General features: G+C 40.5%; 3 protein-coding genes across 10 annotated transcripts in view; all 3 read right to left on the bottom strand.

Annotated features, from left to right (window-relative positions):
• Positions 1-1,159: 1,159 nt before the first annotated feature.
• cog3 (component of oligomeric golgi complex 3) lies at positions 1,160-15,438 on the bottom strand. Its single transcript, XM_030080747.1, has 23 exons — positions 15,238-15,438; positions 14,817-14,963; positions 14,665-14,726; positions 13,677-13,842; positions 12,875-12,949; positions 11,579-11,671; positions 11,105-11,230; positions 10,894-10,974; positions 10,724-10,767; positions 10,475-10,601; positions 9,761-9,852; positions 9,288-9,427; positions 8,206-8,366; positions 5,642-5,750; positions 5,426-5,544; positions 5,183-5,272; positions 4,426-4,546; positions 4,050-4,138; positions 3,793-3,927; positions 3,170-3,245; positions 2,927-3,054; positions 2,490-2,588; positions 1,160-2,322 (listed from the first exon to the last, which is right to left on the bottom strand). The coding sequence occupies exons 1-23, from the start codon at positions 15,406-15,408 to the stop codon at positions 2,293-2,295; spliced, it is 2,481 nt and encodes an 826-aa protein (XP_029936607.1). The 5' UTR covers positions 15,409-15,438; the 3' UTR covers positions 1,160-2,292.
• Positions 15,439-18,459: 3,021 nt separating this feature from the next.
• On the bottom strand, positions 18,460-46,876 carry mid1 (midline 1). Of its 6 annotated transcripts, none has more exons than XM_030081074.1 (11): positions 46,786-46,876; positions 29,536-30,257; positions 27,756-27,815; positions 24,547-24,642; positions 23,822-23,929; positions 22,339-22,487; positions 22,121-22,248; positions 21,349-21,492; positions 20,525-20,686; positions 19,923-20,130; positions 18,460-19,804 (listed from the first exon to the last, which is right to left on the bottom strand). In XM_030081074.1, the coding sequence occupies exons 2-11, from the start codon at positions 30,199-30,201 to the stop codon at positions 19,456-19,458; spliced, it is 2,070 nt and encodes a 689-aa protein (XP_029936934.1). In that variant the 5' UTR covers positions 30,202-30,257; positions 46,786-46,876; the 3' UTR covers positions 18,460-19,455. The 6 variants fall into 6 exon arrangements, with proteins under 6 accessions (XP_029936934.1, XP_029936935.1, XP_029936937.1 ...); XM_030081075.1 differs by lacking the exon at positions 46,786-46,876 and adding an exon at positions 36,565-36,703; XM_030081077.1 differs by lacking the exon at positions 46,786-46,876 and adding an exon at positions 34,638-34,659.
• Positions 46,877-54,175: 7,299 nt separating this feature from the next.
• Positions 54,176-72,089, bottom strand: part of LOC115380385 (rho GTPase-activating protein 6) — a 25,280-nt gene continuing 7,366 nt past the window's right edge. The window contains exons 1-13 of one of the 3 annotated variants that reach the window (XM_030081537.1): positions 68,967-69,197; positions 62,401-62,560; positions 61,611-61,682; positions 60,327-60,589; positions 59,892-60,087; positions 58,831-58,886; positions 58,568-58,718; positions 58,233-58,381; positions 57,242-57,421; positions 56,179-56,276; positions 55,847-55,995; positions 55,121-55,195; positions 54,176-55,035 (exon numbers count right to left, since the gene is read on the bottom strand). In XM_030081537.1, coding sequence (XP_029937397.1) covers positions 54,455-55,035; positions 55,121-55,195; positions 55,847-55,995; positions 56,179-56,276; positions 57,242-57,421; positions 58,233-58,381; positions 58,568-58,718; positions 58,831-58,886; positions 59,892-60,087; positions 60,327-60,589; positions 61,611-61,682; positions 62,401-62,560; positions 68,967-69,005 — 2,169 coding nt within the window. In that variant the 5' untranslated portion in view covers positions 69,006-69,197 and the 3' untranslated portion in view covers positions 54,176-54,454. Of the gene's footprint in view, positions 55,036-55,120; positions 55,196-55,846; positions 55,996-56,178; positions 56,277-57,241; positions 57,422-58,232; positions 58,382-58,567; positions 58,719-58,830; positions 58,887-59,891; positions 60,088-60,326; positions 60,590-61,610; positions 61,683-62,400; positions 62,561-68,966; positions 69,198-72,089 lie in introns of those variants that run through there. The other 2 variants (XM_030081536.1, XM_030081535.1) reach the window with 2 other exon arrangements.

A 72,089-nucleotide genomic window follows, 5' to 3' on the forward strand; every position in this document is an offset into this window, starting at 1 on the left:
GACATCATATTGAACTCTATGGGTTAGGAATGGGATGGCACTTCAGTTCATAGTATGAGTAAAGGCAGGTGAGCGAATACTTTTGGTAATATAGTGTATATCCATATAAAAAAAAAAAAAAATCCTTGAGTATCATGATACTGATTTCAACCATACCAGCCAGCCCTAACTGCAATATAAAATCTATTTCAAAACACAAATATGGACATGGGAAAATTAACAGAGTATTTGTTACCTGGCATTTGCATTAAATACCTGCTGCTCTCCAGGAGAGCATTTCAGGTCTAGTTCATTTGCACAAGCGATAAAAATGGCAACAGAGAGGAGACAAAAAAATGCAACCTGACTGGGTGAGACAAAGAAACCCTGAGGGGCTTATAGCTATCATTGTTTTCCTATTCTTCACAAGCTGCTTCTCTCTATCAGGATGAACCTGACACCACTGGGAGGCTCCTGCCTCAGTGACAGAGGGGCTCTGAAAAAGCAGTGGCACTGGCTGGACCATGGGCATCATGTTCATGTGCGACCCTGCCAGCCTCTCTGCCTTACCCTGAGCCCCAACCTTAAAATCCACATCCAAACCCAAGAGTGCGTCTACCTCACTTTGAGCTCTAACAAGCACAGTATTCGGTTTAATGTAGGGGCGAAGTTCAATGTGAGTAACTGTGTCTTATGGCCTTAATGTTACTACCGAGTAGCAATGTGAGAGATAGGGCTACAAAAAGAAGATTCAATTCGTAGGCTAAAGTATTGATTTTTGCTTTATTTTAATGTTGCTTCTCTCACAGCTGAATCAAGACAAAGATTTGAAGCTGCCAGGGCCTGACGTGGTCCAGAGGTATCTGCAGCAGAAGAGTGCAGAGATCAATGCCCTGCTCCAGAACATCCAGTCCCTCACCACCTATCAAAAGACTGTCAGCCCATGGAAGGTCAAGCCCCAGCATAGCCTCAGCTCACAGATGGAGAGAAGGAGGCTGCCAATGAAAAAGCAACGGTCTGCCAAGAAGACCCCCTGAAGGGTCTGTGTGGCCGTTTAATTCAACAGATTATGCCCTTGAATGACAGTTTCTCATTTGTAACCATGTAAAGATCACTCATGGTGTCCATTCAGTGAATCTGAATTATATGACATAGCACTGTTGAAGTAACACAATGATAACAGATTTGGGACTTTTTTTTCCCGTTTTAATCAGACTGGCCATAAATAGTTGTACACATCATTTTACATAAGAGCAAATGCTGCGCTTGACAGAGTCATATTACCTTTGTTATTCTTTAGGGACCACTGACAGTCATAAATTGATAACCATAGATCAAATCTCAGTTCACATACAGTGCAAAACTGCTGAAGTCAAAGGTCCGATACTTTGCCAGACTAAAAGTATATTAGTTTTAAGCATCCTAGGTATAAAAGAAAAAGTATAAAACATAAGCTTTCATAGACTTTTTTACATATTTGCAACAAGTTGACAAAAACATTCACAAGGAGCATGTGGAAGAATCTTTAGGAAAACATTTTGACAGGTAAAGATCAGCAGTTTGGAGTTTACTGCAACCAAAGGGGGAGGGAAACCTGTTGAACCTGAGAGCCCTGTAGCATAGGCCGTCATATAAATCTGTTTAATGTTACCAAGAAAATACTTAAAATAGAGGAATTCCATATTGTGCAGCATTTTTTTTCTCCTTTTCATCCTTCTAAATCCATTAAGGGAATCCAGGCATCTGAATGTCAGCCCCTTATTGCCCATTAGCTACCTGGCTGATGAACAACCCTCAGCGCCTGTATCGGCACTGCTCAAGTGTCCTTGTCTGAGCACTCCAACATGATTCACCCTGCTAACCTTCCACCCTCCCTCAGTGTGCAAACTCTTTTTATTCAAAATATTATGATGATATTAAGAGAAATGCAATTGTAATCTAAAAACAACCCTTTTCCAAGTGGATCTCCCCAACATGAAAGCGAGCCCAGCCAGTACATCACCTTCAATTTAAGTCAACCAAATTGATCAAATTCAGTCAGTACCAAAAGAAATAACCTCCACTTTCCTGTTTGTCATGGACTACAAGATGCATAACTGAACCTCAACATGCTTACAGCTATTTGAGCCTCTGTTGGGGAATCTTTGGCCTTGTGTAGGATTTTGCTGCCGTCAATACTCCCAGTCTGGCTTGCGGGCCAGGCGCAGTCCTCTGATCATCCCTCCAACTCTGGTCAGATGTCAAGGCTGGAGTCACAGCATCACTCTGCTTTCCAGAGGGTGTTCATAACCATTGCCACAAAATGCCTGGAGATTACTTATTCACAGACAGCAGCAGGTTAATCTGAAAAAGAGCAAGAAAACATTATGGAGTGCTTGCCATGTGTAGCAAGCATGTCTAATGTTTCTCAACTGAAACTGTTCCCGGCACTTTGAAAGCACTGTGAGTTTCAGTGTATTTTCAAAACTATGACAGATGCCTTTTGGGTGTGATCTGCCACTGCGGCTCACCTGCTCCATAGACGGACACGCAATGATTTGAAGGTCTTCTCCGCTGTATTCCTCCAGAAGCAAAGCGTGAAGTCTCTGGAATACCTGCTGGATGTTATTCTGTGGGAAAAAGGCATCCTGTTACTGAGTGCTGGAGGGAAACTAATACTACATTTCCATCTGGCTGAAGTCCCCTCGCTATCTTGTTTCCATGTCAACCGCAGTATTTTGTTTCTTTCTCATTCAGCTTCACTTAGCGTGGCACTTTGATCAACAGCACACAGAGAGCACAAAGACTCTTCTATTAGAGATGAATCAACTGAAAATTTATAGTTAATTGCAAACATGTGGCATTCCTGCCTTGAAGGTATGGAAAGAATTTTCTGAGCTTGAACAACGACATGATAAGAGATTGACTCATACAGTCCATACTCCACCCTTGTGTTTGTGCCACCCACCCGGACAGGCTTGAAAAGGATGAACTCTGTATCTCTGTTAGCCAAGTACAAGGACATGCTCTGTAAAGTGCTTGGCAGCTTGCTCTTCATCACCCGGTAGGTAGCCATCACTATATCGTTGATCTTTGCTAAAAGGAGAATAGAGGCACAGGGGGAAAAAAAACAGTGACATGTCCTCTAGCATGCGCTACACAAGTTTTGATGAATTATGATGCCATTGGTTTTTCCTGAGACAAATCTTACCTGGCTGTGCCCAAGGTTGCTGAGACAGATTGTATGTGGGACCACCTTGGATAGCCATAGTTTTAAGAGCTGCCACCTGAGTGCAGACACAGAGCCGCGGCAAAACATGACAAATTGAACCGACTTAATTATGCTAGTGTTCAAACACGTAAACAAGTACATGAATTGTCTCATGATGAGGGTTTCCAGTCTTGAACCAAAGGGTCCTTGTGTCTGCCAACATGATAGACAGCTGTGCTAAAGAGCCGATTAGAAAATATGCTCTTCAATTAGATAAAGAACAATATTTATACCACAAAACTCAGCGTGGTGCGCTCAACATATTGGCAAACTGGCAACAATTCACAACAGCAGAATTACTGAAATGAAAGACACAATAACAGCCGGGTGAAGGACACAATAGGATATCAAATGCATGCATGTATACAAGCAAATCCCTTGCAAAATTTTCCACCTGAAAAAGCATTTTATTGTTTGTTTTATAGTAAAATATTGTGGCCTCCTGTGAATAGAGAATGAACAAACTAAGGTTTTAAAAAGGTAAAAAAAAAAAAAAAAAAAAATGAAGGTCATGATGTGCAGTCGGTGCCTCAGGCTAAACCTGCCTTCGCTCTAACAGTTACCTTGGTGAGAAACTCCTCAAGGTTCCCCACAAAGATCTGAGTCTGCTGCTGGATGAACTGCTCACAGCTGAACTTCAGGTGTCGGTCCACATCCTTCTTAGAGTCAATGTAGTGCTCCTTTATCTCTGGTGTTCCCTGGGGCCCACCGGTAAAAAGGCTTTAGTACTATCAAGTGGCATTTCCCCAGTCAGGGGGCTATCAAAGTATATAAAGTGTATGATATGCGTAAAAAAAAAAAAAAAAAAAAAACACTCTACCTCTAACAGGAATTCAAGTATGGCGTTGTGACTGTTAAGTCGGAAGAATTTGGGAACAGCCTTGGGGTTCAGGATTTTGAAGGCAGCATCTTAACAAAAAGCAGAGATTAGATCTTGGCTGGTGTAGAATTAGAGTGCCCTCTAGTGCTTCATATTAAATATGACCTTGACTGAGATGAGGGTGATAGGAGGGGCATATCTGTCCTCTGAGCCATTGGTTAATGTACATTATGGTGTTGTATTACACTGTAATTTCCACATTAATTGTTGCCATTGGTGCATGTGATGAGCACAAGTTACTTAACGAGCATGAGGGTGTAATGACTGGCTTTATAGAGCTCAACGCCACTGTTCCCTCCACCTTTAATTATCTCACCTCGAGTTTTCTTCAGGTCCAGTGAGATTTCTTTGATGGCAAAATCGGTATGGAAGGGGGCAATCTGTTCACGCATTATCAGCAGGTGCTTGATCAGGAAGAGCTGCCCGTCTATTTGTGTCTACAGAAGATGAAACCATACTGTTAAATACACTGCAGGCAGCCGCCACTAAAGGGCATCTGCTGACTAACCAAGCTACAGAGAACATAAAAAGCACAGGCTTTGCGATGATAAGGGAGTGCGTCTAATTAATAACTGTTGATTAACCATAGCTGGAAAGGGACATATTACTATGAGAAAAAAAAAAGATGGCTGAAAACATTTATTGCTCAGCTAGTGACTAAAATGTTGGAAAAAGACATCATTAACATGGGGCGGAAACACATCCTCCGAGATTGATGCTGCTGCATTAATTTGAAGTGTTAGGTTGAAACGGGCCAGTTACCACAGATATTGACAGCAAATTTGAAGGTGAGAGAAGCCAATAAATAAAGGATGGTCTGCTGAACACTCTGTAGAGCGTGATACAGCACCCATTAAAATAAACTTCAAATGACATCCCAGCTGCTTTAGTTAAAGAACCTCTAGCCTGAAGGAATTTGAATAAAATAGAACACATTTCATGAAACAGGGAACTGATCTTATTTACAACGTTGAAAGAAAAGGCACTTTTCCAGTTATTTTTTTCCCAATGGGCATGATCTGAAAAGTCATAAAAATACAAAGCAGTGCTCTCTTCTAAACATTTGTGCCAACCTTGTTTTTAAGGATGATATCAGAAGCTTTAAGCAGGGACTGGATACAGGCAGATAAGGCTTCTTGAGATAAACCCTGGAAGACTGCTCTCTGGAAAAACACCAAGTCACAGTAAGCAACACAGAGGAATAAGAGATGCAGCAGTGGGTACTGGGATAAAGATGCACAACATATCCTGCCATATCTTGGGACACAACCTCATAAATTACACACAGATGTATGAATAACAAAGCGAAGACTCACATCTATACATCTGTAGAGCTTGGACAGACAAACCAGCGTTCGTCTGACAGTGGGGTACCACATGCCATGCAGATCAGCAGGAGAGATGGATGTCTGTAGGCGTGAAGCCTCTACAATCCCTGTATTCACAGTGCAAATGGGGAAGAGCCGTCAAACAAATGACAATCACACCACAAGTTAAGAGAAAAACAGTTCCGCAATCTGGAAAACACAGACCGGCATTACTGTTCCTCCTCGCATCAGGATCCTCAAGCTGTACATCAGAGAACATGGACTCTTGTGACATGAGCTTCATCTGTTCCTCCTTCAAACTCTGAGCAATTCTCTATTGCCCAAAAAGCAGAGAAAAGGGAATGTAAGAGTTGGAATGACACGAAATCTTTGAGACATTGGAAAGTTCCCTGTTTTTCCATTTGGTTCAATAAGACCACTGCAGGTCTCTCCAAGTTAAATTTCAGATTTTCAAGACCTTGTCAGATTAAATAAAATAAGCTCAGGGAGACTAACACAAACAAATCAGCAGTATCAGAGCACACATCCACTCAACTGGGGAAAAAGCAACATATTTAAAGCCTCTGAAGCTGCATTTAAAGCTCAAAAGGCAAATTTAACTGCATGTGGAGGTAAGACCACCCACAACCTTGAATTTGGATCACTGAACTTAAAACATTTCACAACTTTTCAAGAACATGCCGTCACTCTGCAAATTTCACTCAAACTCTGGAACAAAAAAAAGCTATTCAGGTTTGTTTTTTCATTGACACAAAAGTTAAAAAAAAGCATGTTTAGAAGTGATGGGTGCCGTTTCCTATTTGTAGTGGATTAACTTGTTATTGTGTAAAATCTTGGTTGATGCCTTATTGGATGGATCTGAAAGGAGTATTAACATAGTGCAATTTGTTAACAATAATGCAATTTCTAAGGTCATAAATGACAAGATAGTACTTTCCCATTTTTTTAAATACATATGTAGTCTGTTTCTCCTGTGCTGATCCTAAATCCCATATTTTGTGCTTGTGGTGGGAATCTGAAAGGGGGATTTGGATATGATAGACAGAGAAGAGTTTGGGGTTGTGGTGGGGTGGCCCTGTGATGTTCTGATGTACTTTCTGTATTGATTTGAATAGCCAAGAAAAAAATATATATATATAAAGAAAGATATGAGAATTCTCCAGCTACATTTTAAAAAGAAACCAAACCAAACCAAACCATTAAAATACTAAGCTACAGCCTGCCAACATATTCAGATTTAAATGATAAAACCTTGCTGTGTAATGCTGGCTGAGCAGAACCCAGCCTGTTCATTTGTTTCGAGGAAAAGATTCAACTGAAATAAAATTCTAACAACAAAACAAAGAACTAAAGAAAGAATAATTTAAAGAGATTTAAAGTAATACAATTCATTACTATACACTTTTCACAGGAGCCATTTTGACATGCACAGCAGGGTAAGCACAGGTGTTACTAATGACATTAATTAAAGTTACCTGCCACTGTGCATGTCGGCTCACTGGGAGGGCTCTGGTACATTTCAATGGAATGGAGACTTAATTAATGTCATTAGTAAAAACTCTGTTTACTCTTTGATTCTTTATCAGATCCACATTAGCTTCCACAAAGTGGTCGCTGGAGTCCAGATAGAAAATACACACAATTTAAATGTCACTGGTGGACAGCATATTGACCTTTTTCACGGCAGCCATTTTGACATGAAATAGCAGAGAAAACACAGAAATTACTGATGACATTCATTAAGATTCAGTTCCATTTAGGTGTAACAGAGCCATTTCAGTGAGCCAGCATGCACAGCAGCAGGGCCCTGGTTCTGTTACACCTAAAAGGAACAAAACTTTAATTAATGTCATCAATTACACCTGTGTTTACCCTGCTATTTCACATGAAAGGTGAAAAGGGTCTGTTACAGGCAGCAGAAACTCGATATGGAAGTCTTTTCTTCATACAGTTTGTCTGCAGACATGGTAAAACCAGATGACCCTGGGCGAGTATCATGCCCATGACCAAAAGTGATGTGCACAAATTCTTCAGAAAAGAAACAAGGTGTGTTATTGTTTCCAAATGACCTTATGCATAAATACCAAGATTCTCCAACTGAATTTAGCCCCTACAGCGCATGTGTCAAACTCATGCCATAGAGGGCCAGGAGGCTGCGGGTTGTCATTCTAACCAAAAACTCCACCAGGCGATTTCACTGATGACCTCTCCTTTAAGCAGAGAGGAGGGACTAATCAGTGAAATAACCTGGTGGAGTTTGTGGATGGAATGAAAACCTGCAGCCTCTTGGCCTTCCATGGCACCAGCTTGACACCCCTGCCCTACAGTTACCCATGATAATCTTCTGTGCATCTCTGGAACTGGTTTAAGAAGGACAACGAAGAGCTAATCTATACTATCTATACTATTTGAGGTTTCTTCAGATATTTCTCAGCTGCACTTGACAATATGACTGAGCCGTACTCGAGATAAGATAACACTAGTGCCTGCACACCGGATGATGGAACAACGGCAGAGCACTTTTTGGCAGCAGCAATAGCTTTTCCCATCACACATACAATACGATCAATATGATCAAACCAAGACAACAAATTAAGCCTGACACCCAGACTTGATAATCACCCTGCTATTTCATGTTAAAATTGCTGGTGAGAAAAAAAAAAAAAAAAAAAAAAAAAAAAAAAAAAAAAAAAAAGTTTGTTGTTGGATATTCTGTTTCCAGTAACATTAAGAAATAAGCTCATATCTCTTTCAGCTACAAGACTTGCCTCCATCATCTCCAGTTTCTCTGGGTAGGCCAGGTCTCCTGGAGCTGGGTTGTAGCCGGTGATATCAGTCTGGATGTAGATGTGAGTCCTGTACACTAGCCTTTCCTGGACATCCTCCAACATCTGCTTCACCACCGCATCAAAGGCTCCCAACTGACCAGCTACACACACACACACACACACACACACACACACACACACACACAGGAATTAGTTTACAATCTCAAAATTACAACAGCCTTCCTTTTCCAACAATTTGATACAATCATTTGTGTGCCTGTTAAAATCTACTATATGGCTGTGATGTATGTTGATGTGTGATATGGTGTACTGGATAGTGGCCTATTGGTAAAAGAAGTAACTTCATAACTAGAAAAAAAAAAAAAAAGAATCCCCAACTGGCTAGGAAAACTGGAACAAGCAACAGTGAATGAGGGCCAATGGGCAAGGCACTGAGCCCTAACAAATCCAGTGGAACTTGTTAGAGCTCAAGACTATAATGTTACGAGCAGCTCTCAGGTATGACTGCTTCTGTGTGTGTGTGTGTGTGTGTGTGTGTGTGTGTGTGTGTGTGTGTGTGTGTGTGTGTGTGTGTGTGTATGTGTGTGTATGTGTGTATGTGTGTGTATGTGTGTGTATGTGTATGTGTGTGTATGTGTGTGTGTGTGTGTGTGTGTGTGTGTATGTGTGTGTGTGTGTGAGAGAGAGAGACTCTGGGCTCCTGCCTTTTCCAAGGTGCCCAGAGATTTCTGCAAGTTAAAATCAAATCTTAGGCCATTTTTCTATTAATTCTTAATATCATTTCAATCCAAAATTTTTCCAAGAAATAAAATAGCCTAAAGAGTAAACAAACCACCATGTAAAGGCAAAAAGAGATTTCTCACTAGAAAGGCAGTGCACTGGAAAAAAGCAACATTTTTAAAACTTGTGGAAGCAGAGCTCAAATGTAACTACATTTAAAGCCCTTTAGGCTTTGAACTTAGATAACTCCAAACTCAGATGATAAAAAACAGAACTCAGTGTATTCCCCTATGTTATAAGTTAGATTGTGCTCTTGGTCAACAAAGCAAAAGCTGACCTACCATTGTTGTGAACGTGGTCTTCCAGCATCTCATTCTTGAGGATGCCACAGAGCTCAGACAGGGTTTCCAGGTGGATAACGTGGATGATTAGAGGCCGCAGGACATCATATAGGGATAAACACAATTTTTCGAGCAACTCACTGTTAGGGATAAAACAGCGTTAATTTTCTTTAGTGCTGAGGGAAGTCAAAAACTATGATTTGTGTTCACTTTTAAAAGTTAAAATGTGTGCCATACTCTGAGAAATAGTGGTATGAGATGGGTAAACAAATATTAAGATTTTTCCTTTTACATGGACAGACAAAATTCTACACACACTGTACATCTGTGAGATGACATTTAAAACACCACAGAAAATACGTCTGGGAAAACTGAGTAGTAAAGCAAACAGCCGCTGTGCATTTGAGCTGAATGCCAAAGCACAGACAACAGTGTGTTGTTATGATGTTAGTACTGAGGCAGGTTCTACTCACTCGAGTTTGGGTGTAGGTTTGGAGAAGAACTCATTGTAGAGCTGGTGTTCATCCTGGCAGACGTGAACCATGAAAGCACAGCCACTACGGACCTGGAGGATCACACATAATCAACACCTGTGGCAGTGCCTAACATACCGCAACAAGTAAACTCACTGCTCCTCACAAATGACACGGGCATCTCTAGGGCCAATCAGTGACAGGGTGCATCAATCCTCCAAGTTTCATCAGGATTGGACTGGAGGGTGTATCTGTTCTGGCCTTTCAAAGTTGAAAATTTCCCCATCAGGCCACTAAGTGTTAGTGTTTTACATGCCAGAACACAAGGCCAAGATGCATCACCCTTGCAAATGTTGTCAAAATTGAAGCAGTCACATCTGAGATATTACATTTGAGTATGAAATTTTCCCCATTGATTATAGCGCCCCTTTTAGGACAATCAGAGGAATTATGATGCATAACCTTCTACAAGAGGTAGCCCTGAGGGTACAAAAACAACAAAGATCAGCCACACATGTTGTCAAACAGGAATAAGCTCTGGATGCCAAACACACACACACACACACACACACACACAATGTCAGGTTTCACTCATCCATAGTATGCAGAACTTGCTGCCTGTATTAAAAGCTCAGAGGGTGCATACTGTACATATTGTTCTTTACTGGCTTAAATGTCAGATGACTTGGTCAAAAGGAGCTAGTCATGTCTTACCAGTGCACAGTGATCTTTGCTGTTTTGGTTGGTCAGATCAGTAATGGTGGATGTGATGCTGGGACTGAGGAGCTGCTCTCTCTGGTCCAGGTAACACTGGTGGATCTCATCGAGGAGTTGGTGGTATCTGGTCACATCAGCACGTGCATGGAGGAATGAGTTAATTTAGCGCAGGTAACGTGCAAAAGTAACATAATAAGTGAGCGCACACCGCTATTTTATCCTAAAGTTTTATCCTGAAGTACTTACTCTGGAATCTTCTCAGCCCGCTGCTCTATCTGTTCAATCAGGGACTGAAAGAAAAAAAACAATGTGAGTGTATCATGTGCTAATCTGGCATTTTTTTAACATTCAAACCATCTACTATGCAAAATGATGTGCTGTTTACATTTAGAGGATAAAATACATATTTTACTCACTCTGACTTTGGGTGCAGCTGCTCTAAACTTGACATAGTAAAGTGTAAAGGCATTGTCCGCATTGGCCAAGCCCAGTGGATCCTGAGAAAAGTCAAGAGGTGTTTCAACATACTTGACCAAAAATATAGTATATAACAATATTTAACTATGTATTGCTATTGACCATATTAGATAAACATTGATCCTCAAGGCAAAATAAATGTTTCCTTACCCGTTTTGTTAATTGGCTTGTGAGGTTCTGCATAGTATTCACAATGTGGCTCTTCATGAAATGCATAGCTTTGGAAAGACACTGTTTAAACTTGGCTAGATAAACTGGGTAGTCCTTGAAATTGGGCTGCAATCAATAGAGATAAACAAGTGTGAGACAGCCTAAATCATGGTTACAAGTGTTCCAATGCAGAGAGGCTACATTACAAGCGCAGCACGATTCAGAAATTACTACAATTGAACAGTACGCCGCGAGGTCTTGTTTTGATTTAGCCATGGTGAAAACACAAAAAAATTACTCCAAGGGCGCTGTCAAAATGCATTAAAAGGTGAAACAAATGTAGATGGGAGAGGTCCTCAGCTTTGTTAGAATTTGTTTTAAACAATATGCAACCTTGGTATTCATCAATTTAAAAAGTTAGATGAGATCTGCGCACAATAAAACTTTTGGCAAGAGAGAATTCAAGCTACTTACATGGGAAGAAACATACTCAATGCAGTCATCCAGCTTTGACAGCATTGGTATAAAGCCTTCACTGTTTACAGACAATGTGGGTGAGTTCAATTTCTGAAAAGACAGAGAGAGAAAGAAAGGCTTGAAATTATTTTACAGTTTCTGTTAGGCTCTGAACAGAAAGTTTCAGGGTCTTTTGTTGCACTCTTGAAACTATTTTTTTTGTAACAACTGTGTGTACAATAACACACAGTTTTAGTGCATCTTTCTCTATACCATGCTAAACTCCACTGCTTTCAACAACACAAATGCAATTTAAAAAAACAAACTTGTTAATGAGTCAAAGATGCCACTGGGCCTATTCTCATAAAAATATGAAGTTTTTTTCTTCCAGAGAGGAAGAGCAAATGCATGGTTCCAAAATAAACTTTTCTGTAAGAAAAATCCTGCTGTTTGGCTGCAAATCATTTACTGTATGAAGTAACTGTGAATTAACGTACGATGATCTACTAAGCATGAGCTAATCACATAAAGTCGTAGGGACTAGATCATTTGTTAATGGTGAGTAATAGGAATTCATGATACATCCTGCATTCATTCATGCATCACAACATTGTGATTCAGCCATTCATTATTGAAACATTATTAAGGATATGATTTGTACCTTTACTGGAAAGTGTTAACCATGTTTTTGAATTACTAACTATTAATTATTAACTTCCTATGTTACAGAAGCTTTGGGCTGAGTGAGACAAAAAATATAAAATATTTATGTCACATTCAGAAAAAAAAAAAGATGGACAGAGGGGAAATTTTTGGTCTGAAAGTGTAATTTTGGTCTGAAAACAGGGCTGGGTGATGTGGACAAAATAAAATATCACAATATTTTTGAATGAATATATATAAGACAACAATCTTGCCATATCACAATATCTATATGTATTTGTTTTGGTTTTCCACTGAAAGGAAATGAAATATTATTTACTGTTTAAAAATATGTGCATAAGTAATTGTCTATTCATGTGTATTTGATTTTTGCAACTTGAAAATGACCGAAATAAAATATTCACTATCACTATATCGAAATATCAAAAATCCCCCATGATATCTAGACTTAAATAAAGATATTGATATAATATCAATATACTGCCCAGCTCTATCTGAAAGTGTCATTTTGACAAAGTTCTTCAGACCGTTTAATTTTGCGACATTCATTCGTTAGTCATTTCCCCTCCATGAAGAAACAACAGACCAAAAAATAAAAACATAAATCAAATATAATGGATTAAAAAAAACAGCAATAATAACAATCCATACCGTATTTATGTTCTCTAACTCATTAAAATATGACAGTTTCTGCTGTATGCTCTCCGCCAGGTCAACCAACTCTGACTGCAAAAACAGAAAACAAGAGGTAATGGTTGGTATAATAACACATGACAAAAACATTTCAGATCAAAAGGAATACTACTTTATTTACAATTTCTTCAAGTTTACTATAATGTAGACCAGTCCAGTCTACATGTGATTTTTTGGTCATTTTTTAAATTTATTTATGAATACCTACATGTTTAATTATTTGATGCCGATTGTGTGACTTTTTTTAAATTTCAGAGGAAAAAGAATAGTGTAGTCTGTAGCTGTTTAGGTCGACCTCGGGTGCGGCTAGTTGTGTTCACACTAGCCGCACCGCACCAATTAGGCCGGCCTAGACAGTTAGGTCGACCTAAACACTGTATGTGTGAAAACACCCTTACATATTTTCACTTTATAGTGGATATGTAGTTTACAAACTCTAATTCAATTCAGTTATTCTATCATTCAATCATTCTGTCTGTAGAACAATTCCAGAGTTTATGTCTTATTAACATTATAGGTTGATGCCTTCATTCTGTGACTTCTAGCTTTGAGAGAGGTCTTCCTGTTCACAAATATTGGTTGGACTGTCTCAAACTACAAGAAAAATACTAATAGTTAAATAAAATGCATTTACCCAGTTTCCAGGGGGTCAATAAGGTATTTCTGATTCTGATTACAATTTGAATACTTATGTACTTGAGGGGGTTACCAGCTCAATGCAGTTTGGGTGTACTGACAGCGTCGGTGGCATGCCACGTACCTGTTCTTTTAGGAGTTGTTCACAGGCCTCATGCAGGGTCCCCGTCTTATTGGACACAAACAGGTACTGCTTCTGAAGGGAGTCCAAGTGCTCAAGAGCGGCACTAACATCCATCAAAATAGCATCGCATTGCTCCTGGTAGCAATTTAGATGGTCTCTCGTTTTCCTGAGGGAGAGGCACACTTATTATTGGGCGTATGCAAAGACAGGCAGTGTGCTGCAGCTAATAAACCTCTGTTAGACGACACAGTAAACCACGGATTTACTTTTGAAGAAACATGCCTGTGCATTTGTCTATTTTAAACACAAATATCTAAATAGGGATGCAGCAATATCAATACTGGTGTCAGTATGTGTGCAAATACTGGCCTAAAATATAGTATTGAATATGAGATTTCACCAGACTAATATCCCATACCTATGGCTGGACAGTATCGCAATATTATATCACCATCGTAATATGAGACCAGATATTATAATATGCTGATAGGGCATAAATCATATCTTTTCCATGTTTGAAAGGCTAAATTACAGTTAAGGGATGTATTTTTTTAAACATATTGTACTGCTCTATTATTTACCATTACCTGCTTAGTCAAAATATACACATTGTTAATGACTGTCTGTCATAATTCTCTTGTGTGTAAATATCCTTTGACTGTACTAATAGTCATCCCTGCTATATCATTACAATATAATATTGCAGTATGCAAAGATATTGTGATATCTGATTTTGTCCATTTCGCCCCGCCCTATCAATGCCAAATTTCCTGAGTAACAAGTCAGAAATAAAAGCAAAGTGTCTTAATTTTCTCCATTTCTGGTGCACAGAAGCCTCAGCTTAAGGAAATAAGGATTTTGCATTAATCGCTTTGTCCAGTGACCTCACTTGAATGGCCCACACCTACACTGTGCAGTGACAATAATGGATCAAATCAGTCCTTGGTTTCACAAGCCTGAGGTGACATACTAGTCAAGATTACAGCACCTGTATTTTGCACTCTCCTCTTGGTCCATTTTGGTCTGTAACTTGGCAAACCAGGAAAAAAACTGCAAAGCAAATGGACAGTTCAGTTGTAATCGTGCATGTGTGCTATTTCCTGCATTGCACTACAGCTGGCCACAGGTAAGGCCAATCACCTGTTGTGCCGTCTCTATCCTGTCACTCTCCATGTCGAGCATCTGAAAGCCCTTGAGGAGGACGTCCTCCGTGGAGGCGGGCACTGTCGCTGTGAAGGGGGACTGCAGGGACCGCGACGACAGGCTGCACAGGTCCTCGATGGGCAGCTGGGGAGGGCAGACAAAGCAGGGCGCACTGTTTGGCAGCATATTAACTTACAAGCCCTCACCTGAAAGTGGCTCGACGTGGCGGAGCTCAGTGCACGGCTCATACTTTACTACCACCCCGCCATCTTTCTTCACTATTCACTTTAACAGCCTATTCAAAGAGGTGGTACATAAATAATACATGTCGAGATAAGTTATCAAGTGGCTAATCTGACTTGCAGTGGAAAGTAGCAGCCCTGTTAGCTAGCTAGCTGGCTTCGGTGTCACATCTCACCTCTGAGGGGATGGAGAGGCTTTCAGCGGCGGCTCGGATCTCCAGAACAGAGTCCGTTTGTTTCTCCGTGAGCGGGGCCATGGCGTCGGTGCGCCGGTCCCATAGCGACAGTTTCTCACGCGTTTCTTTATCTGTCAGGTCCAGGAGAGACTGGTCTGTAGACGCCATCATCACTTTAGACGGCACCAACAACAACGTCAGCAGCGAGCAGATACTTCCTGTTCCGGGAAAGTGGGCGGGGCTTGATCAAGTGTTTGCACAGTGTGTTTGTCCCCCGTGTCCCGTTGGGAGAGTGAGCACATGTATCTCCGGGTTTGAAGTCAAGTGACTTTCATTTCATAGAATAAGGGCTCATTCTATGCAAACACATATACATGATATTTTATACTTATTACAATATACATATTCTATACAAACAGATAGGACTTAAACCTGCATATTCTAGTAGTATTGTCTACCACCAGATTTGGCATTGAAATAATGTAATGCGCAGTTACACTATTTGTTTGTTTGTTCTGTTTGTGAGACAAATGCTGACACTACAATGAGCACGTTTACATGCACACCTTATTCCTGAAACCCCAAGCTTATTCTTGTCTGTAAGAGCTTCCTCTCCCAGACTAAGTCCTTTTTCCACCACTGACACTTTCAAATCAAATTTAAAGACCCACCTTTTTTTTCTCTTGTTTTTTATATCAGTCTGCCCAGCCCTGTCAGAGTTAGAAGGGATAGTAAGTAGTGTAGAATATTTGATTCAGTGGTATTCCCACATTATCCCTGACAGCTTTTGATTCAATGTTATTTTTAAAAAGTGAATACATTTTTAATACATAGTGTGAACATCATATGTCCAAATATGTCTTTATCAATGTTTTCTGGGATTTACAGACATTGCTCTTCTTGATTCATCTGTTTAATATGTCTTACAAGCCAGTTCTCCTGTGGGCCATGTTGCTCTTCATGTAGCCTTTCAATTTAATTTCACAAAGCTGGTCTTCTGGGGGTAGTGCTTCATCTTCCGCAGCTCAATCTGAAATACCTCAAGATTCAAATGCACACCTGAATTCGCCTGTTAAACCCAGTGATCCATCTATAGCCGTGGTATCCATGATGATCGTCTGACAGACATGGATGTCTCTCTGAGGTTGAATGGATGGTGATTGTTGTTTGATATATTGTTGAATATAAAGTGAGGCTAAGTGTGAGAGCACTGTCAGTACAGTTTGCGTACATTTATCAACTGCGTAGATAAATGTAGGCCTGGTGGCTGCTGAGTGTTGACATAAGGATGTATAGTTAGTAGACTATAGCCTCCAGCAATAACATAAATCAAAATACTGCACCACCAGGTGGAGCCCTGAAACATATTTTAATATGTTAAAAAGAGAGTACACTTATTCATATTTCAGAGTGTGTGGCTTTTATTTGTAGGTGTAAATTACTCTCTTAAAGGATGCTCGTACTGTAAAGTGTTGCAGAGAAGGGGTGAAGTGGTGAAGAGTCTGGATTATGTGCTTCATGGTAACCTCACAAAGAACTCATGGAGCATCCACGTTGTATGAACACGTTCATCAGACAAGTTGGCAGCTTTTTCCTCCCTCCCCACATTCTTAACTGTAGTCTTGCACTCCCCCAGCAACAAATTAGGACCACATTTACACCAGAGGGAGTCTGATTTACCAGGTAAGGCGTGCACAACCTTCTTCTATGAAATAATGCACACTATGTTATGGAAAGCATATTTGCCGGTGTGAGATGCCAGCTAGGAGGAGGTAAATAGGGCTCTTTGAATTGTGAGGCCTCAACCCCATAAAAAGAAAATGCATAGTATAGTAATTATATTTCTTTGTTTACAAATATGCATTTAGGTGTCGCTTTTCTTCTTTCTGTGGCATCATAGCTGTAGCTGATGAGTAAGAAAACTAACCCTGGAAATCAACTCAGCCTTTGTTAGAGTGAGTGAGGCCAGAAAAGCAAATCATGGTTAGTCACCAATAAATTTAGAACAGCAGCATCCTGAGGTAGCTCATTAGTTTTTATAGACATACACGACCTTAAAGTATAACTTTGCTGTGAGTGAGACTGCACTGCCCTGTCTACAGTAACACAGAACGGTAAAGAGCAGCTCAATTTCTCCACTGGCCAGATGTTACAAATTGCAAGAGCTATGTAAACTCTGCAAGGAGTCTGTCTGTATTTGACCACATGTGTAAGGATTTACAGTAATTAAATATCATTCTTCTGATGCGATGTTGTCATGGAACAGCACCTAAACTGTGCAAGTATGATTCCAGTTTCTATGTTTAGACATTGTAGACACTGCCTATGATGAAATCAATGCAAACAAGTCACACCACAGAATCAGTGTCGCCATGTGTTTAAACAAATCATTTGAAGACAGGCTTTACATGTTATCTGTGATTTAAAAAAAGTAATTTTCTTGTTGTGCACTAATTTAGCCTCAAAGCATATTGTATTTTATCAGTTCTTTATTAGCCTGTGCAAATCCACATTCTCCCTTCATTTTGATGGATATGAAGGTAAGGAATTTGAATATGAATTGAATTTAATAAAACAGGATTTTAGTTTCAATACTTTCACACAGAATCTTTCATATTTTGGCATGGGATGAAAATTCTTTTCCTTATTATTATTATTATTATTATTATTATTATTTGACTAAACCACTTTGAAAAATAGATCAAATTAATGTCTCATTTGCAGTGCTATATTAAAACCAGGGTTATGTATGCTATTAAAGGATATAGCCAGCAGCCTTTGTTTTCTACACAAACATGGGCACATCTCCTAAACCGAGGATGGGGTCTTGGTGGCGTCATATGGAGGAGGCAATGTTCATGCACTAAATCTATGTCATGATCCATGTCTGCAGGGTGTCTGATGGAGGGGTCACAGTGAGTTCAGATTTTTTTTTTTTTTCCCCTGGTCTACTTTAGATGAAAGGAGGTCTTGCGATATTCAAGCCATGTTACTCAAGGACAAAAAGAGATGTCAGAGCACATCTTGTCAGAATTTGTACATTGGTCAGTATAGCGCTGAGGCAGCCTTTCAGTGCAACACCGACAGTTCTCTCAAACGGGTGTTGTTCAGTATGTTCAGGCACTGATGAGTCATCTTTGAGTCTGTGATCTATTAAATTTAGATGACATGTTTTAAGCATGCAGTATTTCTTGAAACAAAGGGGGAAAAGTCACATTGATAAATGAAGCCACTTTTATTCATTGCTGACAGAGAAACGTACATGTGAAAATGGTAATGCAGTGCAGACTTGATCTTGAAGTTGTTCTTTCTATTTTTGAAATTTGTGTGAGGCCACCATGAGGGAAACAGTGGTCTTATTAATGCTGATCTGTTGTCTATTTACAAAGGAAACCTGCTCTATTGCATTTTCACATAATAAATATTAGAAACTTTATTGAACATTGATTTCAAATTTACATTTCTAAGAGGAATTGATTGTTATCTAAACTATTTCTTTACACAATTGTGTTGTTGTTGTTTTTTTGCTTAGAAAACGATGACATGGAGACATTGGCAATATGGTATGTGCACTGAGAGTTTTATAGTGACAGGCTTTGTGTGTTCAAAGTGCTCTTACTTAAAAAAATACCTTTCAAGAACATTTGAAAATAGTTTATAAATATATTTTTAAATATATATATATATATATATATATATATATATATATATATAGTATCACAGAGCCTTCAAGAAAGAACAGGGTAGATGGTTAGTCCACTTATGCTGGAGTCCACTCCTGTCATGGATGGCAGTATTAACATTTGCACTTAAATGTCTATCACCACTCTTAACAACACAAGCATGAAAATATGTGAAACATGATTTTCAGAGTACAAGTCTTAAGCCTGCATAAAAATAACTCCAAGAATTTCAGAATTTTACCCATGATTTCTTGTAAGCAAACCCTCAAAACCAACCAGCAGAATAACGTACAGTACAATGATGTGCAAAGCAAGAAAAAGATCTATAAGTGTTTGTAAATCATTATTTAAATTATTCTAAGATCAGTTACCTTGAACAAAAGTTTGAATAGGAATATAGGCCTGGGAAACATTATTTTTGTCATTTGGATATCGTTTGCATCTTGCCACAGTATGTCAGGGACACAATCAGGTAGGTGTGGTCATCCTGGTCTGGTTATGGGAATATAATGAATATCCAGTGGAACAAGTTCTGCTAATTGTGGCAGTCTGTTCCCTCTAAGTGATCTGGGATGGGCAGTCCAGTGAGGATTGTTAAACACTTGTTCCACACATTGAAGACAGGGCAGACCGGTTGAGCAAAGGCGATATCAAAGGTGTACAGGTGCTGAGAGCCAACAGCATCATAGAAAGACAGAGACCCAGAGTCATAGTCCAGTAAGATTCCCACACGCCGCAGGTGGGGCGAGGGCTCGATGGGCATCTCCTTGCTGTTGTGACGCGCCACCCAAGAGTTGTTGCAGCGAGACAGGACCCAGGAGGCTGAGTTCTTGCCTACCCACTCATGTTTGGGTGCTGACTTGTAAGCAATGCCCACTGCAAACCTGAAGAACACCAGAGAAAGACAGCAAAGCTTAACAAACAGTTTCTAACATGGTGAATCTGAGATCAGTGACTGAAACATGATTTTTCACAATGAAAAACACAGATTCATACCCTTACCATGTGCTTCCCCCTATTAGGGCCTCCCAGTAATGGCGGCCACTGTCAATGTACACATTGCCTGTGACCCCATAGCTGCTCTGGCTGGAGAAGCGGTCCTGAGCATGGCTCTTCTTGGACGAGGTCTCATCCCTCTCCACTGTCAGGTTGTCATGGGACACTTTCAGTTTCCGGTGAGCAGACTTTGGGTCCAATTTGAATGGCTGACCTGCAAAAAGGAATTTTAAACTTATTTTTGTTGCCTGCATTACAATGCATTACAATTTTCAGCAGTAACTAAAGGTACCCAATTGAGTTTGTGACCACTACGGGCGCTATAGTGCGCACTAAGAAAACCAGGTCCCTGTTTAATTGATACAACATGTAGTGCCAGAACGCCATGAGCATTCATATTACACAAGCCAACATAAACAATGCTACTCTATATTTTAAAATGACGATTTACAAATGTCTTTTGAAGTAGAAAATGCATTCAGCATGTTTATTGGGCCTGTTTTGGTGAGAAATTATGAAGACAAACAAAATCAAATATGTTTACATGGAAAACTACTTTGGGTGCCTTTAATATCAGTAATGCTGTATCAATGCTGGATTTTACATACTATTCGTCTTCAGCTTCCCAGGTTCGCTGCTGCGGTTCCCCGCCTGGTTTATGGCCTTGACTATGAAAACGTACTTGGTGCCACACTGGAGCCCATGCACAGTGTAGTGATTCTGCTTGATGTTTGGCACTATCATCCAGCTGTCAGCAGAATTGCACAAACCTGCAGCCCAGACAGACACAGATATTCAATGAGAAAGGATGAACCAATGAATAATTACAATTTGTGCTGAGTTTAGCCCCCCTCCCACTGTGTTGGCAATCAATAATTGAGAAAATACAGTGCAATTGTACATATTGTTTCAACCTCCTACAGCTGCTATTTTTTTTTTTTTTTTTTTTTTTTTTTTTTGAGGAATGCATGACCCATCAAATACAATAGCATTACCACTTCACCAAAATGTGCTTGGGCAATGAAGCAGATGAGAGCAAATTGCTTGATTGAGCATGCAGTGACCTTGTTAGGGACAATCATTTCAAATAGTCTGCACTCACTTGAACCAAAGGATAATATCAGGCCTGCAATGTACATCTGGATGTGAATCCAGTCTAAATGAAACTATATTTTATTCCCATACACTTTCCTAGGTGAATCTGTGCAAAAGGAAAAAAAAAAAAAATCTAAAATCTCATTACCCAGAAAGAGCCTAGGACAGTGGAGTTCTGCTCCCCTGCTGCCAGGATATTATATCTGGATAATGTAACGAAGCCCTCAAACAATTTAGAGTCCTCCAGTGAAATCCCTTTCCAATCCCTCCTTCATGGTCATTGATGTTTTTCCATAAATATTATACTCCCATGAGGAGAGCTGTGTATGCAACTTACTGACAACATTAGCTTGGCTGGTGAAGATGGCATACTGAAGTTCATATGATACAACGCAGAACTCATCATCCGACGTCCAGTGAACAGTGATGGTGTCATATGAAGCTGTACATAATTCCTCACGGATTACAGGCGGATTTGGTGCTGCAGTGGGAAAACAAAGTCAAAAGTTGATTTAGGTCTGTAATCAAAGTTGAGTGGCTTGAGTTCTGCATAGAAGGAAAACAAACAAAAAAGACCCACAATCAGTTGCAGAGACACAGAGACCTGTTTTGGTAAATGGGCCCATTCATTTTTCTCATTATGACAACTTTATGTCTTCTATTTGAATTTGGTTGCAGTCCCTCAAGCTATCACACAGCCACAGCCCTCACGGTTAAATACACTATGTACTTTATGCACTCAGCCTGAACAATGAAAACCTACTTCATTCATCTGGAAATGAAACCTAAACCCAAAACTGCAATCAAATTTTTGACTATTTTAGTTTTAAAAGTAGCAGGAACATGGTTGAAATATAATCACTGTGGTGGCCACCCATGCCGAAAACATAAAATGATTAGAAATTGTGTGTGTTCATTACTGTGAGACTACAGGATTGTTTGCCTGTACTGTTTGGATGAAAGTGTCCACAAAAGTATCTAAAATTACAGTTCTGAACGAGCATAATGGTGTGTCTAATTTTCTAAAAATTATAGGTAAAACAATCTGATACCACAGTCATTACTGGGAGGAATGAAACTGGGTAAAACCCTACCCTCCCCCATTTCACCTGTGAGGTAATCCAGGCTTTCTAGCATTTTCTTCTCCCTTGTGAAGTCCAAGGCAAAAGTATCAAAGGTGTCATTCAGGTTAATTTCTGGTATCAGGATTTGAGATGATGCTGTTGCCATGGACACCCTGTAATACACAAAGCCCACCATTAGACGCTGCCATAATGTGTCAATCCATTACTGATAGTGTTGCAATTCACGGCATGTGTTCCCTCACCTCTCACAGATGCTTTTGGCTGTTTGCAGGAAGCGAGCATGGTCTGTCTCCTTGAGGGTTTGGTCGGCCTGAGTGATGAGGGAGGAGGACCTCTCGATACACTGCTTGCAGCTGGCTATCTGCTGGGCTAGTTTCCTCAACCTCACAGCCTGGAAAGAAACAAGGACACGCCAAATAGCCCAGTAGATGACACAGGTCAATGGTTTTCACACTGGGGTCCAGGGACCACCGGGGGTTCTTGAGAGGGTCACAGGGGGTCATCAGCAAAAGCAGGCACAGAATAACGTTCATGACATTTTCTGGAGGTTAGAAAAACAAGGAAATGTGGCTAGGGATTTCTGTTCTGATCATAATTTATAGTGATTCTAGTTTGATTTGACCTTTGCTATTTCTCTACCCAATTTTAAAAATTCTATAAAAAGGGGACTGCTTAGGTCAAAATTCCCTCAAATGGGTACTCGAGGTCTGTTGTACATCTATTTTGTGGTTTCTTACCATGAAAAATGATTGGGAACTCCCGACCTATGTAACCAATGGACTAGTTACTGAGCATGCATTTCCCACAGCAAGAGCCACCCAAGATACATTAGAGGGGTGATGAAATACTGACTTTTTTTTAACCCATTTGCCAGTGTTATTTAACAGTTTTGTCCTGTCCACAAATTATTATAAATGGTATCAACTTGGTATGGTAATGTTTCTGGGATTAAAATGGAATCCCCCTGAGTTTTCCATTGACCTCAGATGTGGATTTCTCAAAGCGCCCCCATGACATTACTATGGTAACCAGACCCTCCTGTCCATCCCCTTGGGGAGGAGCCTGCCCCCCATTGGCCCAGAGGCAGAATGCAGCCTCAGAGCCTGACAAGAGGCACGGGGCAAGGAAGGAAACAGTGCTCCTCCTGAGAGGGGGATCACAGGAAGCAGGGCTGATCTTTCTCTGACACTGAGCATGGCACAGCATGCCACAACCTCTCTAATGGCATCTAATGGGGGAAAAGGGAAGGGAAACGATTCAAGAGGCAAAGCACATTCACTTGAAACGCATGGACACTGTGCCAAAAGTGCTCCATAACTGTTAGCAAGAGGACTGATACTGAGCACAGGACAAACAATACTATTAGCTCTGCAGTCTGGAAAGTCTTTCAAAGCAATGAGCTGACAAAACTAATATCTTGAAATAAGTATACCAACGCAAATAAAATCATGTATCCAAACAAATCTATTTGCCTACTGAAGTATATTATTGCCACTGTATCTTTTTTTCAGACAGCTCTAACACTATATCTACTACAGTACAACACACACCCTTCTCTGAGCCTAAGGGTGAGAAAGTGAGGATGAGTGAATCTGTGTGGGCCCAATCTGAAAGCCAGACAGACATTAAAAAACATCAATGCAATTGACATTTTCCCTACAACTTTGCTCCGGTCAACAAAAGAAGAGGACAGGTCATGAAGAGGACAGAGGTGATAAACAGTACCTTTCCCTCCTTTATTTTGGCAGCTATGATTTGTCTTCTCTGCTGTATGATATCAATCAGCAGGTCGCATTCTTCAAGTAGCTTGTTTTCTTGTCTCGATGCATTTAACTAAGGAGGGCAAGAGAATAAATAATAAGAAAGTTAATAATAGCAGTGTTTGGTCATTGAGTCGCTTTGACAATATGGAATTGTACACCATTGCATGGTCATTAAAGCAGACTGCATATGTCATTAATAGCATAATTGAATTTGTGCAAGCCCCAAGTGAAAGGAAACACTGCATTTCACACAAAATATCTATCCTTTTGTCCCTTCATAACCTTGTTTGTTAAGGTGAAATCACAAACAAGATTTAATACACAATGGTGGTCCTTCAGTTTATTAATATGACAGGCCTTTTGGGGAGGGACACCAGGCCCACTGGATGTACAAACATTAAACCAACAATGTCTTTTATCTTCCTCGGACTACATTTGCTCTGAAACTGCTCAGCCTGATACAAACTGAGTGCAACGATTATTAACATACAGTATTTTGCAGTTAATCTTGCCAGGATGATGAAAATATATTTTAAAGCACCATGATTGCACAGATATAGTGATTCATCATTGTCTCAACGACAGCAGTGGCCTTCTTGAAAGAAATGTTTTTATTGGGTTGTTGCCCATGAAATGCCACAGAGACTGGGAGCCATTACCTGCGCGGGAGCAGATAAACAGCCTTACCTCTACATGTTGGCAGGTCTGGATAAGTTTGCCCATCAGACTTTCCAACTCACTGGTCCTCTTGATTAGGCTGCTGAGGTTGGAATCCAAGGCTTGCTGCAAAACAAAATTGACAAGCAATATTTCATTACGCATTGTCCCTTATCAAATTGTAAACAGCTGAATAAATCTTGTAGGAGAGGGAAGGGAACGGGATCACAAGGACCACACTGGGTCCAGTGGAACAAGCAGGGAAGAGCTAACAGAGAACATTGTCACTGGATATGATTCACCACATTTGGTCTCTGATCAGTTTACAGCCCCCCCAAAGCCTCCCTATGTGCCAAAGACCCCATCATCATCATGCTGCCTGCTGAGGCCACAAAGCTTAGAGTGACACAGCAGAGCATCTGCTATTTGGGCAACATACCCTGGCTGCGTTAATCACCCACCAGTGACTCAGATCAAAAGCCCATGCTTGGAACCTGATAACTTTTTGTAATTGGGTGGCAAGATGTCTGTGTACTATATTGATACAATACATTTGTTTTGATGTAAAGGGTTATTATTTTAGGATTAAAGTGTGCTGTCCTCCTTGTAATGATTTTGTGAAGCACACACACAGGCATGAGGATGATCAATGCCAACAATTAGATATATGAGAGGTTTACATGGTAAACAGCAAGTAATCCTAGGTGAATTTAATATTCCATTCCACTCAGTTAATTAAATATGTGATGCCTCATTATGATAAAAACAAGACCTTTGCATTACAGAAACTTTCCCCCTCAAAAATGTGAAATTTATTGGGAACACTTCCAAATCATGTCTTTTTTTTTTTTTTTTTTGATATCATACCTCTTTGCAAATTTCCCTTGCAAATAGTTTGAATCCCACTGATAAGAAAACAAAAACAAAACAAAACAAAACAAAAAAACAGATAAGCTATAAAGGTATCTCTGAAATCAGTTTAGCAAACAGTGGGGCGAGCTCTTTCAGGTTAGACGTTCCACATTGCAATTTCATAAGGTGTAGCCTCAGTGTGCACCAAAATAGAAGACGTTTTATTTAACTGCTCTCACAAATATGATTTATTTATATGGAAGCGGAGGTGATGAAAGCCATCTGAATCGCTCAGTAGAAGGTGCAGGACAGCGCCATGCCTAGCTCTGACTTCCTGACAACAGAGTTTGAAAAATGTCTGCAGTGTGGCTCAGGAGACACGGCACACACTGAAAATAAAACTGATGAAATAGTTATTGAGACTCAAACATGTACCCTTGAAACTCCTCTAGAAGATTGTTGTTCAAGATGAGAGAAGGCAACACAGGAGTTAAATGTTCAACTCCAAAAATCTAGTTATTGTAATAAATGTTGATATAGTGCTGACCTAACTGCCAGTGCACCATGTTAATAAGGCAGGTGCTTTTTACGATCCTCCATGAATTATAAATCTATAACACATATCTTTTTAGTTAAATTCGAGATGGCAATTCATGACAGCTTTACAGTCAAGACAGTGGACACATATTGAATATAATCACTGTTTAACATTACTCTATGTACTGAATTAAATCCAGACCCTCTACTGTGTTCATTTGACAAGAAGGCAAAAAATGTATTTCATAACATATAGAATATTCTACTTTAACAAGTGGCACTGAAAAACATATGAAACATACATAGGATAGATTTTTCAGAGAGGTATATTTACATTATTGAGTGGATGGATATTACATAACAGTGCGGGTATACAAGAATAGCACATTATGATGGGTATTTCTCGATCAAAGCTTTAGCTGACCTCCCAAAAAGTGCGAATAATTGGCAGACCGACAGTACCACGGAGCCTGTGATGTTCAAAGGGAAAAATTATAAACACTAGTACTGTATAAAATTACAGACGTTGCCAGTGGATAAAGTTTCAAATGGCACAGGATAAAACTCCATACGCTGACGGTGACCCGTCAGGTCTACGAGAGGAAGGAAGAGAAACTGGCCAAACCAAAGGTGTGGGACCAAAAGCATTCCCATTCAAAAGGAAACTGCTATTCTTTCCTCTCATCAGTTTTAAATGACTTTAGGAAAAAAGACCTCCATCAGAGGGAACTGTCTAAACACAAGAGAGGCATTAATATGGCAGGAGAAACTATTTTTCAGGTGGACTGAGAAATCCAGTACACCAAAGATGTTAGAAGAAATAAACTCTCCCTCTCTCACACGCATTTCCTCTCACTCTTTCACTAAATAGACCAGTGATATCCAGCTTGGCAATACATCAGTAGTCTTTAGTCTATTTTTTTTCTTTACACACAATATGTTAGACAAAGACAGAGTGTACAACTTGCATTTTTTCTCAGTAAACTTTTCTTTTTCTATTTATTAACGCAAAATGAACCCATCTGTTCCCAATCATTAAGAATAGCTCTAATATTTGGCCAGGATAAACAATTGTTCAGGACAGAGCCACCTAGGCCCTGTCCTATGGCCCGTAAAAACAACCATAGTCTAAGATGGGAAATGCTGTTTGCTCTCTCACTTGAGGCTTGAAAGAATTATTTAATTATGCAGTCAACAAGGTATGCAACCACAGTGTACTGAAATTAAGTTGAACTTATGGAGTGTATCCTGGTGTCAATAAAATAATCAATCCAATCATCCTAATGCTTGAAAAATGCAACTAACTAACTGATACTATACACCAGAGAGGCCAAAACATAGCCAAGAACAATCTATTAACGAGAGAAAAATGAGAGAAGAGTGTTGCTTTATCGTCTCTTGCAGAAGTACCGTAAGTTCATGGAAACAATAACAATAAAAAAAAAAAAAAAAAGCATTTGTTAATTTAATTCATCTGGATCTGCCGAGGGGAATTCCCAATGTCATTTCATCATCTGTGAGATGAACTTACAGTACAGTACATGCACACTTCAGTACAGTATGTACCTTAACTGTTAAACTGATGACTGCAAACACAGCAGACTCCTAAAGTAGAATACAGTACACAGAGATAACCAGCAAACTGCATTACATGTGTCTCATTGCCTTCTCTGTTTAGCTAACCATGTTTACATCAGTGTGGCATGTATTTGCTCCTGATATTTTCAGAGGGTGACAAAATGAGTAAGAAAAGCCCCTTCAAAAATGACATTCAGATTTAGGCTACTCTGTCAGATAAATTTGTCTCTGAATGTGGAATTGGGAAAAAAAAAATGATGCTGTAAGATCACCTGGTCTGCCTCCTGGTCTGAATGATCACTCCACTCACTGAGATAGCGGCCAGGAGATTTCTGCACAATGACAGCATGATCAAACAAAGGAGACAGGTTAAGACTGATGCTCTGACCTAAATTACCAAAGCGTTGCCAAAGATTACTGCACCCCAGTCTCACTGTGACCAGGCATTGTGAGGGAAAAGGAACAGGCACAAAGGGGTTTTGGATGTCATTTTTGGAACACTAAACCCCCTTTTGTGAGTCATGCATGAACAATGTGGGTATCTGTGAAAATAAGGATGGTCTTAATTTCAGTCCCATGCAGTAAAGACATGCAGTTCTTAAAATAGACCTTAAGATGAACTTGAGCAAATTTAATAATGGAATAATCCTGAACACCTAAATCTGGTAGACCGAGTTACAGACATGTTCAGTAATGAAAAAGTAAATCATTGTGATCATTTGAAAAAAGAATTCCGCCTCGCTTTTACACGGGTTAAAGCTAAACGGTAATTTCCATGAGAAAGGCTTAATAATAAAAGTCAGCTGCACGGTTGCCTTGTAATAGACCATTAAATGGTCCCATGAGGTTTCTGGAGCCATGATAGAGTCCCATGGCGTGTGTTGGCAAAATACTGACCCACAAAGACAAAATCTCTCTCCAATGACAGAAGCCCATTCAAGTCTAAAATGGAAGGAATGCATGGGCACCTTTTTTGTATGTTCCAGCTAACAGCGTCTTCCTCTGCCTTATTAATGTGCGCCCATGTGGTGAAAGTGAGCAGTTTCACTTAACCTAAAACCCTGAAAGCAATCTCTTTTTATTGACTGTAATTACATTTAAGACCCTCAAAGAGACAGGGTCTCTGACTGTTTCAAAAAGCTGTTGCATCCATTGTTCATTATTCACATGTATGTAATGCTCATGTATTCCTTACTGTAAATTTACTCTGAATAAAGAAGTCCAATAATGATACTTGTATTGCCATAAATAACTAATCGCATGGTGAATTCCTTTAGACTGGTGTAATCTAATACAATAAGATTGCTTTAGAAAGTAAGCATAGATATTATATTCAACTGCGTCGCTATAAAATAAGTCTATATGTATGTACTATCGTGTATTTAGAATTATCTTACAGAATATTTCAGCGTTGTTCCAGTCCGTTATGGCAAACAATGCTTCCAACTTTCCAGGAAATTATTCAGTTCTTACATATTTCTACTTACAAGCAACATTATATTCTATTGACTAATTGCCCGCTCATCTGCATGAAAAAGGATTGGCTTCTCTCTGCTCACTGGTGTGGCTGGTTAAATAAATGCTCAATACAGCAACAACAGCCATTTTGACAGTGTATTTAAATTTTTGTACAAGATCTAGTTGCACCATGAAAGGCGATCAATGATGTTAGAAATGTTTCATTATTATTACAACAAATTGATTTGCTGTGTACATATCACCAAAATAATACAGACTGCCAAAATGTATCATTTATGTTGTTAAAGCTGTATGTAATGTCTGTCTCCATGAAGTAAAATATTACTAACATATCTTATAATCATAATTATAATTTGGTGCTAAATTATGGTTTCTTTTTTTATGGCATAGCAGAATTTCTCCATCATGAAACCCAAGCAGCTGAGATTAAAGCCAGTTTGAGAGTTTTGTCGTACAGTGGACAAAAAAACTAAATCATCATCAGACATGTGCTTGTTTTCCAGTGCATCTTAGTGAATATTTAATATTCAAGCTCTACAAACACTCCTCTAACATGCACAGATCATCTCTTACCTTAAGTTTCTCATATCGGTCACTGAGGGCTGCTACTTGGTGGTCCCGGTGACGACCAACCAGTTTACACAAGGCACAGATCAACTGTTCGTCTGTCACACAGTACATGTTGACCTTCTCATCCTCATGCTCCAGACACATAAGCCCTCTCAGGTGGGAGTCCGGCAGGGGCTCAATTAGACGGTGGCCCGTGAAAGGCTTCTTGTTTGGGTGGGTTGCCTTCAGGCACTCGTCGCAGTAGGACACCTCGCAGGTGACACAGGTCTTCACGGCATCCTGTGGCGGGTCCTGCTCACAGAACTGGCATTGCACTCGGTCACTGGGAGACGTCATGGCTTTGCTGTCGGGGATAGCTCGCTCACGGCGGGTCTCGTTGGGAGAGTTAGGTCCACTTAGAGAAGCCTTCTGGTAGCGGTCGATGATGTTCTGCAGTGTCACGTTGCGTTTGAGTCCCTCTAGGCCCCTCTGGTTGAGGGTGATGACATAGCGACAGGTTGGGCACTGGAAGGCACTGATAGACTGGATTGGCTCGCTGGGGGTGCAGTGGGAGACCAGGATGCGGTGGGCGCAGTTAAAACACAGGCTGTGAGCGCAGGGCAAGAGCAGTGGGTCCTCGAAAAGCTCCAGACAGATTGGGCAAGTCAGCTCCGACTCCAGTGTTTCCATCTTCAGGCAAAAGAAAGTGGTGTTGTCAGCGAAATCCAGGGAAGCTGATCAGCTATCTGCAAAGATGACATAAAAATGAATTAGAAAAGAGAGAAGCTGTGTTCAGTTCAGTTATGAAAAGGGTTAAACTGCGGGGGGTTGTCAACTTTCCCTGAGTAGAAATTAATGAGTGGCCCTGCAACATGTCCACTCAGGGAACTGCAGCTTATTTGGTTAACTCGAGAAGGACGAGTGAATAAAAATGATATCATGCATATTCTGTCTTTATTATCAAGTGTTTTATAATGATAAAGACAGAAAAGATAATCATCTGGACTAAAAATATTCACATTTACCAATATTATGTAAATATTTGTAAGAGATCACTTATTATGGAAATGAAGCAAATACATAGCAGAAAAAAAGCAAGCAGACAGGAAAATACACAAACAAACAAACATGAGAACATGCTCTTGAATATGATATTATATCTCAGAATAGTGTATGGGTTATTTTAGTGATGTAACTCACAGAATGCAGCAGTGACTCATTTTATTTGGCGTAAGAATAGTCTAGCCTTGTCTCCATGTGTTTCTCTCTGTAGTGTAATGCGTAGGCCAGCAGGCCAGTGAGGACTGACAGCTCAGTGAAGCAGAAGTCTATTGCCTTGCCTTCTCATGGCTGGGGCTGCACACTATCACAGACACTAAGCCTTTGTTCCAGGCCAGGCAGACACCCCAGCTGCGAGTGGACGCGGTGTGCCCACAGCGTCTCCCTGCATGAACTCTCTACCTCCACTCATTATGTGTGAAGAAGGCAAAAGCTCATTACCAGGCCAGTCGGCCACAAGTAGCCTTTTGAAGTTGCGAGGATACAGCAATTACCTCTAGGCTACAGACCTGGGTTTGTTCTTCCTATTCTATTCAAATCCGCGGAGGCATCTGACTATCCCACTGTACTGTACAAGACAAGAGACAATTGTTGCACTTGTCTCCAGTGTCTGTGATGCATCTGTGGGCCTTTGTTTCTGCACTATTGTGTTCTTCGCACACAAAGCGCCAAATGCAGGTGTCTACTTGCTATTTCTGGGAATCAGAAATGTTCCCCCTGCTAGGAAAGCCAGCCAGTTTGGAATTCTGATAACACAAAGCCTTTTGGCACCAACATCATACTTTCATAGCCTTGATTTTATTTTTCATCAATTTATTCTCTTTAACATTTCAGGTATTTATTTATTTATTTATTTTTACCAGGCTCAGTTTAATGGGTACTTGTCTGAACATCTATTTAGAAATCTTAACTGTATAATAATACTTAATTAATTCATAATAATACTTAATTCATTCATGCATTATGCAAACAGCCTAAAATCCAACTCATTTCAGGGTAACAGTAAAAACTGTGGCACATTTAAATGCAACAACTTCCAAATTTTTCAGATCTTTACATGACTGCATACCCCAAAAGTCCACATTTTTATCCAGTCTTTTTATTAATTTAACTTATGACCTACAAACAAATATGACATTATTGTAACAAAGTAATGAGTGACTACGTGCAGTCACTGTACTCGCAGCTCTTAGTCCAGGTACATAATTAATTTCTCACTCAGGCGGGCTGAGTAATACTTCCTAAATACAAAAAGAATAAAGAGCCTTGTATGAAGAGCACAATGCAAAGCTACAAAGTAAACTAATCCTAAGCTCCTGTGTCATCATCTCCTGTTTAAAAAGAAAAAGCCCTGAAGTTACAAACAGCTTGTAAAATAACACTATGGCAAAGAGCCATTGCAGGCTGCTTAATAGCTGCAGCACCTTACAGTACATACTCCTGAAAGCTGTCCCATTCATACACCGTTTACTTTACCCACCGATGGATTTCGCCCCACTTTGCACTGCCGAGACATTTCGGTTGAGGGAAAACTTCTGACCCGAATCATGAAAGTATGTTCATGACAACAAATGCAAAAGCCATAAACACCATCATGCTGTACAAACAGGGGATCCAGATGGCACAAGTCTTCATAAGCCAGTAATCCTGCAGCAGAGCTGTCATTAAGCAAGAGATTGAGCAAGAGGTAGCAAGCACAACAGGAAAAGCTGCCCGACAATTCCAGGAAAGCCAGCTCCACCTACAGTTGGAGAGCTGGCCAGTACTGGAAGTAGAGGGAGAGAGAGGAGAAAGCAGAAAGAGAGAGAGAGAGAGAGAGAAACTGAGAGAGTAATTAAGAGCCGCACATGAGCAGAGTTCTGCAGAACCCAGCCCACGCCCTCACAGGCAGGTTAGTGTCCACTCAGCCCTGCCCATTCAGATTTTCAAAGCGTCAGGATCAGTTTCCAGTTTCCCTCTGTGACCGTCCCTCTGCCTCTCTCCCAGCACAATGCTGCCCTGTACAGTGGAACTTTTCTTGGCGATGCCACCAGGGATTAAAAAACAGAGAAAGCCTGAAGACACAAACGCACACACAGCTGAGAGTGAGCCTGACCGGCAGCAGGACTCATCTGCAACATGGGACAGACATCTCTGATTCCCTCAGCTCCCAACCAACAAGCTGACGTGGATCGGCACAGATTACATCACAGTCTGTTGTCTGTCCCTCCACAGACTTAAAGCGTCTAACATGTCTGCCTCAGGAGTGCAACTATTCAATTCAAATGCACCAGAGTGGCTCTAAATTGTGCAATAAGTTTAAAGTGAAATCATTTCAGGTTTACACCATTCCCATCACTCTCCTGAGAGCTAAAAGTGAAAAAGCCTAAGCATATTCATTGACAGAACAGAATACAAATAAGGATAGACACTACATAACATAATCTGCTATATCCGAGTCTCTGCCAGTTTTCCCTCATGTGGGAATCACAGAGGTACCATCTGCTTACCATGTGCCTCTGCATCCAGCCACACCCCTGCTGGGCTCCATTTGATTTCTGCTGTCATTCAAAAGTGCCCTCAGTGTAAATATCTTCGCTGACAGACAGATACACACTGTAGATATTAAAGAGGAGCCCAAGTTCAGACAAAGCAGTGGGTGTGAGCTACACTGCCTGGTAGATGAGCATGGGAATGTAAATGGCATTCTCCAGGCTTCTTCTAAAGCATCCAACTGAGAAGGAATGCCCTCTTTAGTGTCAGGGGAGCAGCAAGGGGCTCATCAGCATGTGTACACTTTTGAAGAGAACCATAAAAAGGAACCTAATGAGAAAACCTATAGATCTTGGTTTGATACAACATCCAACATCCACATGACATTTTACACTGAACACAAGTATTCACAAGTCAAGTAGACTGCAAATTTCTAACTTGACAAGCTGTTTTTGTGTTGCTGTCTGATGTGAACGTGGGCTGTTGTTTATACACGCATGGAACAATAAAAAAATTATATGCAAGGCCTCGTGAGCCAGATTTAGACCAAACAATAGCAAGCCAAGGCTGCAAGAGTACAGTGTTTAGTACAGTAATTGTCATCTATGGCCAGAGAAAATTTTAGGGTACAATTATATTTAATCATCTACTTATATTCCCCTCTCTTGAAATATTTACAGCATGATTTCTTTACAGTGGGATATTTACGGTTGCTAAACTGCAGAACGATAAACAAAATGGTGAGCATGAACAGGATAACCTCTCTTAAGGCATATGAACTTACAGCGCTGTGTGTGGCTTTGTTAAACAATGAACTTGAAAGTAATTGGTCATTTAGCAATGAAAAAAATACAATGTCACAGATAAGAAGACAATTTCCTGTTGAAGCACTTTCTAATCCTTTTGGTTGCACTCTTTTATCGCCCTTAATGATGGCTGTGATCCATGTATTCATCAATGGAGAGACTGTGGTTGCTCTTTCTCTTCTTTCCTGGGGCAGACACCTAACATGTTTATCTGTAATCCTGTCTTCACAGCGTAGCTGTGACCAATGTGTGGCCTGTTGCTGCTCCCTAAAGCAGCCAGCTCAATGCAGCGGCCCACTCACACCTAATGTGATTTACAGCTGTGGCAGCACAAGCCAGATGATTAGACAGGCTTTAATCTGCCTGCCCGATCTGCAACCACACACATTACTATGATTAATAGCCGGGCCTGACCAACATTAAAATTGTTACTGAGGACAAGTTAATCACAAACCTACATATTTGTCTTTGGCCCTCATCTGTCAAGTGTTATGGTTTTATGTTTTTGCTGGACAATTAATGAAACAATCAGTTTTCATAAAAGCTGAATGGAAGCAACAGACATGACTAAAAATAAAGCATCAGTGAACCTCTTCCATAATGAAGATCCAGAGGAAGGTAAACAGCTTGAAGAAATGTTCTGATAATTTACAAGGTGCAGTGAGTTTCTTCAAAGTGATTAATGATTAGAAACAAAAGGATTTTGCCCGGTGACTTATCAGAAGTAACCTAAGTTGTGTCTTTGTAACTCCAGCCAAACAAGTCCACCCCCACCCCCCGTATGCTTACTGGCAGGCTGGTGTCTCTGCTGCACAGGTCATCCTGGTCAGTAATCAGAACCACCAAACTCTCATTTCCTCTCTGCGGCTTGGCAGGTGGCATCAGCAGGAAAATACTGTATTCTTTCCACAATCACATGAACTTTTACAGCCTGTGGCTAGCACACGGCAGTCACGATAAAAGAAACGCTTTTAATCACGGATCTACAAAATGGTGCTATTTTTATATTTCACATCATTTGTCAGGAAAACTGCCAAACGTCTTCCAAAGTTATGGAAAACATCCGAGGTAAATTGTGCATGCATTAAATGTGCACCATGTAACGCAAGGTGTAATTTCATGTCAACAAATGTTTTTTTTTTTTTTTTTTCCTCCCCCGTTTTCATGGTGCAAAATATTGTAAGAGCGACATCTTGTGGCCGAATTATAGAATAGCCGCCATGTCACAACTGCTAAATCCTTCATTGAAAAGATACTCCTAAAAAACAAAACAAAACAAACAATTATCTTTCTATATCTATAAAAATGATTTTAAAAGTTATCTATACTTCCTTTGCCAGCTTATGGAGAACCTTCATTGTGTTTGCCAAATAATGCAACACCTACCATGATCTGTATCTAATTCCTATCTTCCTTGTATCCTTGTAATTACATCCACATCACAGTTATTACTGAATAACAATTGGCAAATATTCTATCAGGAGGCTAAAAATAATCTTGCTTATTGTGTTTGACATTCTGTTTGTGAATACAAATATCAGACACGTATAAAAAGGAATCATTGCGGGTGGCACTGCTCCTCTATCCTCTTGCTTATGCATTGTCTGGCCCAAACTATTCCCCATCTACTCTCCCCAAAACGAGTTTCAATTGATCATTCACCCAATGTGATGACTCTTTTTAAAACTTCCACATGTGTTTCCATGGTGACAGCTTTATGTCTATTTACCAGATAGGGATCAAAGGAAGCCTGGTCTGGTGGGAAGATGTCTAACATTCTTCCTCACAGGGAAGAAGGCAAGTTACTAATTAATGAGGGAAACCCCAGACCCAACAGCAATGCCTCGGTTGTAATCTTAATTAGCAACACGTAACATGTCTAGCATGTGTTTCAATGGAGTCCTGTCAAAACGTGTATGCAGATGTAATTGCCAATGAGCAGTGGGAGAGGCAGCAAGTGGAGGGTGGGGGGGGGACTTTAAACTGTGTTGTATAATCTTATCAGTGAGGTAAATGGTATTTGTATTTAAGGGAATAAAGGCTGTTTTTACTTCCCTCATGCTGTAATTTATTTCTCTGGTTTAACTAACACTCATAAAATCTTCTATAACAGTAATGGGCATACCAAAGCAAGATGGCATTTAACTTTCAGAATGAGAAAAGAATAGAGAATGTGTAATCACAGTGCAGACATCCTGCATTGCCAAGAGAGCGATTATTTATTTACCAACAATTTGACATTTTAATTAGCGTTGACATTTTAGCTGTATTCTGCAAATGCCATGCCTGATGAGGGACAGTTCATTTTACTCCTGACTGCTCCCACTCCTGAATGTTTACATTCTAATTCTTGGGAAGGGGCCAATGTATCACTCTATATAGAGTTTGGAAAATCCAGTGAATACCTGAGTAGCAGCTTTTACACAAATCTGTTTTTTCCACTCTCACTATGTGTGGGTGCGTTCTTGGAGAGTTTTAATCACAGCAGCCCTCTTGGCCCTCTTACTTAGTCACCACATCCCTTCAGTATGATTCAGTTCAAAACATGATGGAGTCTGTGAATGCAACACGGCAAAACAACCACAAAATTTGAGCCCTGCCTGGACGCTTAGTAACAGGAGATGACTCAGTGTTTTGGTTGCTAAACATGCAGGCACAGTGATACAAAATTCTCACTGCAAGCAAATGGACCCCTATAAGTTAGGAGTTGTCTTACCTGCCACATGATTACATCCATAAACAGGCAGGAGAAGAAAGAGCAGTCTTTAAAGTTTAGTCAGTGTTGGTACTAGTGCTCTACGAGGCTGGTCCACTGCAGTGGCTCTTCATGTGTTTCTCCTCACTGTGTCACTCTCTTATGTGAGTTTCTGACCCTCTAACCCTGTTCTCTCAGCCTATTGAAAAGCAGCAGGAGGGTTGAAACTGTCCACCCTTTCTCTCCTTTCACTGAGAATTGTACCTAGTCCATCTCGCCACAGTGGGCTGCAAATTGTTGCATTAGCCAATCATGTGGAGGGGGCAGGACTTCTGCTGGGTAGGTCTACCAGTCAAACTACTATCAGAGCATGGAGCATTGCCATAACTCTCAACACAGCGTTTCTGTGATCCTGAAATAAACATCCTCCAATGGCACACCTCAACAAGAATGAAACACCTTTAAAAGCATAAACAGCACATTTCTTTAAGTTTTGACCACATAAGTATAATTATATTTACAGCTACAACAGATAACAACCTCAGTCAGGCTAAAGCGTCATCCCCATCAAAGCTACTGCAGATTATGACAGCTGGATGTTTGTTCCATGCCGAAGGCGAAACTCAATACACCCAAATTAGACGGTGCATAACCAAACGCGCTAATCAATGATGTCATTATCCTCTCCAGAATTAGACAAGTGTGACCGAGACAGCAGCTCGCTAAACAAGCAACTGTGGATGAGGAGTCTACATCGGCAGACTGACAAATCTATTAGCTTAAGTGTATCTGTGTTATTCAAAATAACAACAATGTTCTTTTGCTGGAATCCATAATCCATGCAGGAGCTTATGTTTAACTTTCAAACAAATCCACAGCAACCTTTTTTTTTGCTTAAAGCGATCACACCCTTTTATTTCCCGTGTGAATGCTTTCATTGACATGGAAACATACAGGAATTTACTGTGGTTGAAAAAGTTGACTCAGATAGTGTTGAAAGTTATCTTAGATTGCTGGCATGTGTTCACCACTCTGTGGTTGTGTGGAAAAATGCTGCCTACACAAACATGCGCTGCCTGACATGTTTGGCAACAGCACAATGATGCTAATCACATAAAGTTTGATCAACCCCAAGCCTCGGACTTGAGCTCATGCTCGTTGCTTAATCCTGACATGTGAAGTCTGTTGTCATCAGTCATACATTTCCTGAGATGGCCTTTGTCAGTGACATCATGTCAGTGCTTTTTATATTGGTGCCTCACTGTAAAGCAAATGTTTATCTTGCACCGCACAATATCATGGCACCAGGAGTCAAGTAAAGCAGATTGATGTGAGTTTGTAGCGACTCACAGCCCCTGCCAGAACTCCTCGAGTTTCAGTTTTGCCTGCAGGGTTCAATAAAGTACAAAGAGAAATGTGAGAGCTATGAAAATAACTCAGTTTCCAAGGTATATTGAGGGTGATAATTGGTTGAAAAATTACATATAATATGTAATAACCTAAACACACTAAAATCGTTATTGCTTCAGTATATTTTCAATAGTGATTGCACCAGGCACGTAATGTGCAGAATGAAAACACATGCATGCATGATGATCACAGAGTAATGTAACCCATTTTTAAACATTTCTGCAGTGTTTAAGAAGGATACAGTTCTATCTTAAAATCTCAGAACAGCTGTCAGAGCTGTTCATAAAATCTTTGGTACTAACAGTGGTTACATCTTAAATTAGTTAAAAAATCACGGATAGAATATTTCACAGTAAAAATAAATAACTAAATAAAGAATGTGGTTCATGCAGATAAAAACAACAATCATAGCTAAATATATTCTTTGACTTCAACTTTTTCATTTTAATTTTTTGTTGAATAAATTGCACTAAATTATACGATTATGCTTTCTGCATAACTAGAGATACTAAATACAAAATTTCTATCAGTGCAAATGCCATGCAGAATAATGCAAATCTCAAATTAAAAAGGAGATGTTCATTTCAGTGTGAACACATTTTCCCAATGTAATTTCCACTAAATACTGTATGTGCTTTTATCTAAAAATAACCGTCTTTGTAATGAGTTCACACTAACACATAGACTTCAAATAAGAGAGCAGCGCTAAATGTCACATATTGGAAATACAGAGCCATGGGATCATCCCTTACCACGCAGTCCGTTAGCTAGCCAGTCAGCCAGTCAGTCCATAGTCTGGATGACAGATGAGCATAGACCTAATGCTTGGGAAGAGAGTTTGCAGAAAACACCAGCTCGCCTCAGAAGCCTCTCTTTAGCTGCTACTTTCTGCCTGGGCTCCGCTGCTTCCTCTGTCTCACCACTATCTCTGAAATTCTCCTCACACAGCCACTTCTTCTGTAATCCCTCTCTAAAGGAAGCCGAGTCTGCTCCAAATGGCTCAAGCAGGCACCGACTTCTCAGGCTTTTCCTCTTTGTGTTGTTTTGTTGGCTGGGATCATTAACTTAGTCCCATGAGAAGATGGGAGGTAAATAAGCCCCCTGCTTCCCGTGGGAGGCTGTCAATCAAAACTGATGATGAGGTGGTGAGGGGGTGCTTTAAGCTGCCAAGGAGACACCCCTGATTGGTCATTAGGGAACAGAGGTGCCCTGCATGACAAATGGGAGCATAAGGATGGATGGGCCTGGAGAAATGCTCAGCTGAGATTACTTGCACATTGTAAATAGACTTTTATGCAGCTTGCTCATTTGCATGGCATTCAAAAGATAATAAAGCCATGAAAATGGTTGAGTAATCAAAGTTAACATGGTAAATACTTATAAAAGACAGCTGAATTCATTAAAATGCAGTTAATATTGTCCATGACAAAATCAGTAAATATTTAGTGTCAACCTAGATGATTACAACATTTTTAAATGGCTGGTTGGTACAGTTTGGAGACTCAGTAGGGGGATCGGGAGGAAAGTCTAAAGCCTTCGTTGCCATGGTGGTTTGCAAGAGCAATGGTGCATCTTGGCACATGAGCCAAATGCCACTCTAATCTTTTCATAGCCAATCCTTAAGCTCTCTCTTCACAGCCGGCTTGTCTCTCAGTTGGGCCTACTGCTGTCTGTCACTCTGCAGTTCTTCCCAGCGTCCGATGCCTAACTGAATTCTGGTGCATTTATTTTTGAAGGCAATGCAATTTGTAAACAAAAGACACTGTGAACAAGACAAGAATACCTGAGAAGGGTCTTAGAGGGGTCATTTTGCTCCCACTGACCCTGACAAAACTCTTGACAAGTTAGCACAGGGAGCGACAAAAGACAAACTAAATGGCACTGAATGGGGTGCATACCTCCATCAACATTATGCAACTGTCAAGATATGCCAGCTCCATATGTCAGATTTCCCCTAAAGGTTAATGTTTTTTCCCTGCTGCATAACCAGCTTGTTTGCATACATTTTCATGACTGTACCTGGAATAAATGAAATATAAACACACAAGACATGCCTATTCTAATTCTGGCCACTTTTGAGCATTTTGCAGAGCTATCACAACACCTACCAATCAAAATATCGGGTTATTTGTTTACTGACCATTAGTGGTGCGTGAACAAATAACCATTACCACTGAACCAAATTTGGGACACATTTGCAGGGCAGTTATATCTAAACTAAATGAGGATCTGTCTCCCCTTATATCTGCTGATAGGCACATACAATTCCGTGGTGTGACATGAATCTATTTGGAGGTTACATGTTTTTTTTTTAGTAAAAAAAAAAAAAAAAAAAAAACACGCTCACTTCTACATCCCTTCTACAGCTCCCTTTGATCAGTTAGTCACAGTTCTTCTTTGCTCCTTGCCCAAGTTTGGTACAAATCCATTTCTAACTTTTTGAGATACCCTAGGAACAGACAGACAAACAGATGGAATAGGGCAAAAATATAACCACTGTCCAATTTCAGTTGGCGGAGGCAATTACGTGTGGCATTCAGTGTGCTTCCAATGCCAGTTTTGTCCCACATACATGGTTGTACGCCGGATTTAAACACAGCATGGAATGCATCAATTTTCCCTTTCTTGAGAAAAATATGCTCTATAGGACACAAACACACACACGGCAATACTAGATGATTCTTCTTGACTCACCTTTCCACAGACATATGCCTCCTCACCACTCTCTCGCTGTGTGTAAAACTGTAATTTACAACACCAAGGAATTCTACAAGGCAGTGTTGGATGTCTTCCAATATTGTTCTTGTGCTAAGCCATGCAGTGTAATTAAAAATTTCCATTACATAATTGTCTCTCGACAGACTTTTCACTGAAATAATGATTAATTTAGATTAATTTCCACTCCAGTAAAATCCCATAAAATTTTAGTTGAGTTTAGATGGCATGGTGTGGCCACAAGGTCACTTGAGGCCAGCGCTTTGAACTGGCGAAAATAGTTTGCTACGACAAGGTCAGGTCCAAAGTTACACCCCTTAGGAGCTGTAATAAACATTAAGTGGAAAGTGTCTGTTTCTGTTTGAAACCACTCCAAAGGAACATGTCTGGGCTGTGGTTTTAGGAACTGTCTCCACCTCGCCCACTGGAAACCCAACCTGATCCATGATGCAAACGAACGCACAAAGTTGGTCTTGCTTTCTGGGAGACAAAAAAAAAAAAAAAAAAAAAAAAAAAAGAGAGAAAGAAAAATATTGTGCATACCTGTCCCTCAATTCCATAAATCCATCAAATGTGGCTTTTAAAATCACAACAAATATGATTTCTAGATCAAAACACCTGACATCTACTCCTGTATGTCATGCTGTATCAGCTTAAACCGGGCAGAAATTGACTGCAGTATTACAGCCAAAGTAGTTGATGAAGTAGAGCTAAAAGCTGCATTTTAATCCAATCCAAAGGTTGTGAGGCTGACAGTACAAAATTAATTTCTTCATTATTTATGTATTGTGTTCTTTCTGTAAGTGGCAATCAAGACGCTGGTGTTCTCAATATAATTCTTGTAAAATTACTATCTGAAAATATGTTGTATTATACTGTACATATATTCCCTTATCAATCACTACCAGCGCACAATATACTGAAGAAAATAATCTCTCCAAACAGATGAATATTCATCCCTGCTAAATAAGGCCATTTGTTGCAAGAAGCAATCCTATTGGTCTTGCTTGGCACATCAAGCTGCATTAATTGGAAAAGGAACTGAAAAGACCCAGAAAAGCTGTCCTGAAGGAGCAGATAAGAAGTTGGAACAAATTAGGCTCTGAAATCTGATGTTACATAAACTTTCATTCACACGGGTACAACGACACAGAATTTGTCAAAAGGACCAGGAACATCATGTTCTGGGGTTATATTTGATCTTGTTACTCAGACATATGTAACTGCAAATTATTCATGTGCTAATCAACAAATCCTAAAATTTACATCTGAAGTGTCCAATTCTGGGATGAATTGGATTGTCATGTTGTTCCACTACTTATTTGCTACATTACAAATCTCAATTTACATTATATATTTTATAAAATAAGGTGAACAGCATTAAAACAGTAATAACACTGTGTTATGCAGTATAAAAAGTAGCAGGGAACATTTTCAGTTCAAACCTGACAGTACCACAAGTCACATTTGATTAGCATGAGGACAAACTGGATAAGGTCAAAGCAACTTCACAAGAAATGCCCAGAAGCACAGATCATTACAGCGTTCCCACTACTGGAGATTCAGCAGCCACAGAATAAGCAGTGGGCCTTACTTACATGCTTGGTCCAGGGTGATCCACTCAAACACAGGAGGAAGGTGCAACTCCCACTGACGGCTCAGCTCTCTACTTCAATAGCACATGGATGAGAGTCTAAACAAAACATAGCATCCTGGCTGGTCTCCTTCCTCACTCTTTCCCTCATTTCCAGGGCTCCCCGCCCTGCCCCAGCCCCAGCCCCAGCCGTATGCTCATGCAAGCATAAAACATGCCCAGGAAGCGTCACTTCCACTGGGCCATTTCATGGATACTGCCCCCATTAATGCTGGGGCTGTGCTCATAGGCCTGGCACCCCCCTCTCTGGGGTTGTCTTGCCCCCCCAACCCCCTCTACAATAAGACAAAGGGGTAGCAAATGGGAAGACAAAGGGGGGTGTAGAGACCTTGGGGACCACGTTTTGATGAGTCTCTGACTACATAACCGGGCCGGGAACAGATGGGGTCAGTCTCCAGGGCTCTGCTGCATCATTGCTCTCAACAGCCCCCCTCATACATCCTCACAATAGTTCTCTCAACTACTCAGCAAACACCCTTCATCAGATAATGGATCACAGAAATGCAAGGCAAAGCAAGAAAAAAAAAAAAAAAAAAAGATGCCGTAAGTATGACAACTTTATTAAGTTATGTTTGCTTGCAAGCCTCCAGAAGCTAATCAAAGTAAAGTTTTGCATATCTCATTGCGTTAGGATAGGACACTTTTAGGCTGTAATGAGTGTTTATTTATTATTAATTACATTTAGCCACACATACACAGTGAGACAAGAGCGTCTTGCTGAGTGCAAACACTGATCTAAGGACTGCAAACACTGTTTTCCCATTTGTCTAACTAGGGCAATCCCAAGAAGCCGCTCCTCATTTTGGCAGCACGCATTAGCATGACAACCGGGTACATAGCCTCACCATGGCAAAGGTTCAAAATTTTAATTACTTTGCCACCCTATCAGTATGATAATCTTCCCCAAGGCAAACATAACTAACCAACATGCAACCAATCCAAACATTAACCAAACAAATCACCACATTAACAACAACAGAAGTGCATTAATAGCCAATTTAACTTTCAAGAGAGGCATTATTACACACAACGCAATTTATAATAGAATTCCGGAGCAATCTGTACCCCTCTTAAATGTTATTTATTTAGCAGTGGCTTCCCAAATAGAAATAGTGTACAGGACGCTTGCACAACAACACTACATGTTCCAGTTGCCACGTGTAGTATCCTGTTTTATGATTAGCTGGCATAACATGTTGGACCGTTGCAGGCATTGACCTGGAAATGATTCCTTTCCTCTGAGTATACCACGGCTTTACTGGTGCTGTCGCTGTATCTTTGCTACTGAAACTGCACCTTTCGCCAGACCAACTGTCTCCTCATCATGAGCACCGGCAGCCAAAAAGCCTTGGTCTCAGCTGGTACACTGGATTTTTTTCTCTTGTTTCCAATGTAGTTTCCCATATTTCACTTATTAAACATGTTGAAACGAAGCTGAATACGGCAGATCAGCCCATAAATATCAAGAAACGAAGCTGAAACGAAGCTGAATATGGCAGATCAGCCCATAAATATCAAGAAAATGACACCTGATTCAAGACAGTTCTGAAAACAAATTGATTCACATTGGAAACAAGTGGGATTATCTCATCTCACCAGCAAATTTCTTCACTTTCAACAAAAACAAACAAAAACAAACAAAACAAAAACAAGATTTTAACACTGAGGATGAGACTACATGACTTGTTAAACTGGAGTTTGTTTGTTTTTTTAACAATGTGGTTCAGAAAAAAACTTCAACTCAAACAATGCCACTTAGACACTGCATTTAAGAGATAAATTGTTATACTTTATGCATAAAACACCAACAATTTATTGTTTTGTTGTGAACAGGGCGATTCTTTTTGAAGTTCTGAATCACGGAGGGTTATTATCTGCTTTCACAGGCAGCTTTTAGAATGATTAATGTCAAGCAAGCCGTAACATAAATACTACGAGAACAGGTTATAAAAAATGAAATAAAAATCAAATAAATCCATAAATCATTCAGCAAGAAGAACAGACACATTTTGTGGCTGGAGGCAACACAGTGAAGCACTGTGCTGTCTGACGTTTTCTCATTCAAACCAAAGAGTGAAGGAGTTTCAGGAAAAGTAAGGTCATGTGTTATGTTTAGTTCTCCACCACAGCCCCATAGCCTGAAAGTCTTGGCTTTTATTTTTTTATTTTTTTTTCTCCTTTAAAAAATGTATCCTTCTTTTGAAAGGCTGTGGTGAAAGCCTGCCACATTCTTTGCTGCTTGGAGAAGTCTGTAATTGCTTCCAGCTTCTTAGGGATCCACTAGGTCTCATGGAATAGCACTTTTACATCTTCATCAAGAATTTCCCCTTCACTAAGCTGGACTTTCCTAATCAGATGGTGAATGACTCACCCTACAGCCCCTCATCTAAACCCACCCCGCACCCTGCCCTCAGATAGACGGTCTTAGTCACATCTAGCAGCCACTTTGCAACCCTTGTTTCTCAAGAATTCACCACAGAGGAAAAAAAAAAAGATAAAAATTCATGTTCAAATCTATTATCACATCTCGTGGATATACACCTATATCGTTCTTCCCTCGCACAGTCGGAAAGAGTGAGACACTGCATAAACCAACTTGCTGGGGGGCGTCTGAACATCTGTTGTGGTGCGCTACATTCTTGCGTCCAAGGAGACTGTCAGGGCCCACGGCAGGACGCCAGCTGTTAGGATCTTGGTTGGCTGCATCCAAACTTCTCAAAACACTATGTGCTCACAACAAGCCCTCCATTTTTGGCATTGTTGTCAATTGGAAGCAGTAATTACAGCAATACTGATAAATCATAGCATATAAAACCTATATGTTATAGAGCGGACCTGTCGGTGCCATGTTGGAGGAAGTCATGCAGGTTAAAGGACAGTCAAGATGATGATTTTTCTACTGTAGGTTTCATCGCTACTGCTCAGAACAGCCCTGCACAATGTCCTCACTTTCACTTCATCTCCATGTCAACCAAACATTCCTTTAAGGCGGAGTGGGACACATTCCTCATACTTGGCCTCTGAAGGAGATTCTCTAGAGTTTGAAATGGATTATACATTTGTAGGTTGTTTTCTTCTAGGAAGTGATACAGCACAAGTATTGCCAATGAAAGAATAGCTTTCAGCCACACAATGAAGGGAGTGAATGTTTTTATCTCCCTCTCTCTCACACGCACACTCACACACTCAGCCTCTCTCCTACATTGAGATTCAGCCACCTCAAACTCTTGCCCTGTCACAACAAGCCGGGCCCAGAGAACTCACAGCTGCTGATGGAGCTGGCACTGCTGACCTGGGAGACTGTTTTGTTTATCATCAGGAGGAAAGCACAGCAGAAACAGAGCTATGTAAGGGGCGAGAGAGTAAGGCCAATCCATGATTCACACTTTTTAATGTTGATAAAAAAAAAAATAAAAAAAAAATCACCAGACCTCACCAGACATCCACAGCACTCAGGAGAGTAATAACAATTTTCAAATGAAATGTCTTTCCTGGCCAGTTTATAACATGAAAAAGGAATGTGGACTGAATGGAATTTAATACCGGCAGCACAAAAGATTAATACAGAGAGAAAATACTATAGTTTCAGTCTCTTAAAACTGAAGCGAGGAAGCCGTATCAGAGCAAGAGCACAACCAGATGCTTGCTGAGCATGAGGGAAAGTACTGAAAACCAAAATGAATTCACCAGAGTTCCCTATCCACAGTTATTTGGCACAATTACACATTCTGTCCTTTCTTAGAATAACATGGCATTGCTTCACGTCCCACCAAAACAAAAGTTAGGAGGAAAGCAATGGAGCTCAGTGAAAATCGTATCCACAAAACCCTTTGTCATTGGCAGTATTAAAACAAATTAAAAGACCTGTTGTTTCATTTGGTAGCTGATATCTCTGTGTTGTATTTCACTGGCCTTGTCAGCAGACATAATACATGTATAAACAAGACAAAGCATGTTTTTTGGAGGACAGTACACCCTGCTCTTCCTCCCAATTAACTTTCTCACAACCAAACGGACAACCTTCTTCATATCATTGCAGTGCACATACAATGCAGTGCATTGTTCTTGTTGATGCCTGTGTTTTTGCACACTTGTGCATGCACGCATGTGTGCGTGACTGTGCATGTAGGGTTTGAATAGTACTATGTACAGTAGGAGCACTTAGGATGAAAGTATTGTAATGCATGATTTTGAACAGAGAAAAGTCTATTTCAAGCAATGTTAGACTGTTAACAGACTGATTTTATGCAGAAGATTTAAGTAATCACAGTCATTTTATCTGACTTTACACAAAAGTGCTGGTGCCCTAAAGACGATAAAGAGACTGCTCTGCTCTGTGTGGGATGATTAGCATGGCCACTTTGTAGTTTCAAGATTAAATATTAGGATCTAGTGCTAACCTCAGCCAACACAGGGCCACAAATTGCTTCTTTGTCAGATGTTTCCTTATCTGAGTGTCTTACCTGCTTCCCCATCGTTGCAGTGGTGGGTGTCAGTCCTTGGTGAATAGCGGGCTAATGTAGAACACGACTGTCAGGTAGTCGTAGCTCCCCTGGGGAAAAACAGACAGGAGACAGGAGGTTGAAGGTGTTCTGTCTGTCTGTACACTCCCCTTCATCAGGGTGTGTACATACACATACCTCATTGACACACACTCTGCTTCTCATCTGCCCTACAGGTTCACACAGGAGCACGGAAAGCTGAGAGGAATCCTTAACCCTGGGGGAGCTGGAATCAAAAAGAATGCTGTGAGAGGACATACATTATCCTCACAAATTACCATGAAAATCAAACTACAACGGCTGAATGTCCCTTTTCTTACACCAGTATCACCGGTACTGGCACTGGCACGGAGTAGCTTTCCAATTTGTCAGCAGAATTCAGTTAAAATCTAACAAATAGGTAGAGAGAAAAGAGACTGGATCTGGTTGTGATATATTGAAAGTCAGCATCTAATAATGGGGATAAATGGATTCTCTTCCTGACAGTTTTTCCACTTGGCCCTGGGCAGCTTCTTTGGGTTACCAAAGCAGTGACTTACTGTAGCAGAGAAAAATAGGGCTCAAGCTTAAGGATCCACAGCAGCCAGCAGGCAGAAGGCAGCAGAAAACACTGCTATGAAACAAGGGAGAATTGGATTTCTCCACCTTAATGAGAGCTCACCCTGTGAGATAGATGAGTCAGTTCGAAAAACACAATTCCATCCCCGCAATGGTGAGATCATATTCAAGGGACTGGGTGTGCATCCCGTAAGTGGAAGGAACTCAAGGTTACTATAGATTTCTGCCAGACCCAACCTAACTTTGAGGAATTTCCCCCCTGTTTCAAATCCTCTAATAAAATAAAATGACTGCTTATTACCTGGTTAGATCCTCTGCTTAATTATTAACTGCTTGCATTTTCTTTGATGCATAAAACACATGATTACATGTTTGGAGTAAGATTTAGTGCTTTGTGTCTTCTGCTGTGTCTGAGCACCAGTTTCTGCTCTGATCAATGCACACTTCAAATGGGGGAATTACATGGAATGTTAACTAACTTAGCCTACAGCATGCTGTCTCCAGCAAGAGCTGCCAGTTACACTCTGAGAATATTAATTGAACAGCTTCAATATTCTCCAGTAATGATCACTTTTATTCTGCAACAAAAAACATAACTGATATACACTATCAAGCTGCAGTCAGGCAGTGTTGTTTTACAGTAATGCAGCCTGCAACCTTTTACCTAAATAATGTCTTGAAGTATTCTGTGAATTGATGCACTTTTTAGTACTGTAACCACTGCAAAGCGTTTGAATGACCCTTAGTTTCTGAGACAGTGTGTTCACAGCAGTCCCTTAACACAAGTTTGTTAGCAATCAGCTCTGGAGGAAAACATCTGGATGCTGAGTAATATGTGATGGTGGTGGGAGGAGGCTTGACATTGTTTCAGTTACACAATTGTCTGTTTGTTTCAGGAGTTAGAGGACGGCAAAACTGATTGTCGAAAAGACTGACTGTCCTGACGTGTGCTGCTAACACAATTTTCGTAAACATCTAATCATTCACTGCCCGACCTCGGCTGCCAGAAAGTGGACATATTGAGGTTGACCCAAATTGATCTCCTGTCCCGCCCTCTCCAAAGCTTCTGCATCCCAATTGAACTGCCGTGCTTTATCATTTGGACTCAAGGACAACTGAAAAAAAAAAAAAGAAAAAAGAAAAAGAAAAAGATCATAGTCTAAAAGCCATACTCCAATGAGGACAGTTTTCTTAAGCACACACATGGTCCATGCACACATGTTGGATACTTATGCACTGACCAGATGTAAACATGTTATCTTTTGCTTTTTTTTTTTTTTTCCTGGGACAATGTGGTCCTGGTCTCAAAATGACAGGCAGTATTAATCAAATTGCATCCAAGTGGAGCATGAGGCAGAGCAGATGGGGTAAATGAAATGAGACTTTGTGGGCTGGTACTGTATACCCACAGTGCTGGTATTGCTTCATCCAAATTCTGGCAAATGCAGGGAGAAAATGTCTGTAGTGTTTGCTGCAAAAGTTGTGTTCTGATAATCTCAAGGCAGACTTAGAAAGAGTCCATTTAGAAAATAGAGACGCTGGATTGTCTGCATCCAAAGATTTAAAAAAAATAACTGAAAGTCCTCAACATTTGATATCTGTTTGGTTCCAGTTAAATCTAACTAAAAAAAAGACAAATTAGCGACTTTCCCTGCATGAAGAAATTACTTGTGTTTGTTTTCCAAATAAGAGAAGGGTTGCTTGAATTGAAAAAGCCAGTCCAAAAGTGCAACTAATTACTAAAACATGTCTTATCTGTGAAACACTTGGCATCTGAAGATTGATATTTTCGCTCTAAAATACTGAACTGGACTAAGCCGAGAGGTTTAATGCCATCAGTGCTAATCCTTAAATCTTAAATTAAATGCTCCTTAAAATAAAGCTCCTACCACAGTCATGACCATGAATGTTTATCCCCTAAAAGCAACTGTTTTTGATATTTGAGTCCTTTGTTACTTGTGCGGGCGGCACGGTGGTGCAGTGGTTAGCACTGTCGCCTCACAGTGAGAAGGTCCTGGGTTCGATTCCCACCCAAGGTCCTTTCTGTGTGGAGTTTGCATGTTCTCCCCGTGTCTGCGTGGGTTTCCTCCGGGCACTCCGGTTTCCTCCCACCGTCCAAAGACATGCAGGTTAGGTGAATTGGAGAAGCTAAATTGCCCCTAGGTATGACTGTGTGTGTGAATGTCAGTGTTTGTCTGTCTGCCCTGCGATGGACTGGCGACCTGTCCAGGGTGTTTCACTGCCTTCGCCCTATGTGCGCTGGGATAGGCTCCAGCACCCCCCCGCGACCCTAGTGAGGATAAGCGGTTTAGAAGATGAATGAATGAATGTTACTTGTGCCTTCCTTCAACTTTCCATTTTTTCCGTTAGTGAGATTTGTTAGTGGATATCTTGTGTTGATTCGGTACAATTTTTTTTTTTTTTGTCTCAATCTTTTTTGTGTCAAACTTTGATCCTGTTAACAAAAAAACACTGACACAACCTTGACTGATGACACTTGAATAGAAATTTTATATGATGAGTAAAGAAAACATTTAGGGTGTCAGGCAGCTATTTAACAGCAGTCTCTATAAGACATCATGTGAAATAGAACAGACAAGGTTTCTAATAGTGACAGAAGATGCACTGGGTCTTTGTAACCTCAGATTTGAAAGTGTGTTATGCCATAAGCAGAGCTTTAATGAGCTCTACCTTGGCTCTACAGAGATTAGTGTATCAGCCTCAGCCTTGAGCTCATAGAGGAAACACTGGGGCCGGAGATCTCTTACTACTGGACATTCAGCCTCGTTTTCGGTTGTGACCTTCCTCTGTCCTCCCTGCAGCTGCTCCTGATGCCAGTTAGCGTACTCAGACAGGATGGACCCCCCTGTGGGAAGCTGCTATAACGCCCTCTGCCAAAGGATCAACTTACATCCGTCACTGCTGCAAAGATAAGATGTGAAATCAAATATTTGCTGTTGATCGTTTCCTATCAGGAGGCAAGTTGACAGAGTTGAGGGAAAAGTGTCTCAGGGCTGCTTTTTTTCCTATGCTTTGCGTGTTCGTGGTTAGAAAGTTGAGAGGGACAGGGCGAAGGCAGCCTGCTTCATTTTGTGGTGCAGATGGAAAGGAGGAGGCAAACATCAGTGCGGCCGGATTCTCTATAAAACACATCCAGACATCCTGTTCTGTCTCCTCGGTCGAGTCAGAATGGGACTGTAGGGTGGCCGAAGACCAGCAGCTTGGCTCACGGCTGTAAAGCAAAATAGAGCCTGCAATGTTTGACCGCAGTTCTCTGTGTTGAGGAAATCCCCTGGCTTTCCCTAACCAGGGAATGGTTTATTATCCAGTGGAGAAGTTTACTTTCAAAATATCCTTTCCTTGTCCTAGACTGCTGATTACCTGCTTTCAAATTCAAATTTATAATGCAATCTATCATATTTCACCCATTCAGTAATGTTATCCATTCACTTTTGGATTACTTTCTTTCCAAATAATGTCAAGTCAGACTTCTGAGATATTGGTACTACTACTGCTACTCTTACTGCTGTTACTGCTATTGCTGTGACTATTACTACAGCTACTGCCACAGCTGTTCTGTTTCTGCTACTAATCACAATCAAAATGATCAAAATTATAGAAATAATCCAATCCTCTCTTCAAATATGCATATCTTCAAATGACTGAAACCTGCAACAGAATACAATTCTGCATTGAGATTGCTCTACATCTATTTAAAGCACTTTGCAATTCCAGCATTTTTACATTCAATTTATATCAAACCAGTGGTTTTATTTGAATTTTGTTGGAAAAAAGAGATACCCGCCATTTAGAAAACTGACACCCACTCTCTCATATTGAATACTAACATGAAAATTGCGGTTCAAAAAGTAAATGTCAGACATTTACTTTAAATGTGCTTTTTTTTCTTTCTTTCTTTTTTCTTTCTTTCTTTTTTTTGTTTTTTTGTATTTTGGATGCAAAATGCATCCAAAATGAATATAAACACAAATGCATAAGCACACAATGTACTTAAGTATATGGACAGCTGAATGTTAGATATATCTCTTATTTTCATTCACAGGGAGCCCCTTTGTGGAGTAAACATTCAAATGTGGGGAACATAAGGAATGTGACTGTACTTACAAGTATAAAATCTGTTGTGCATCTTAAAAAACGCACCAATGTACATGGGTTCCAGGCTAAAACAGTCACTCTCAGACTGAGAATGTAGGCAGCGTTGCCTTAGCTTATACTTCCCTCTTGTGGCCAATCCAGCTAAATGTTTCATTGTGCAACCCTCATGATCTCAGAAATGAAAATGAACAGCACTGTTTAGGGCCAAATCTGTACTGTCAAATGCAATTGTACTATGTGTTGTATCAAAGTTTATCATTGTTGCCTCACAGCCAGAAGGTCCTGAGTTCAAGTCCTGGCTCTGGTCGTTTCGATGTGGAGCTTCAGTTTCCCCCCACAGGCCATAGACAATGCATGTCAGGTGAATTAAGGACGTGTAATGCCCACAGGGCTGAGTGTGTACGATGTAGTATGTAACATGACCCAGTATATGCAAAGTCCTCTGAGAACTGCCTCTGATAAAGGGCTTTGTAGATAAACTTGACAAAAGTGTATCTATTTGGGGATTTTACTTCATACTGTGCCTGGCTCCATCTCCCATATGGACGCTTCCCATGGGAAGCTTTCTATGGGGCTGCCATTGTGAATTAGCACCATGAAAACTGGGGTTGTAATGGGGATTTAGTAGGTTCCCCACTGAGCTGTCACTGGCTTTCCCGTTCACTCTCATTCAGCTTTTGAATTCGGTGACATCTTTTTAATTTGTGCACCATGACCATTTGACAGAGGAAGCATTCAAATTTGTCGATGAAATATGCTGGTAGAGATCTAAAAATATAATGAAACTGGCAACAAGAATGTTTAAATACACATTTTGTTCCCTTGCAGGTGCATAAATGAATACAGAATGTATCTAAATGAAAACAAACACAAACCTGTCTCAGCCATCAGTGGTGACCCACAGAGATCCCATCACCTCTCATGCAGTTATTTTCAGGTAATAGATCAACTGAATTTGTATGGATAAAGGGGATCGACATAAGCTGACACATTATTTGACCAATGAGTTAAACTATCGGTCATATGGTACTATTTTACCAACTTTCAGGTAGATTTCTGCCCACTTTACTGACAAAAGCCGCATCTAGTCCTTCTAGTGCCTGGTTATAAATAGCATTTCTATAGAGCCTGTTTGGTTAGCTGGTCCTTGAGCTCCTGGAGGCTGAGTGAGGTCTCCAGAGGAAGAGACAGCTGCATGTCAAACACTTTATTACAGCTTTGAGTCACAGTTCAGCATTCATGGATGTAGACATCCTGTTCTGCTGCACTTTAATGCTCAATTTTACTGGAAGATTAAACTTTCTTAAAGACGCTGAACTGCTATGTTAAGAAAAGACAGAAATAACTGTATGTGCAGAGGACATCAATTACTGCTGTCCTTGAGAGTGCTAATAATCCAATGCTAGTCATTCAGTGAAGTATTACTATTTGAAAGGACACTGATGATACAACATTGTAAACAGAGCAAGGAGGAGGTTTGGGGTCCTCAACTTTTCTTTAGCACATATCCATGATTCATTAATTGGCCATGTAGGTTTATTCCATCATAAAATAAAGCAAATTCAGTCATGTTACTGTTAATTTTTCAGCATATATAGACTCAGTTTTGTTGAATCAGTAGTTAACATCACTGTGCCTTAGGTTTCTTGCTATTCTTATAATATCTCTTACAGAGGTTGTTGAAGTTCATAACACTATTCTCTTTGAGAATTAATATACACTGCCTGGGTGTGTCAACAGTTTGGAAGATAGTACAAATTCTTCAATTCAATTCTGGCATGAACGTAGATCAGTGGGCCAAGATCCACATTGTATAACCTCAATACCCTGACTTAAGTCTGTCTCTGCTCTTTGTACCACAAAAAGGTAAAAATGCATCCAAGAAAATCCAACAGGCCTCTGGATGTTTGGAAGCTCACAATCATGTGTTTAGATCGATGCCCTTAGATCAGGAGCCTGCCCGCACAAATCTCAAAGGCTGGTACCCAAACTATAGGAAAACAGTACATTTATTTTAACCAGAGTGCTATTTGGATTCCAATGGCTTTAAAGCGTAGCACAAAATAATAAGACACATGATATCTAAAGGAGATCTCTACTTGAAATAAAGGTACAGTTTGACCGTATGAAGACTACGAAAAGCACTGAGTTTGTGGTTAAATTATGACAATATTTACAAACAATATATGCCAGTGAATAGCTAAAGTCTTTGGCATGCTGTACAGTGATCATTCCCGCATGACATACACAAAAATAAGGGGGCTCACGCAGACAAATACTGAAATGCAACAGCTACCTCAGGCTTTACCAACATACCGCTCAATCTGGCAGTTGTCTTGGATTACATAGACTACAGAGTAACTAATTACATTCATGATATAGCTTCCAGTTTCCTTATTCTTCTGGAAAAATAGTCAGCGACTGCAGCATTTCAAGGAGTAGATTAGAAATAAAGCCTGTTACATAAGGTCAGTGTTAACGTAGCTAATAATCAAGGCTTTACAATACAAACACAGCATCACAAAACAATATTTACAGTTTTTACATAATTAACATTCACGGCTTCAAATTACACATCATTAACATTCAAGTCTGATTATAATGGGCTGTGCCATTTGTATGCCATTATCTGACACTTTTGGAAGTTACATTCAAAATCATGTGGTTGTGTACCAAATCATTTCTGTATGTATTTATTTAAAACAATAAAAGTGCAGTATAAAAAGGTCAAGGTATAAAATTACATAATGCAATTACTACCAAACTATTTTTCAGTTTCTACTATGTATATGTAGTCAACGTTACTGTGATACATTTAAAAGACACTTTCTGGAGTACAGTACATTGGGCAGTACACAAACAGTCAGACAGTAGCAGTACAGTGACTGGTGACTTGAAAGGAGACGTCCCTGCTCTTTATCTAGCTTAGGAGTAGTTTAATGAAGTCCAGAGTGCATCACACTAAGGTTTCCGGCAGGGCGTCTGGATTATCCGTTGACAGTATTTGCCATATATGCCACCTCTCGCTCTGCATGTCTGGAGTGTTGGGGGTCTTTCCTTCCTCGAGATTAGAGGCAGACCCTGGATCCACACTCTGGGGGGTCTGGCTGCTGCCCTGTGGTGACTGTAGTGGGGCTTGTGTGTTGAGACCTCCAGGATGATACATGGAGAGGGAGGGTGTGGAGTGAGAAATATGGGTTTCTCTAAGAGGTCCAGAGTACTTAAGGGGAGCCCAACCACCTGCCCTGCCCTTGATGGTGAGACAGGCAGGGTGTCTTGTCCTTCCTGCTAAGTCCTCTGAGCTCATGGCTGCTGATTGGCCGCTTAGCCCCTGATGTAATGATGATTCCTGCTGTCTCTGTCCTCTCTGGTCATGAGGACCACTGCTGCTGCGAGTCACGGGGAGGTGTGGCCTGCGCTCCGGCAAACCCAATGAGGTCTGCGTTCGTCTGACAGGCAGCTTGTTGTTACCTTGGTGACTGTTGAGGCCCTCTGACGATCCATAGGACTCGCATTCCGACACATCCCCATGGGAACCTGAGAGAGACCATTCATTTACATTCCAGCATTCATTACGTATCTCAACACCAACTGCAGCAACATGCAAAGTGGATTCTGTTACCAGTGATCTGATGGTCGGCTGAGTCTTTGCTCAGCATTGCATGCCAGGCTTCCCAGAAATGTCCAGCTGGAGCCTCTGGCAGACACAAGAGAGACAAGAAGAAGAAAGAGGAAACGTCTTGGCTCAGTTTGACAGATCTATCACCAGTAAACATTAAATAATGAGCAGAAGAGATAATATACTTAAAATATTTTGTTTACTAGGCCAGTAGCAGAGTAAAGTGTTTAATAAAGAGAGTATGAAAACTACTGTTTTATACACAATATGCCCTAATCATAATTAATCACAAAATTGGAACACCCTCTCCCATCCCTTCATATTTTCAGGGTGGCAGAAATCTGACAGGGTGACAAAAAATTTTAATGGATGCTCACTTGACAGCAATGGTGGACAAAGTAGACAGCCCCATTACGTGAGTCAAAGTATTACTTGAGTCAAGTATTCAAAAGCATATTTTCTTTTTCAATAAACCCCCCATTTTTAGCAACTTTTGACACATTTTAGGGTGATAATTCACCTACGCAAAATGTATTTCAGTTGGCAGGTGTAGACTTTACAAATGTATTGCAGCAGCTCTAAAAGTATTATTAGTATCAAATTGAGTAAACTGCAATAAATTCAGGTCACCTCTGTCAGTGAGAGGTGTGTGACAGGTGTTGTCAGGTCTGTCACTCAGTTTATACTGCCTAGGAAATCTGACGCGCTTATCCAAGAGTGAGCTGCTACCTTGGCACTTACGCAGCAGTTGATCTGACAGGACAGGGGAGTTGTTGTCATAGGGAGACACCTCTCCACTAGATGCTTTGTTGGAGTCACTGGATAAATGTCTCTCTGCAGGAGAAAAGGACTCCTCTGATCTCCGAAGGCTGGGGCTTCTGTTGAGACAAAAAAGTAACGGTTAACCTATTGTTGATATAAGTAAACAGCCTTCAAGGTAGTTTAGTTACTGAGATTGAAGGTACCAGCAGGGGGTAATCATGAGGTATAATGACTGATTCGTTTTGATTGTTTGGATTCGTCAGAACGGCACGGGCATCCGATCAGAGAGACAAACTTACGAGTACTGAGAGGCCTTCCTCCGCAGTAAGTAATCTACAACATCGGGATCAGTCTCTAGCAAACTCATCAGAACCTCATTCTGTAGATCAGCGGGAACCTGGGGAGGGCCACAAGACAAACAGGTACTTTCAATGCAACTCATGACAAGAGCCAAAGGTTGGGAAGTTTTATTCTTTGCTACCTCAGTTTCTATATGCCTTGATCATGAATCAGACATGCAAACCACAGCACATAAAGTACACACTTCTCAACAATACTCAGTTAACATCTCCATACTTCGGATACAATAGCATTATTTTTAGAGCATCTCTCCAAAGATGTTTACCAAGTTGAGTGACTTGCAGTTAATACCCATAAGCCAACAGCATTTTCTTAGCAGTAATACAATATCTAGGATGTTGAATGCAGAGAGCATGTGGTTGCATGATACAAGTGCAAATACAGTAACACAGAAACCTGTTCACCAAGCATTGAATGCTCAAATGCAAAGGCCTTTCTGTGTGTTATGTCCTCTCTAACAGATCACACAGTTGGCGTGGCTGGAAATTTCTGTCTGTGCTGCATCTCCTCTAGAGTTTCCGGTGAAAAGAACAAAGCAACAATGCACGTAGATGCATATCTTGTCCTTGCTAAAGTCCTACAGACAGCCATTGACAAAACAGAGATTAGAATGGCTCTTTATCAATAACCTCTGTTGTGAGTCAAACCTGATTAGCTATGTACTGGAAGGCCCATTCACTGATCTTAGCCTTTGAAGTCCCAAGAGTGGAAAAAAAAGGTGTGGATTTATGAGTTTAACTGTAATGGAGCTTTGTTTCATGAGTAACAGTACAAACTTAGCCCTTCTCGAAAGTTATAAAACTAATGTTTACATTTCATTAGGTGGCTCCACTCCATTAAGCTTGAGAACACTTTGTGAGGCTTTTTGCAGAAAGCAGTGATGAAGACAGTGAGACTGTTTGCAAGCTGAACCCAAGTTTATCGTAAATGACTATCTCCAGTGATTTTCATTTAAATGCCTTTCGGTTGACATACCACGCATTCACAATGAGAATAACTTACCATAAAGAGTGTATCATATGCGTTGATCATCCATTGGACCACACTGATAATGGCTGTACTCTCCTCTGCACGGGCAAAACTCTGGACCACAAACTCTTTGTCTGAGTTCTTTAGCTTGTGCAAAAGGTTGGGTCCAAAGATAGTAGCTAGATTGAGTGAGGTCATCTTGTTTCCTGTCACCTAAAACACAACAGGAGGTAGGAATTGACATGTTTGCATGGCATACTGGACATGCCACATATGCATGTGCAACCACTCATTTTCTCTGGCTGTTATGTGGTGGACTGCAAGTCTTTGGCTAATACTACTGTTCCTGCAAACCTTCATCATTGTTATCCACTTTCAACCAATGATCAGCAATAACAGGTAAAAGTGAAGCTGATCTCTCATTCAATAGCTCTACTAGAGTGTCCATAAGATCACTGCCTGTGTTGAATATTGTGGAATTATCCAGGATTACCCCAATTCGACCCTTGTTAGGACAGACAATATGTCTGGGACTCGACTGGAATTATGCTGACGGATATTAATTTGAAAAGTTACTAAAGGTGACAGTGAACTCAAAGTAGATTTTCTATTACTCCATCCATTTGATATAAACAGAAAACACACTGTAATGTAGACACACACACACACAAAAAAAACACAGCATAAGCAATCTTGCGCGGTAGACAGCTTCTCTCATACACCCAGAAAATGGTGGAATGTGCACCTAACACGGCCCTGCCACTATCAATAATGTTAGACCCGTCCTCTATCCTTTTCATCCAGAAAGCTCAGCAATTCCTCTCAGTCACTGCTGCAGTATAGGAGTTTTATCCTCTAAGACTGGGGCTGAGACTGAGACAAAAGTGGTTTCATACCCGTGGGAAACAATTAATCTACTGTGATGATTAGTCATCAAAACGTAAGCAGACATCAGTGCAATAAAATGATTATTATAACATAAAAGGGACCGTATCACATCCATGAAGCTTTTATCTTTCTTTACCTCCCGTCCCTCCTCGTCAATGCTGTCCTCAGCATGTGCAGCCACAGTGGCCAGGAAGTGGAGGAGGCACTGCAGTGTGTCGCTATTACAGGGAGGAAGCAGAAATATCAGGAGCTGGATGGCGCTCTCTTGGTCTGAATAGTCCAACACTGTAGAGGAAGAAGTCCGTCACTTCAGGTCAATTAAAAATCCAAAGCAAACACAAATTCCCCAATTAAAATAAACCACCACCACCAATTTGTATGTTTGTTTGTATGTGTGTGTGTGTGTGTGTGTGAGAGAGAGAGTTCATGTCCATGTGTGTCTGTGTGTGTACATGTGTGCGTATTCCTCACACATTGTGTTGATGAAGGCTGTGTAAAGCTCTCTGGTCAGCAGCGGGTCGGGCATGTCTCTGAGAAACTCTTTTAGCAATGCGGCTACATCATGGACACTGTGCTCCTCATCCAGCGGTACCTCCATTCCCTGGTCAAACTCTTCACGAAGCTGTGGGAAACACAACGACAACTGATGAGACTGTTATTAATTGCCTAGAACTGTTAATACAACTATAGCTGCGTGGTGTGTATAATGTGTGTTGAGGGAGCTGAAACTTCACCTGACGAACTCTCTTCTTAGAGCTCCCAACACGGAAAATGCCGACAGTGTGTAGACCTGAGCAAAGATGGAAATGTCTCATTAATGTCAACAGAAGAGTGATGACTGTTTAGGGCCCAGTGGCTCACCGGATAAGAGCATGTACTACAGGGTATATGCAGGAATCTTGAAGTTAATTTTAATACCTTTTTAAGACTTTTTCAAAACATTCTGAATATTTTTTAATACCTCACCACCACTTCAAGCTGTAACCATTTACATCAGTGATATTTTTAACTTAACAGTTTTAGTTTGTGATAAAAACTATAGACCACTATGATACAACAGAGCGCACTTTGTGCTTCTGAATTTCCACCCGCCCGCCCTCTCACTCTGGCGCTCTCAGAGACAATTTATGAATGCACCCACAATAGCCTAGTTTTTTTATGTACCTGTTCATCTTTGTTTTTTAATAAAAATGAATAAATTCACACACTTTTACGATGTTTTGGGGACTTAAACTCTTCAGCTAAGTTCAGAAAAAATACTTTCAAAATTTAAGACTTTATAAAATCGTGATAAGACTTTTTAATACCTTTTAAGGGTCTTAATTTTCCCAAAAATTATTTATCACCTTTTAATACTTTTCAAGACCTCGCGGATACCCTGTACTATGTGTTAAGGCTGAATCCTGATCGCAGCGTCCTGGGTTCGAACCCGACCTCAGGCCCTTTGCTGCATGTCATCCCCTCTCTCCCCTGCCTTTTTTGTCTCTCTCTACTCTGACTGTCAAATACAGCAGAAATGCCAAAAAAAATAGTGAATACTGTTTCAATTCAGTACCATTCAATGATGACCACAGCCAAACCATTAATTGCTGAATACGATGTGTCCTTGGTTCACTTGGGACACTTTGTTTGCTTGGGAACTTAGTTCCAAAGGATAACCAGAAAGCTGGGCAACATTTTAATTTCACTATTATTTTCACTCTGCCAAACTTAGTGCAATCAAAATATGTAATATGCCATGCATGGTACAGCTACTACTCTTATACTAAAACCTTGTAACTTAAATAATGTGTACCATATTTTTCCAGGTGCTGGCAGCAGCTATCCACTACTCTGGGCACCTGTCTGTAAATAGGGTTAAGGCTCAGCTTTTTGTCGTGGTGTTTCTTCCTGCCACTGGCCGCCTCCACAGGCAGAGACAGCTGGAGGGCCTCCAGGAGCCGAGACTGGTTATCATCGAGGTCAGTGATGCAATCCACAGACACTCCGCCCTGCCAAACAGATGGGTGAAAACCATACAGTCACTGTGTCCCGACAAACAGTCATGCAGCTGATCACACATAAATGAAAATGGTCCTGTGATTTCATGGATGAACAAGCCCAACATCACTCCTGCACCAGCTGAATATGTGTAAAGGTCACAAATCACCACAGAGAGCTGATGGCCTATTCGAAAGGGCTCCCTACTGCTCTAATGCAGCTTATCGGGGTTAATGACGGCAAGACGTACCCTCCTGTGTGTCCGTGGTGCAACCTCGGGTGTGCTCCACAGAGGTGATTCATTAGGCGTCTCCGAGGTGGAGCTCAGGGAGGAGTTGCTGCTGGAGAGCTCTTTGTTGGCCCTTTTGGAGTTGGCAGTGAGTTGGAGGAAGGATAGCATCAGATCACTGGGGTCCCTGTGCTCCTCCCGCTGGGGATCATGCCGCTGCTTGTGTGCACGGTCATTGGATATGACCTGCGATAGCGGTATGCCAAACGCCTGAGGCAGAGTGTCTGTGCAGGGGGGAGGGAAGGCAAGAGTCAGGGGGGACCCAAAGTTCATACTGCTGGCTTCAAATCAACTGTGATGTGTCAAATGAATCTTCTGCTAGTTTTGTAACATCTGATGTTTCAGTCATGTTGGCATATTACACTTAACCCTTAGGATTTAGTATGTTCTGTACAAACCATATTATTATGCTGAGTTTGCTTTCATTCCTCATGGTATTTCAAAATGAGAGGCTTGAAATAAACATGCTCAAAATAAATACCATGACAAAAATGCTGAACAAAAACAGCGCTCTGCATTGCACATTCAATATCCAGAGTCAGGGAAGGTGCGGGTCTCGGTAAACAGAGAGAGTGTGAAGAGGAAAGAGGGGGCTGGCTATGCAGGAGGATAGGCTGTGATGAGTGAGCCGCCCCTCAAGATTGTTTTTGTTATTTCCCTTGACTGCCCAGCCAACACAGAGCCTTGCAATCCTGCCAACATTGTTGGAAGGGGCGGGGCAGGGCAGCAGTTGAAGCAAGTAGCCTCTTTGTGGAGACTTCTTCACTGTACTGAGCTGTAGACTCTCACCAAGCGCTCAGTGGGTAGAAACAGCTGAGAATGCCTGCTCCAGTGAACTCCACACAGCTTCGGCCAAATGGTTCAAAGAGTGTTTTCCACTATCTACGGCTGACCAGGCTAGTGTGTGAGAAAACATGGCCCAGCTGGAGGGGAACAAAGGTCCAAAAGAACTCAGCGGCTCTCCCACAATAGCAAAAGAAGCTGTGTTTATCTTCACTGGGTTGGAAAGACTAACAAAAACATTATCACTGAGTGTGTGTGAAAAAGTCTTATCTGAATATAATTTGTGACCCAGTGTACTTGTACTGCAATTACATCATGGTGTAAATCACTACTGAATGATGACTATCGATGGGAGACTGGAACACAATATGCCATTGGGGTGTCCTCTGATGATTGATCAATTTAGGGTACAAATTGAGTGATTAATAACACTACTGAGGAATATATCTACATCCACAGTACCTTTGTCTTTGCTCTTCTCCTTAGATAATGAATCCAACTTTCTCCTTAGCGACTTCTTATGCTTTTGGCCATCTGAAAAAAAAAGCAGAGTTATAGCTAAACATAGTAAACACACGCCAGCCTCCCCAGATGATGTACTGTTACATGCTGTTTTCGAAAACTGTGACACAGCCTCAGAGAGCTGACAAAAGTACGCAAACTTTGCATAAACAACAGGACAAAAATGTGGGATGGGTGTCTTCATTTTTACTCCTTATATGGGACTGCCTGAATGAAGGCATGTCTGTACATACCCTGCAACCAAATCCATATTTCGACAGTTAAATTATGACACCTGCCACTGCTCTTAAGTGAAACTTGAAAAATATTTAAAATATTATTCTTTCTCCGAGACCTGTGTTTCTCAAAAGTATTCCAAGACTGACTGGACTGCATGACTCTTGTGCATCATTCCTATATCAGGGTAAAAACGATAGCTAGAAAGCTAACCCACCAGACAAGGAAATGTGATCCTCAAGTGAAGCAGGGTTGAGGTGAAAGAGTCTTTTATGGCCAACTGTGAGGCAATTAGACCTACTGTGCATGTTTAAAGTAAACAATTTCTCTGAATGTAAAGACAGAATAAGAAACAGAAATGTTTGCCTCTGTTTTCCTGTACTCTGTGTTTATTAGGACGTGCTGTGACAAGATTTAGCCTGGCAAAAAAATGAGTAACTGAATGGTAACTGGGTGGATAAGGAACAGGGTGGTATGTGTGTGTGTGTGTGTGGGTGTGTGTGTGTGTGAGTACATTTAGGGATGGTGATCTGGCAGCCCAGGTCGCACTCCTGGAGCAATCGGCTGAAGGCCACATCCCGTAGGCGAACACGCTCCAGCTCTGAGAGGCATTGCAGGGGGACAGGCTTCAGGCCAACACTCCGCCCTGACACGCTGTTCCAGGTGAAGTCACCCTGGGGGCAGGTGCACACACACATACACACACACATACACACAGATATACGCACACATCAGATACATCTATCATTATTGTCACCCTCTGAGTTCATGACTAGTCATGTTCTCTGTAGACCCTCCAGGACTCATGAACTGACAGGTACCTTTGGCTCACTTGCCAGCTGAAAACCATGAGCACATCAGTCATCTGCCTTTTCACATAACAAAAACTGAGAGCTGACACTGTAAAAATTGTTATTTTTTGGCTGTTGGTATGTCTATAGAGGAGGAGGCCGAGATCCACACTTATCATCTCTTCTTGTTAGTTTTTTGTAACTGATAAAGTGAGACAAAAGTTTTGCTGATATGAGTAATACTCTGTGCCAGACACCCAATTCCCCAATAGAGTATTTTTGGAAGAAACAGAAAAAGCAAAAGCTGAAACAATCCAACTGCCAACTGTGTAGACAAGGCATTGGGGATAGCTGCAGATTATCCTATCTTACAATTAGCAATCAGATGCATGTAAACAACACAAAAGCAACAGAAAGAAAACAATCAAAAAGTGCAGCAGAGATAATTCATTGTCTCTCTTCCTCTGGCTCATGTAACCAAAACAGAAGCAGTAGCACATTACAAAAATACATGCTACCATGTCATTTAGCTGTTAAATGGGGCACAAAATGTAGCCAGTGTGATCTCTTGTAGTTAACAACTAAAGAGGTATTATTCCACATGACTATCAGTAAAATCCCAGCTGTGGTCTATACTTTCTGATTGAGAGGGAACTCGGTGAAAAACACAGCTGGATGGGCCCAAACTCCCACTGGGGTTGTTCTTGCTGAAGCACTACATGTGTGTGCTGAGGAATCTCACGGACGTTAAGCTCTTAGTTTGAAACCCCTCATCTTTATTCTATCCCTGCTCCACTCACTACATGGTGCTCTATATAAATTGAGAGCACACCCAACTGATTTCTGAACAATCCATCACCAATGTCGATTGAAGAACTTTGACAAACAAGCCTCCATCACTAAGCATTACCAAGCATTAGCAGCATTACTACGGATGAGCAATTCTGGGGGTCTAACTAATGTAGGGGCAAATAATCTGAAAACCTCAACCTTTGAGCATCTCCCTTGAAAATCCATGCCAGAGATTACAGTGCCTTTGATCCAGAACAGTCAAGCCAATCATATCAACCATGTTCCAAAGAGGCTTAGTAACTCATTATCAGGATAAGGCTTATACTAAGGTGGCTCACCCCCATTAAATGAGAATTTGGCCTGTTGATACAGAGACAAACTGTTTTCTTCCACTAATATGATAAATAAATGTGTCCAGATTTTAGAGGATACTACATGACAAGGACAGTTTCATCGCCTGTATGTTTGCTGCACAAAGGTAGTGACGCTGTAATTAGCTTGTGACCAGAAGCCGACCAGTTCAAATCTGGCAACCAAGTGGAAAAATCTGACTGAGAGAAGTCAGCAATAAGATGTCAACTTCTCTCACTACTATCATGGCCATGAAGAAGGCAATAACAACTCAGCCGCATAAAACTGTGGTAATACTGGTTCAGGCATGAGTGTGTGCATGCAGACCACACAAACTATTTGCTATGGAAATTGGCTGTTATGCAATCAACCTGTTAGACTGAATTAAATATATTATTCACACATAACTGTGTAAAATAAATGCCCAATAAACAGGTAAAGTGACATGAAAACAGCTTGTCTTATATCTCAGCTCCCTGCAGATTTCTGCACTCCAATGTTGTTTCACTGACTTGTATGTGCTAAGGTGTATTTACATCTCAGTCACAAACCACATCCAGTTACATGTCATCTTCCAATTCACTGCCTATTAAATCAGGCTCCGTAGCTCTGTAGCTCAAGATCTCTCTTGCATGTCTGCAAAAAAAATGTCAAACAGGCCAGCTCAAGTGTGATCCACAGATGTGAGTTGTCAGCTGTGCAAAGTACATCGCTGAGCTTTATCAAAACATACAGTACACCATGCAGAAAGTGTAAAAGATATGTGACACTGATCCTAGTCAAACAATACAGATAAAACATTATACACATATGCACTAAAGGGGATATAGCCTTTTTTGCTGGCAGTTTTGGTTACAGTTTTGTCATTCGATAACAACAGCAGGAGGAAGGAACAGGTGTAGTTTGCTTTCCTTTGGGATCTTCTAGGCCAGTAGGTTACAAAGAAACACTGAGACTGAAATCCCAAATACAAACAAACATGCAAAACAAACTACATTGTGTAAAAGCAAAGTAGAAAAAAACAGAAAAAAGAAAAAGGCAATGATGCCAAACCACAGGTAAAAAACAAAACAAACAAACAAAAAAACTGATTCACTGATTATTTCAGGTCAAATGTGGGATCACAGTTAAAAGTAACTGAAAAACAAGCCTAAAAAACAAGCGTGTTTATAACTGGGTAAATTTTGTATTCCATTTTTACATGTACAGCCACAAAACAATGAAGGAAACAGAAGCTAAGCAACAGATTTAATCATTTAATTGAATTTCTTTATGTTCTACAGCCTTTAGACAAATTAAAAGAATGATTTGTAGAGTATAGAGCTAGATCTTATATCTTAGTTCCAATTTAACTCTCACTATATTCCCTATACCATGTGCAATTGTTGTCACAAGAAGATACAGATCAACATGTTGGTCTGGTAACCACATGAGATTAAAATTTAATCCCTTTTCACTTTGAGCAGCTGGTTTTTGTTGGTCTGTAACTTAACATCTTGAGACTTGCTTTGGATTAAAACAAGCCAGGAAGTCAGCTAACACTGCACTGGGGGGAAAAAGTCAAATTCAAAATGATTCTTATTAAAAACTAAAATTTTTAACTTTGAAAATTTCTACAGCCAAGAAGCTAATTTGAATGAAACCTAGGGAACAGAGACTCAACCTGCTGCCTGATGTCCTTAAAAGGACAAAAAGCCTGAAGCGTATTTGCCCAAATGCACACAACACAAGGAGAAGTGTCCCAGTTGTTGGCATGTGTTTGTTTGTTGGCATCTCTGAATAATGAAACACACCTCTAGGCACTATCTATAGTTAATCAAGACAATAAAGAAACAAGTGTGCCAGTTTTTCTCATGCTCAGGCAGCATGGTTGCACCCCTTTTGGGCAAATTCCTCACTGTACTGCTGTTTCATATGCCATGCTTTGCACAGCAATCATGTGAAATACAGAGTTCTGGTGAGCAAGCCGTTGTGTTATCCATCAGTTCGGTTCACACATTCCACTGGAGTGTGTGTATGGAAGCGGAAGGTTTTTTTCCCCCATCAGATATGAGGTACGCTCAGCCTCCTTCAGTCTGTGAAGTGGTGTCCTCCAACTGAGACTAATGGCTATTGTGGTCTCTTATATTTTCAAGTGAATTTCTGAGAAAACAGGGGTTAATTATGCTATAATTACATTAAATTGTTTGTCAAGTTGCATACTGTGATAATAGCCCACTGACAGCTATTTCTACATTCATAATCATGAGTAGAAATAATGGTTTTGAGTGTATAAACACCTGGGTACTGAAACTTTTTCCTCCCTTTAGTCTTTCTCATGCTGTTATGAATATCATAATAAAACAGAAGCGCATGAATGTTTTAAGTACATTACAAATCATCAGTCTGGAGAATGTCAGTTCGAGATGAATTTCTACATACGCCTACAGAAACTCTCTGTAAAAGGCAGCTGCATTAATGAAGTGCAACGTGTCGTTTAAAGTCTACCAGTTTGTTTCAGCTTGAGTTGTGACTTAAGAGTGGAGAGGCATTCGAAAAGGGTGTAAAAAAGTGCCCTTTAAAAAGTAAATGCTTGACAGGTAGACTAGTAACAGGCGCAAGCACCTTAAATGACTCTGCTATTTTGGGACTACTTTGGGATTGCCAGAGATAATCTTTCATTTCTACGGTGCGTATTTCAGTCAGATAAAATCAGGCATTGCAGAAGTTTCATGAACTGACATTCCCTTGCTTACTTCAATCAGTTCTCCTTGCTTATTTTCATCAGTTCTCATCCACCCATATGTTTCCTTTTCTTTTTCCTGCAGTTATGTGACCATGCAAAATCTGATATTTCCAAGATCTGCATGTTTCACATTAAAAATGGAATTTTTGAGACTTAACATTTAATGAGATTATCTCACTCATTATAATTTTCACTTTCTGCTATGAGAAAACAGCTGCACATACTGTACAGGGTGGTTTAGGGACTTGAAAGGTCCCCCTAGAGTTCTGCTTGATGCCCTGATTGGTTCAAACCCCTGTGTAAGCAAGTACTTGCTCTGCTGAAGTGTCCTTGCCAGCTGTGGGGCTGAGGTCCCCCAGCTGACCCTATTGTCTGACTTTCCTGAGGAGGGGGCAAGTGGAAACATAATTTCCCTACAGGGATTAGGAAAGCATTACATCATTATAAATCATTATCATCAAACATTTAAAAAAAGATTTGGCGAGAGCCAGCATGTTTTCAGAACTTTGAAGAGCAGCTAGATTAATCACAGGTCAAATGTTTGGCCTTGAAATTCAAACCCAGTGCAAAAGCAATTGAGAACAATTGCAGACATTGTTTTTACAATAAATCTTGAGGCAAACTCGCTGCTGCCAAATGTGTCATTTTCAAATGTCCATCATAATTAAGCTTCTTTTTAATTATTTGATGAAATTTACGACAAAATTCAATGTGACAACTAGTAGTTATTACTGCAAAATGACCTACTTTGCTTTGTTTATGCCAGGGTATGCAGAGTATTTCATAATCATCTATTATTGCCAGTGTCAATTGCAAATCAACCAAAGCGTCACTAAAGACAACAAGAGATGACATAATTGATGGCTGGAATGGGGTGCGACAACCCAAACTTGTTTTATGGTGTTCCTGTTTCTCCAGAAATGTCCAAATAAAGCCAGAAATATGACAAAACCTACAATAATGTATCAGTCAACTCATCTGAACAAGCGCTTTTCAATTCCAGCTCCAACACACCAAGGTCCACCTTCCCTTCCTTTCATTCATGATGTAGTGAAACACAAAGCTTTTGCTATCGTTCAGTGGTAAACAATGAGGGGAAATGTGCAAGGTACTTTATACAATATAGTTAGATTGAAAGCGAAGATTGCAGTAATCAGCTGCACTGCACTTGAACTGGATCCACTGAGGCAATGGACATTTGTCAGCACTCAGGAAGCTTTTCAATGGAGCATTACAGGCAGAGTTTTCCCACTAGAGACTCTACACTGTGTTCAAATGAACTTTTTCATTTCTACAGCAAATCTAACACATTTTAATTAGATTAGAGACATTTAACTACTTATCTCACACTGTGTTTTTCATCCAAGTGTGTGGAAATTGTACACTATTCTGTTTGTTTGCATATTATATCCATATGACATTAATTTCTGCACTGTAAGCAGTCAAACAGCAAAGACTCACACTCACAAAATGCTTCTCTGTTCAGATGAAATTAACAGGCCAGATTCTTTTATTTTATTTTATTTTCCCAGGAGAGCCATTGTACACAGACATTTTGGTGCTGGAGGACACTACTAAGGCTGTGATAGTTGAAAATCTGCTAATAACTTAATCAGTTTCATGAAACTGCCAAAACACACCTAACAAGAGAAATTTGTAGAGTTGTAACATTCTGCCGATTTGCTTTCAAATTTTAATAAAAACGGTTTCTGGAAATAGCAAACTTGGAAAATAAAAAATACCAGTGGAGAAGAAAGTCATCACCCGGTGACTCACATTGTTATTGTTCTGTACAAAAGTGTTTGCACAGAATACACCACACTTCCTGGCATTAAGCACAAGGCTTCACATCTACTATTGTTTTCATGGGTTATAAGGTAATTTCAGACCTCTACTATTAATGAAGGGTCCTTGAAAGATTAGGCTAATAATAAGCTATAGATGTTGAGCAATGGCGATGACACATACCTGAGGAGGAAGAAGTAGAACTGAATGACAGGAATTTACAATGGTGACCACTGGGGTATGCAGAGAACACAAAGCAAGCTATCCTTAAGTATTAACAAGCTCTAAGTGGAAATTTTACAGGGCTGACTTATAGAGAAGCAAACATCGTTATTGGTGGAAAAGTGACTTCCTCCAGTCTTGTCAGCTATAAAATAAACTGCAGAAATGTCTCTGAAAACAAAGCCTAGTTTGTCTTAAAAAAAAAAACAAAAAAAAAACGTGGTATTAATGTGAGAATTAACATAGGCCTAATGCATCAGTGTTTATATTAGAATAACAGGATCTGATAAATAGGGCCTGCACTGACACCTCGTAATTGCAGCTATTTCATGTGGAAATCTATTTTATTTTAAGTTAGAGCGACAATAAACTCGTGACTCTGCAAGACATACAAGTCAATACCGGCCAACTCACGAGGTAAGTGATGCGTCTCTGGAGAAGTGGCTCCCCCATTACCAGGACGCATGGAGCCGGCAGGGAGAAGAAAGTGACGCCTCAAACTTATTGCTGTCGAGCGCTCCGCAAAGTGTAGGAAACTCTCGCCATTACAGCCGAACCGCGGCGGATAACCTTAAAACTTTAAGCCACAAACCAGCGGCTCTGACCTGGATCCAACTCACACACCGCCAGCTGGAACTGGCTCCTTGGGCAAAGATATTCATCAGAGAGCCTCAATCCCACTGATAAATGAGCTGGGCGGGGCCAAAGGGAGGGGAGCGCACTCATCACTGACTGAAGGAACAACACACACTGTGTTTTTACATGCAGCAGGCGAAGGCCTCAGCCTGCAGGTCGTCAGTGTCCAAATACACCGAATTTGATAGATAATGGTATATTTGCCGCAGTTACCATGCCATGATTGCACATAAAACTGCTGAGGCAATTTGTGGCAGGGGTACTGAAATATTTTCATATAACTGATATATATGGAAAGTGTTAATTATGCTGTATTTGAGTATACTGTTTCTGCATCTGCAAGAAATTACCAACTACAGGTAGCTGCACAATATGTTGGACTCGTGTGTGCTAATGTTGTGGTTCCACATGAGACAGACTAATATTCAGAGATTCAGTCAAGAAATCAGTCCACTGGGAGTAGACCGGCATGCGGGTGGATGTCGCCTCCTGGGGTGCTGGAATAAGGTGGTTTGTTAATTTTGTGCGGGGTGCTGACATATTCAGCAGCATATTCCCCAGCTCAACAGGAAGCAGTCTGGCAGGCAATAACAAATTAAGTGGAAGGTGGTGTCAGGTTGGGGAGCGCTCACCTACTTTGGTAGCATACTTACAAATGTCATTTGTGACCCTCTCAGCATTACATTATACAGTCTTTAGCCTATACAGGAGAGTTGTTAGTCTTACTTGAAAATGGCATCACCAGCAGTTTTAATGATATTCAACTTCTAACTGTACAATGTTCTGTTAAAGTATTTATCAGTGCAGTTTAAAATCAGTTTAGGCAATAGTCAATCAGACCTCATAGATTAAATATCAACTTTTAAATCTCCCAAATGTTTTTCACTTTAACCCTATAAAGCCTGAACTATGAAAGAATTGGCAGAAAATTCCAATTTTTTTGAAACTGAACCCTTTATTTAGTCCTGTAACAAAATATATACATATAAAAAATTTTTTTTAAATATGTTATTACACGACCTTTCTGGTGTATGATATATGATATGTACTTGAAGTGCCCATGGTATGGTCCAGGGTGAACAGGGGAAGTGTTCAAAGGTATACAACAGTATTTTGGTCAAGTATTGATTAAACTGTAAACGTAAAATGGAATTGAAAATGTTTATCATATATGATACAAATGGCAAAGGGTTAAGGGGAACAGTATCTACCTTTCTATCTCAGTGTCAGAGCTCTGGGGAGCTGCGTACAATATATGCAGAGTGATAAGTGTGTGTTTTCTGTTACATACCCTGCTCTGTCTCCTTGCACTGAATCTGAAGCCCTTTTGTCCTTGTGGCACATGTGCTGACCTATGTTAATAAATAGTTGTCCATATTTTGCTGAAGATTTTCCTCCGAGACATGAATTGCACTTGCCATATAAAATATTCCTGTGACACACAGCCTCCAATTAAGGGAGAAACTTGTCAACTAAACCACGCATCCAAATTCCACAGAGACATATATATTCCTTAAAATACCTCACGAGCCTCTTTTCAATGAATAGCAAGCGCGTGTGAGAACGTCCCTTACTGCATAGCAGCAGGACAGGTGCTGCCTGATCCCACTGCATAGCATATTGTACGTAATTTGAGAATTATAAACACAAACAGCTGGGGCAGAACAACAGCTGCATCAGCCAGCAGATGAGATAAAATATCCATTTTTTCCAGCCAGGGAGACACCACTAATATCAGTTTGTTGATGTATCACGCTGATTTTGGGCCTTCATGATATATCAGATACTGACTAATCATGCTGTTCTAGTATTATGGAGGTTCCTCCATTGCCACAACATAAAAATAGTCAGTAAATTGTGCCAAGGGGTTTGTATTACATTCTTTTTTTGTTAAGTATTCAATTATGATTTTTTTATTATTATTATTCAAAAGCCTAATCATCCCAGAGTACCTGCATAGCTGGAGGAAGGGGGTGTGGGGTCAACTCAGCCTTAAGGAGTCATTACCTCAAAATAATTTGATTAATATGTCTTTCAGTGAAGACTTTTGGCATCATTTGAATGTCTAAATGTTGTTTCGGAGGCGTTTCCACCCTGCTGAGAATAAAATTAGGGAGGGACACTCAATACATGTCATTTTTCTTCAAATTTGGATTTAGATTTAGCTATTTCACATCAACAATCAGCCACTTTAAAAAAAATAAAATAAATTGGCATTGGACTTCAAAGCCTATATAGGTTGAACCCTCCTTTTACCACTGCTTATTCAACTTTATCCCAATTCAGAGGAGGATATGGGAGGAAAACTAGGCTTTATTACACAGGACAAATACCTCGGATCCTACTTTCAACAAGCTCCATATCTCAACTTTTCTGAAAAGAGGCTGCTGCAGTGTTGTGAATCTTGATTGGGGAACACAATTGCTCTCATGCTGTATAAACTAATATCCTATTCTTTTGTAAGAGCTGAGTGGCTGTGAAACAGAAAGCAGTTTTCAGTCTCCAGCGAGCTTTTCCTCCTCCAGGCCGTCTCTCCTCCGTGTGGAGCTCTGAGGAATGCAGATGACATTCCGTCCTAACACTCCAACAGCTACAAACAGCACTCTCCAGCCTCTCTCTCTCTCTCTCTCTCTCTCTCTCTCTCTCTCTCTCTCTCCCTCTCTCTCTCTCTCATCTGATACAGTGGGACACTTGGATATGCTGCATTACACATAATGATTTCTCATTTTTGTATTTGAAAGACAAACTATTTCCAACTGGAGGCTTACAGTCTCGTTTAATGTCTGAAATGAGGCTATATGTCTGCATTTCATGAATGGAGCAGAATCAACATCAAGAATCAGAGGAATCCTTTGTGGGTTTCAATGCCTCAGAGAAGCTCTGCCACAGATGAGGTGAAAA

Source organism: Myripristis murdjan, chromosome 21 (genome assembly GCF_902150065.1).
Source record: "Myripristis murdjan chromosome 21, fMyrMur1.1, whole genome shotgun sequence".
Lineage (NCBI taxonomy): Eukaryota > Metazoa > Chordata > Actinopteri > Holocentriformes > Holocentridae > Myripristis > Myripristis murdjan.

Excerpts from the sequence above, each read along its gene's own strand:
- cog3 (XM_030080747.1), bottom strand. The coding sequence starts at position 15,408 with ATGATGGCGTCTACAGACCAGTCTCTCCTGGACCTGACAGATAAAGAA. Across the intron at positions 14,727-14,816 it reads GGATAGAGACGGCACAACAG|TTTTTTTCCTGGTTTGCCAA; the intron begins GTGATTGGCCTT and ends TTTGCTTTGCAG. Across the intron at positions 5,273-5,425 it reads AGCTCTACAGATGTATAGAT|AGAGCAGTCTTCCAGGGTTT; the intron begins GTGAGTCTTCGC and ends GTGTTTTTCCAG.
- mid1 (XM_030081074.1), bottom strand. The coding sequence starts at position 30,201 with ATGGAAACACTGGAGTCGGAGCTGACTTGCCCAATCTGTCTGGAGCTT. Across the intron at positions 24,643-27,755 it reads CAGACCAGGAGGCAGACCAG|CAAGCCTTGGATTCCAACCT; the intron begins GTGATCTTACAG and ends TTTGTTTTGCAG. Across the intron at positions 19,805-19,922 it reads CTAATAGGGGGAAGCACATG|GTTTGCAGTGGGCATTGCTT; the intron begins GTAAGGGTATGA and ends GGTGTTCTTCAG.